The sequence below is a fragment of the Antechinus flavipes genome, chromosome 1, assembly GCF_016432865.1.
Source record: "Antechinus flavipes isolate AdamAnt ecotype Samford, QLD, Australia chromosome 1, AdamAnt_v2, whole genome shotgun sequence".
Lineage (NCBI taxonomy): Eukaryota > Metazoa > Chordata > Mammalia > Dasyuromorphia > Dasyuridae > Antechinus > Antechinus flavipes.
Window position 1 is genome coordinate 663,698,731 of NC_067398.1, and position 50,990 is coordinate 663,749,720.

Consider the following 50,990-nt stretch of genomic DNA (forward strand, 5'->3'; position numbering starts at 1 on the left):
ACCATCTGCATCCAAAGCTCTGCCATGCCTACTTTGTGGAGGAAAAAAGGCTAACGGGAAAGAGAGATCCTACACGTATAGAAGACAGAAATAGAAACAAGTTATTTAGGATGAATATCAGAGAATAACAGTTCTGTTAGGATTATTGTGACAAAGTTTAACAGCAACTTCTATGAAAAAATGTCAGTGAACCACAAGGTCAATATGGGTCAACAATGTCCTATGGTGCCAAAAAGTAGATATAATTTTCATCTTTCATAAATAGAGTGTTTAGAATTGGGAAAGTCATAATGTTCTCTTCTCTGCCTTAGCTAAAGTGTTCAGTTCTGGACCTCACACTTAGAAAAGATGTAGATAAAGTGGATCATGTCCAGAAAAAGGTGGCTAGAATAGGAGGACTGGAGAATATGCCAGATGAAGAGGTGGCTCATCAAATGGTACACTGGGCCTGGAGTTACTTGCTGAATGACCCTGGGCAAGTTACAACCTCTATCAGCCTCAGTTTCCTCATCTGTAATGGGATAAAAATAGCACCTATCTCCTAGGGTTTTTGCGAGAAGCAAATAAGATAACACATGTAAAACTCTTCAGAAACCTTAAAGAGCTATAGAAATAATTGCTATTAATATCTGTGTTTAGTATGAAACAGACTCCAAGGGAAGGCTTCAAATGTGTGAAAGGCTTTCAGGTGAAAAAGCCAGACTTGTTATGCTTGGCTCCAGAGAGCAGACCCAGAAATGGGTGAAAGTTGGAGAAAGACAGGTTATTATTGTTGCTGCTGTTGCTAGGAACAACAACGCACTTTTTTTTGTTGTTGCTGAGGCAATTAGGGGTTAAGTGACTTGGGTCACACAGCTAGGAAGTATTAAGCATCTGAGACCACATTTGAACTCAGGTCCTCCTGACTTCAGGGCTGGTGCTTTATCCACTGCACCACCTAGCTGGCCCTACAACAACTCACTTTTATATGTAGCTTTAGAGTCTCCTATAATTTCCCTCACATCAATCCCATGAAGGATTATTACATGTTATTATTAAGTATTCTTTATCTTCGTTTGACAAATGAAAACAGCAAGGCTCTGAGGAATGAAATGATTTTCTCATCACCAGTTAGTGTAAGGTCTGATGTGGACCTTAGATCCAGATCTTCTTTTCTAGTGATAGATCTACTACAATGTTGCCATTTATGTTCAAAGTAAGAAAAAAGGATTTCTAACAATTAGATCCAAACAATGGAAGGTACTACCTCCAAAAATAGTAAGTTATTGCTTATTTAGGTTCTTCAAGCAGAGACTAGACTGGGCACATTAGGAAAGTGATTCTTAGGTCCAAATTAGATTTGGTCTCTTCTAAAGTCCCTTCTAGCTCTTAAGAGTGAATTCTGTGAATTTATTTTTGATTCCTTCAAATACTTGACTAATTTATTTTTTTAGTAAATTGCACTCAAAATTGCATTGATTCAAAGGGATTTCACTGTAAAGGTGGGTTCTTTTATCAAGGAAACCCTGTATTCAGATCAATACAGTAATCTTATTTATCTTTGTCCACAATTCCCAATTCAACAAACTTTTGTTAACTGCCTACTTATGTTGGTAATATGAAGACACAAATAAAACAATTCCAGCCCTCAAGAAGCTTATATTTTCCTGGAAGGATAAGACATGTACCCAGATAAGTAAATACAAGATTAGAGATAGACAAAAAAATAGAGACACACAGAGACAAAGAGGGAGGGGTGAAGGAAAGGAGGAAGATAAAGAGAGATAGAGAGGAGGGAAGGAAAAATAAAAGGGGGGAAAGAGGAGACAGACAGAAACACAGAGAGACAGAAAAAGAGACACAGAGACAGTGGTGGGGGGAGAGAAAAAGAAGGGGGTAGATGAGAGTAAAAGAGGGAAAGAGAGACCCAGAGTCAGAGACAGAAAGAGGCTGAGAGAACATGGACTGGAAAAATGAGGGATGACCTCCCAGTGGAGACAGCTAAGCTAGAACATAAAGGAAAAGGAATCAGGAGGCAGAATTTAATAGGAAATGCACTCTAAGCATTGGTGACGGCTTGTAGGAATGCATACAGGTGAGCAATGGCATGGGAAGTCCAGGGAACAGCAACTAGTTTAATTTGGCTGAAATGTAGACTGCACCATGGGGAATAGTGTGAAATAAAGCTGGAAATGACACTTAATAATGATAACTCCCTCCCATGAATTGAATTGAATGCAATATGGGCACAAAGTACTTTTCTCACATCTCTAGGAGGGAAGCCCACCAGGTATTATTAGTCTCATTTTTTAGAGGAAGAAACTGGGGCCCAGAGAGAAGTGACTTTTCCTAAGATCACATATGGAGTCAGAGCAGGAGCTGGAGCTCAAAACCAGGCCACCTGACTGCCACCAGGACATGGGCTTTGCCTTACTGATTGAGATAAAGATCACAGCTGCTGTGCTGCTTGCCCTCTGCACACATGCTGACCAAGGGCAGTCGAAAGTCAACTCTGAATTAAAAATCTGCTGTGTTTGGAGCATGGGGAGGGAGGAAAGGAAGTCATTAGTGCAAGCTGGCTGTCTTGGAGCCAAAAAGAGAAGCCCAGCTGTTAGCAGCATCCACAGTCAGTTACAAAGACCTACTCACCCACATCAGATTCCAGTAGATATTCAAGGTCAAATAATACTTCCCTGGGCTCATCTAAAACAATCCTCATCATCTCAAATCCAATGCAATACAAGAAGCATTTATTAGGAGCTTATTGTGTGCAAGGCACTGTGTTAGGCACTAAGGAGACAAGGATAAAATAAAAAATGGTCCCTGCCCTCAAGAAGCTTACATTCTACTAGAGGGTTATATATGCACAGATAATAATATGCATGAAAATTGAGAATAGAACACTAAGAACTGGGAGCATCAGAAAAGGGATACTTCTAGGGAGAAACTCCTGCTTTACCCCCTCCTTGGACATTAGATAATGAGAAGTTCTTCCTTGGCTTGTTTTGAAAGATCAACCGGACTAGAGAACTTGCTCCAATAATAAATCCCATTCTCTGCATGGAAAAGAGCAGCTCCATAGAGCCACCACAAACACACAGACAGTAACCACAAAGAGAAGGCTCTTCCCATTCCCACAGTGGTTTTGTCCACTACCACAAGATGGGAATTCCATCATTTAATATTTATTAATGTGAGGAGGGCATTTCCATAGCCTCTAATTTGGGGACTGAAGTTGGACCCCCCCAAAATATTTAGTGCCCCCTTTCTGCATACAATCTTCTAATTTGATGTCAAACTTATAAAAGAGGCTGGCCTTGAGGAGCTGAAAACAGGAGAAGTATCCAGTGACTCAGCCTGAAGATGCCCCAGGAGAGCTGAAGCCCTAAGGAGTCTCCAATTCTCTTTATGGTTGTGAGAGGGGAGTTAGACCTAGATATGAGACCCTGATGGAGGCATGCAGATAAAGCAGGCACAGGCTGAGATGGGTTGGACCTGCACTTTTATTTGGGGCAAGAGAAGGAGGCAAGCAGGATGAGCTTAGGTCCTGGATGGGGAAGAACTTCTCCTCCCCAGGCTGACCCCTGGGCGGTGAGGACAAGGGACTGGTGCATGCAATCCTCTTGCTTCCCAGATAGGATCAAACATTTGGAACTGGAAGGGACCTTAGAGGTCATCTAGTCCGAACCCCTCATTTTATGGATGAAGAAACTGAGAGGTTACCCAGAGCAGTTAGTGACTTGCCCAAAATCACAGGTAGTAACTGGCAGAGCGGGGTCCTTAGCTCCAAATCCAGTGCTTCTGTGGCCTGTCCCTGTAGGAAGTTCAGGGGGAAAGGAGAAAGGGAGAAGGAAGCAGCTCTTAGGTCCTGCGGACCCAGGCGTTCTGCTTCCCGATTGTCAACGTCCCGAGGCCGCCTGCGGAGTCGGGCAAAGTGGATGCCACCTGGAGGCTGGGGTATCAGTCCCCACAGGGGTGACAGGGCGGCAAGGAAAAGGTCAGTCACTGTGGCAAAAGGTGGAGGGAGAAGCCAGTCACTATGGCTACAGCAGAAGTTTTCCTTCAGGGGGTGGGGCAAAGGTCAGTCACCATAGCAACAGTTCTAAGGACCCTCAGCCCTCATCACCATAGCGACTGTAGAGAACCCCTTCTTTTCCCAGAGAAGGGAACAGGATTCTCAGGGATGTCTAGGATCCTTCCACAAAGGGTCGGGGCAGATTGGTCTTCTGGTTGAAGTCTTGAGACATCACCACCAACACCCCAGGGGAGGAGGGGTGGAGGCTGAAGCTCCTTCCCTGGGGGCGGAGCAGATGCTGGTCCCCTTGGCAACACCTTTAAAAAAATGCCCTCGTTGGGGAGATTGAAGTGGATGTTGGTCTCCATGGTGACACCCAGAAATCCCACTGGCCGGGGTGGAGGAACGATCGGATGCCGGTCCCCATGGCAACATCTTACAAAACCCCTTCCCACAAGGGGAAGAAAAGGGTGCTGGTCCCCATAGCGACACTTAGAAGTCCCTCCCCGGGATTGTGGCAAATGCCAAACCCCTCGGTGACCACTGGGGGAGCCCCTCCCTGGACCGGCCCCCAGCTAGACATGCAGGGGCCGCCAGGCGCTTGGGTCCCTCCAGCCCCAGCCCCAGCGAGCTGCTCCTGGGTCCGGGGAGCCGGGAGCGCGGTAGCAGTAGACTCCGAAGAGGCGGTGCTTCTTGTCCGGGAAACCGAGGTTTCTCACGCCCGGCCTCTGACCTCCACAGCGAGCCCGGGGGTTGACGATGGGATAGCGCACACTGCCGTCGCCCAGCCAGCCGGCCTCGCAGCGGTCCAGCAACTGCAGCTTCCATGCGGCGTACAGCTGGCCTACCTTGGCCACCGCGGCTCCGCTGCCCGCACACGCCCGCACCGCCTCCGGAAAGCTCACCTTGCGGTAGGGCTTCAGGAAGAAAACCTGACCTGCAGACACGACACAGCCGGCGGGCCTGGGCTCAGAGGACAGCCTGGTTCACATTGGCCTTCCCCAGGCCGGCCCCTACCCTTCCCGAGTCCCGAGGCACTATAGGGAACCCGGCCACCTTGGAACACATGAGATTCTCTGCCTAATCACCTCACCTTCCCCTTCTCCCCTTCCCCCCCCAAAAAAAACAATGCATATCTTCAGGGTAGATTTTCTTGACTTCTCTCCTTCCTTAACACCCTCCTTCCCCGCCCCCTGCAACCCCAAAAGCTCCATTGCTCCTCAAGCTTCCCTGTGTAAAGGATCATCCCCTGCCTCATAATCAGGAATACATACACACACAACACCTCTCCCAATAACACAATATACAAAGAGCTCAGATCCACTGAGACAAAGCACAAGTACAGCCACATACTGTATGTCACTCTCACGGGGCCACATCTGGACATTACATCACCCCGGGCTAAAAAGCACAGCCTCATGCACACTAATGCATCAACATTCATTCATGCATTTGACTGTCACTGAAATTTGTTTAATACTCAGCTTTTGAGCTCTTCTTATAATGTTGGGAAAACTTATGACCCAGACTCACACTTCCCAAAGGTCACAGTCTAGAGGGATCAAACTTACAGAGCTACAACAAAATCTACACCATGACCAGAGAAAAATAATGCTGAGGGGGCTCAAGGGACGAAGAGAAGAAAAGATGAATAGCCAAGGCTTCTTGGAGGAGAAGATCTCAGATGGTCCTTGAAGAAAAGATGGAGACAGCATTCATAGGAGTTCTCCAATGACAGGCTGTGTGGACTTTGTCCCATGGGACTGAGTCACTGATGGATATATGAGCATGGGGGGATTTAAAGATAGCTCTATTTGGAGTCAGATATTCCATTGGTCTAAATTCCAGCTCTGACACCAGCTGTATGGCTTTTGGACAAAATGCGTCATTTTCCTTGCTCTCACTTTATCTGTAAAATGAAAGGATTGGACTAGATGATAACTGTTTCCTTCCAGCTATAAATTATAGGAGCATAGATTTAGAGCTAGAAGGTACCACCAATGCAGGTGTTACTGGTGTTCAATCCTGTCTGACTCTTCGTGAGCCCATTTCAGGTTTTCTCGGCAAAAATATTGGTGCCATTTCCTTCTCCAGATTTTACAGATGAGAAAACAGGACAAAGTGACTTGCCCAGGATCACACAGTAAGTGTCTGGTGTTGGATTCGAACTCAAGACAAGTCTTCCTGACTCCAGGCCTAGTACCCTATCCACTGGGTCACCTAGCAGACATTAAATCCATCTTCTTCAAAAGTCTGCCCAGAAAAGAGTGGCCAGAAGATGAAAGGTTTAGAGATGATGCTATACCATAAGGAAGTAGACAGTTTAGCTTGGATAAGAGAAGACTTAAGGGAAGGTAGCAGCTTTCTTCAAGTATATAAAGGGTTATCTTATACAAGCACAATTAGCTTCATTCTCCTCAACGGCTGATACTACAAGCAAAAGTTAAAGAGTTACAAAGGATAGTTCCCAGTGCAATAAAAGATAAACTGATGAACTGTGAGATCAAAAGTGGGCTCAGCCGCCCCAGAAGATGGTGAATAAATCATCCCTGTGGATCTCCCCAGAGAACACTGATGCCCACATGTCTAGTATGTTGGAGAAAAAGAGTTCTTGCTAAAATACATGTTGAATTTGATGTCCAAGTCTAAGTTTCTGTGATTCTGCAGAAGGTCAAGTCCAAAATGAATCTGAAGCTTAGAGTCTAGAAATCTGGTGTGATGGGTTGTAATGGTGGGAAAGGATTGTGAATAGTGGCATTACTGACCAGGAAAGTAGGGAGGGACAGGTTCTCAAGAAGATGGTATTGAATTTGGGGAAGGAAGAATTTGAAGTTCTGCAGTATCAAACCATCCCAAGAAGTAGCATAAAGATCCACACAATAATACAGCCAGTTGGCATCCTTGCATACACAATATAAAAATCAATCTTTCTCTTCCTCCCTCTCTCCCTCTCTCCCTCCCTCTCTCCTCTCTCCTCCTCCTCTTCCTCCTCCTCCTCCTCCTCCCCTTCTTCTTCCTCCTCCTCCTCCTCCTCCTCTTCCTTCTTCTTCTTCTCTTGCTCTCGCTCTCTTTCTCTCTCTCTCACTCTCTCTCTTCCTCCCTCTCTCTATCTCTGTTTCTTTCTGTGCCTCTTCCCCCCATCTCTCTCTTACACACACACATCAGCAGTAACACAAATCACACAAAGTTGCAAAGAGAACATTTCACTGTTTCCAAAAGCAAGGCCCAACAAAGTCAAGAGGTGTACAGAAGCCAGGATATTGTCTGAGTTCTCCAGTTTCCCTCAGAATCAACACTGGATCAAGTCTCTGAATAGATTTTGGAATAAACCCACAAACATTAGCAGTGGAACAATTTTCCAGCTTAAGATATCTTGAAAGGACTTAAGGATTATGGGCAGAAGGGAACGTGATCCAGCACACATATGGTATGGGAATCTAGTGGGAGGCTCTTAGTAGAAGCACAGCAGCGTTGGTCACTCTGTCCTGATTCAGAGAACCAGTGACTCAGCAAGTCAACTGTAAAATCTCCAAGTGCAAAAGGCAAATTGTGAACCCACAAACCCTAGCATAACAGGAGAGACTAGGCAAGAACAAACCTAGCAGTGGAAAAACCAGCAGCACCATTGACCTCAGGAAGAAAAGTCAGTGAGAAGGCCCTGTTCCCCCCAAAGAAGCAGCTTGGGACAATCTCCCCTGTGCTTTAGGAACAGAGCTCAACTTTTTAAAATGAGCAAAAAAGCAAAAAGAGCCTTGACCATAGAAAGCTACTTTGGCAACAGAGAAGTTCAGAACACAAACCCAGAAAAAGACAATAGCAAAAATGTCTACATTGAAGCCTCAAAGAAAACTCCTTGAACAATAAATTTGGCAAAATGGAAAAAATTATATGCTGAGGCAAACAACTCCTTAAAAATAGAATTGATGAAATGGAAATATGTATGTATGTGTGTGTGTGAATATATATATACTGAAGAAAACTCCTTTAAAAATAGAATTGTCAAAATGGAAAACCCCACTGAACAAAATAAGTCCTTTAAAAGTGCAATTGGCCAAATGGAAAAGGAAATTTTAAAAAAGCAAAAAAAATTAAAAATTAGAATTGGACAATTAAAAGCAAATGACGTGATGAGACATGAAGAATCAAACAAAATTTTTTAAAAAAACAAAAAAATAGAAAATTTAAAATGTTTCATTGAAAAAACAACCAACCTGGAAAATAGATCCAGGAGAGATAATATAAAATTTTTTGGACTATCTGAAAGCCATGACAACAAACCCGGACAACATCTTTTCAAGAAATTACCAAAATCAAGGCCATGACTGGCTCTTTTTAGGTGTCCTTCATTTGCTCAAGACATATCTAGTTTTAGAAGTGACTCTAATTACTTAAGAGAGTCTCCCTCTAAGTACCTCTAATAGCCATGCAGAGGAATGCTCAGAGACATATCTCAATTCTGGGGGACTGAAAATAATGAGGTCCCATTATCACCTGCTGCAAAAATGAAGCCTCCAATGGACTAGCAAAGGAGAAACATCAATGGGCACCTCTTAGACATATGAGCTAAAAGGTGTCTTATTTGCAGGGAGAAAGGCCCTGTTGAGGATGTGACTAGTGCAGTAACAGTCTCTAAGTCCTGTGAAGGACAGGGAAGTAGAGGAGGAAAAAGGGGGTCTTTTAAAATTGGGGTGAGGAGAGGGCGACCAGAACTGCAGGGCAAAGGGCTGACTAGAAGACCAACTGGAATTAGATCAAAAGCTTGAGTTTGGAGCCAGGGGGCTTGGGAAAGGATGTAGAGGATTAAAGCGGCAAAGGATGTCGGGACTTGAAATCGGGAAGGGGATGATTGGGGCAGTATTGAAGGTGGAGGGTCTGCCAGGAGAATAGGCACAGGGTGCAGTGAGGGTGCCACGAGCAAAACTAAGAGACTAAGACCACTCGGAGGCTTGAGGGGATCTGGAAGAGGGCAAGGGGCTGACTGGGTGGAGATGGGGTTGAGGTGGGCAAGGCTGGTGATTGCGATGAACCGAGGCGAATGAAGATGGGGCAGAGCAAAGCTGAGGGGGAGGCTGGGGAGGGGCAGCAGCCCGGGTTGGGCACGCGCTCACCCTGTAGATTGGACGTGAAACAGAAGGCATCATAACGCTCGTCCTCCTTGTGGCGGTAGCCGTAGTTGCGCACGCCCACGGGAGACTCCCGGCGGCCGCACTCTTCCCGCGGCTGGCCCACGGGGTACTGCACGGAGCCGTCCTGCAGCCAGCCCGCGTTGCACCAGTCCAGGCCCTCGCGCCACGCCGCGTGCAGCTGTTCGTAGGACGCCAGGATGCCGTCCTGCTCCGCACAAGCCCGCTGGGCCTCGGGAAAGGTCAGCGTGTAGCGGCCCAGGCGGGGATGGTAAGGAAATATCACACCTGATTTGGGAGGGAGGGGAAAACCCCGGCTTAAGCCCAGGAGCGGAGACATCTCCACCCGAACCTTTGTCCCACCCACCAACCCTCCCACAGAGTCCCCAAAACCCGTACAATGCAACATCCTACCCCATTCCCAACCCCCAAGCTTAACTCCCATCTATCCCTGATGGCTCAGGCTCCAGCCAAGACGTTCCTTGTCCACAGGAGATGGTCACAGTCCTCAGCCTGAGAGCTGAGGCACCCCATTATCAAACTCCAACCTGTCTTGACTGTCTTATCTTCCCCTGATGCCTTCCACCCATCATCCTTGGCTAACCAAATTGGAAAACCCAGCTCTTTACAGTTCCCCGTGTCTGGAATGCTCCCTTTCATCTAAATTTGCTGTGTAAATCTTATTTTTGATTGATTATTGATTATTTTCTCTTCCTGAGTTCGTTTCCCATCTTTAAAATGAATTGAAGTTGACTATTTCTACTGTGCTGCTAACTCCAATGTTGTGTCCTATCTTCTGATGTCCCTTCTAGCGCCACAATTGTTTCAAGGGACTATTTCAGCTCTTTGATATTCTACTGATCTTACTAATTGAGTCACCAAAACAGAAATGGTTTTTCCTTCCTCTGAACTTCTTTCCCTTCCCCATTTCCTAGATCACCTCTTTCTAAAGGCTTAATTTACCCCACCCTCTCTTGTATGGGAAGTTACCTGTATACTCATTTTATCCTCCCACCAGATTAAGCCACCTGAACAGAAGCACCATTTCATTCATTTTTCTCTTTTCTCAAGCTTGGAGCAATCATTCTATAAATGGTATCATAAAAATTTGTCTCATCAGAGATGACTCTTCAAGATGACTTAGTCCCTCCAACATACTCATTTTACAGATGAAGGTACTGCTGCCTAAATGTTGGTATTTCTCAAGTCACTTACCTGACCAACCTGATCCCCATTCAAATGACTCAAATTCTTGTAGTAGTCCTAATCTCACCCCATCCCAAATGAAATTAAAACCTGTATCACCTACTGCATGCTGAACATCTCCACATGGATTTCTCATCAGCATCACAAACTCAATATGTCCAAAAAGGAACTCATCTTTCCCTCCTTCATATCTGTCTTTTCTGCCTCTTCAATATTATTTCACATTATTCTAGATCACACTCTACATTCTAATTATATGGACTACTTAAGATAATTTTCAAACTGGACACGTCACTTCACCCTTCCCTGCATCTGTACTAATCATCCCCTATTCCTGGAATGCACTCTATTCTCATCTTTGCTTCCCAGGATCCTTATCTGCCTTAAAGATTCAGCTGAACATATATAACCTTTATCATCAGATTTCTTGCTCTCTTGGGGAGGGGAAGAGTAAGAGAAAAAGGAGAAACAATTTGGAACACAGTCTTACAAAAATGAATGTTAAAACTATCTCTACATGAATTTGGAAAAAAGACTCAGCTGAGCTGCCACCTTCCTCTGGGAGCCTTCTGTGATCCTCCAAGATATCCTCATTCTCTCTTCAAATTATCTTATCTTGTTTGCATATATCTTGTATTCCCCTAGGAAAATGTAAGTTCTCTGAGGGAAGAGACTGCTTTGTTTTTGTCTTTGTATACTTGAGTACCTGAGTTCCATGATCTTACCCTACATTACATGGAGAATGATTAGCAAGCCAGGACTAAGCATATAATTGTTTATTGATTAAAAGAAAAACAGTCCTATGCCCCAACATTAACTCCTAGGCTTATTCAAGAAACTGATTTCCTCATCTATATTCTGATCCATATTCAAGTTTCAAAGGGAGAGCCAGAGGAGGTTCCAGGGCCCTTTCCCTAAAGAAACATACATTCTTACATGTGCTCATGATTCTCAAGGGAACACAACCTCACCAATTAGTGATTCTGATGGGGAGGAGGGAATTCAGATGAGGAAGAAACGGAAAGGAGAGTATATGAAGCTATATATGAAGTTAATGGACACCTCTTCTTAACCCATCCTTTCTTAATGCTATTAAAAATTACAAATGGGTCAACTAAATGGTGTAATGAATAGAGCACCAGCCCTGTAGTGAGAGGATGTGAGTTCAAATATATCTTCACACACTTAACACTTTCTAGTTGTGTGACTCTGGACAAATCGCTTAACCCTTAGATGAATGAGTCGAAGGAAATAATATTAATTATTGTAACTATCACATATATAATATTTTAAGGTAAAATAAAGTGCTTTATATAATATTAATGCATTTGTTTCTTACAAACCTATGAGATCATCCCTGAGAGATAGTTGCTATTATTATCCCTATTTGTAGAAGTTAAGTGACTTGCCCAGGATCACAGTTACAAAAGAGTCTGAGGTAGCATTTGAATCCAGGTCTTTCTATTTCAAATTCCACTGTATCCATGCCTCACAATCAGAAAATCTGAGCAAGAATTCGAGCTCCATAACATATCAAGTTGTGTGATACTAAGAAAACCACTTAACCCAATTTTCTCATCTATGAAACAGGGTAAAGAATACTCGGAGCATTGTTTTGAGGAAATTGCTTTATAAACATTAAGGTACAAGTGGATTGTGAATTATTATTCTTAAAACACCAGGTGTTCTCAGAATGCAGTCTGGGAACCCTAATGATCTCCTAGACCTGTCCAGATGGTCTTTAAGCTCAAAATTACTTTCATAATAAGTCCTTTTAATTTCTAAAAAAGGTAAATAATATAACTTACTTCAACAAAAGTTCTTTGGGCATCCTCAATGATTTTTAAGAGTGTAAAGGAATTCTAAGACCAAAAAGTTTGAGAACCATTATTATAAACCATTCTTGGAACCCACTTTTGCCCTGTGGATAGGGCCAACTTAGTCCTGAGAGTTTTTCAAGCCAAAAGTAGATGCCTAACCTGGATTGTCAGGTGTCACCTGAGTCTTATTGACTCAGGCCATCCTGTCCTAAATCAAATCTTACTTCCTGGATTCTTTTAGTTCAGAATTCTTTCACTACCCATACCCTACAGCATTTTTTGTATCTCCCTTCCATTATGTGGTGTTATGTTTTTGCCACCTAGACCTAGCAAGTAAACTACTTTCTCCCCGCAGTGACCAGCTCTGCTGAAATAGATGCTGAACACATTTTTATTGAACTGAATTGTTCAAAGATCTTTTGAATCTAAGATACTGTGATTCTTGGATCCTGAAATCAATAATAAAAATCCAGGCTTTCACAGAGACTGATTTGAAAAAGTTGTTGAATGCAACCTATCCTTGGAAATAAATCTCCTGTATGATCTGTCTGTATTACAAGGGGTGATCCAACTATCCAATGAGAACTCATTAAAATGTGAGCTTTTTGAAAGCAAGAACTGTCATTTTTGGTTTTCTATTTGCATCACCAACAGTTTTTCACATAGAGTAAGCACTTAATACCCTTTGATCCAGCAGTGTCACTACTGGGACTATATTCCAAAGAGATCATAAAAGAGAGAAAAGGATTCATTTGTACAAAAATGTTTACAGCAGCTCTGTTTGTGATAGCAAGAAGCTAGAAATTAAGTAGATACCCATCAGTTGGGGAATGGTTGAATAAGTTATGATATGAATATAATGGAATATTATTGTTCTATAAGAAATGATGAGCAGGATGATTTCAGAAAAGCCTGGAAAGATATTAACTAATGCTGAGTGAAGTGAGCAGAACTAAAAATACAGTGTACACAGCAATAAGATTATATAATGATCAACTGAGATGGACTTGGCTCTTCTCAACAATGCAGTAATACAAGACAATTCCAATAGATTTGGGATGAGAAATACCAGTCACATCCAGAAAGAGAACTATGGAGACTACGGAGAACTATGTGGATTGAAGCATATTATTTTCACTTTTTTGTTATCTCCTGGATTTTTTTTTCCTTTTTTGATTTTTTTTGCATGACAAATATGGAAATAGGTTTAAAAGGATTGCATATATTTAACCTATATTAGATTGCTTATTGTCTTGGGAAGAAGGGAGGAAAGGAGAAAAATTTGGAGCACAAAGTCTTACAAAAATGAATGTTGGAAACTATATATATGTTTAGAAAAACAAAATACTACTGAGGAAAAAATAGAGTAAGCATTTAATGTTTGCTCATTCATTTACTCACTCACTGATTCAGGGAACAAGAATCCACTATCTTAGGAAGCAACCCATTCTACTTTGCAAAGCTTCAATTTTTAGAAAGTATTTTTTCCTGAAATCAAGACTAAATCTTTATAATATCTGCCCAATTAAATCTCTTTTCTCCATGACAGCCCTTTAAATATTTGAAGACAGCTATCTTACCTCCTCCTAGTAAATGTCAAGGTCCCTCTATCTACTGCATCACCTAGTTACCTTAATATAACAGTGGTTTAATAGTGGTGAAGAGCAAATGAAATATTTTTTAAGTGTTTAATACATGACAGACACTATATAAATGCATTGTTTACTATTTGTACTAAGAACATTCAAAATGTAAATCAAACTATCTTGGGAGGAAGGCACTGGCTTTTGGGGCATTCAGCAAAGATTTCATGTAGAAGGTGACATTCAAGCTAAATTTTGAAGAAACCAGGATACCCTATGAAGTAAAGGGTGAATCATTTCAGGTCTGGGGAAGAACCAGCTCAAAGAAAGACCTGAGTTGGAGATGGATGATGAAGTGTGGAGGTATAAAGAATAACCCCAGAGTGTGGAAAAAGCACTGATGCAAGAAGAGTTGCAAATGCAGCTTGGGGCAGATAAAGAAAGGCTTTAAAAGTCAAACACAAGAGTTTACATTTGATTAGGAAGGTAACAGGAAAGTCTACTGAGAATATGGTCAGTCCTGGGCTTTAGGGAAATCATTTTGACAGTTGTGGGTAAAATGGATTAGAGAAAGAGCTTGAGGAGGCATGGAGATTAATGACATGGTTATTACAATAGTCTATGTGTGAGGTAATGAGGGCCTGAAATGTGTACATAGAAATAAGGGGATGAATGTGAGAAATGTTGTAGGGATAAAAATAAAAAGATTTGGCAACTGACTGGATATGTGGCTTAGTTCAAGAGAGGAAGTGAAGATATCACCAAGGCTTTAAAATCTATGTGACTGGGAGGAGGTGGTGCCCTCGATGTGGGAGGGGAATTAGGAAGAAAGGACAGTTTGAGGGAAAAGATTAGTTCTATTATGGACATTTTCAATTTGGAATACTATACCAGGGTTTCTTAAAATGTTTCCACTCTCAACCCCTTTTGCCTTAGAAATTTTTATGCAATCCCAAGTATACAGTTATATAGAATAAGCATACACATCAAACATTTACTGATGATAAACCATAATTTTGTGACTCTCCACATTGTTATGTAACTTCACATGGGTTGACAGACATAGTTTAAGAAGCTTTGCTCTACAGAACATACATTTTAAGATATCCAAGAGGCAGTTGGTGATGAGAGACTGTACATCATGATTGAGGTTGGATCTGGATTTTTGGATCTGGGAATCATTTGCATAAAGATAATTGAATCCATAGTAGCTGCTGAGATCACCAAGCAAAATGCTATAGAGCAGGAAGATAAGGTCAAGCCCAAACTGTGGGATATACCCACAGATAGAGGGTGTTGAATAGCCCTCCTAACTTTGGTCATTTGCACATTTGGGAGCTATACCTTTTATGCCTTCCTCTAAGTCATTAATAAAAACGTTGAAAAGCAAAGGGAGAAAACCTGGGATGCCTCACTGGAGATTTCCTTCCAAAATGACATCACACCAATAAAGTTGTTTTAAAGTACAAGCCATTTGAGTCCAGCCAGTTAATCACTTATGAACCCACATAACGGTACCATCATCAAGCTGTCATCATAGCAGAGACCTTGTCAATGCCTTGCTGATACCTCGGTAGACTGTATATACAGCATTCTCTGATCTTCCAGCGATCTTCCACCCCATCAAAAAAGGATATTGATTAATCTGTCATGAGCTGTTCTCAAGAAAGCCAGGCCAATTTCTTGTGTTCACTACTTCCTTTTCTAAATGTTCACAAACCATCCTTTAAAAAAATACATTATAGAATTTTGCCAGTGATCAAAGTAATTGACATCATTCTCTTACCTTCAACCAAAGTAATTGGTATTATCACTTTTGTGTAAAAACTAAGCAAACAAGACTCGAATGAGGTGGTCTAAGGAGAAGGAACCAGTTCTGGATTAACTGAGCTACAGATAAAAGTCACTGAGGCTGACTTGGGATGGGCATCCCAGGACAACCATTGCACTTTCTCCATCCCTTTTTCCTGAACTGAGAAAAACTGCTGGGTAAGAATGCTGAGGCTTGAACTTTCTAAGGTCTGGAGCCAGCCTCAGTCTGGCCCTTCAAGGGACTGGACATGACAGGGCCATTATTCACACTGTCCTCTCCTTCTCTAGCAGAGAGAGCATGTAATTTGAATTGACTCCATCTTAAGATAGAAGGGGAAAAGAATCCAAGGAGACAATGTCTAGAACCCCTTCAGCCCTAGTAGTCTGCAGGGTCCTTCCTCCAGGGGAGGTGAGGAATGGCTCCCAGAACTTCTGGGTCTGGTGGAAGTCCACTTCTTTGGAGAAGCAGTGTTGAGACAAAGGACTTTCCCTCTAAAGAAGTTCCCACTGTGATTTCCCAGCTAGATACCTCCATCTTCTGATGTTCTTGTTTTCCCATGGAAATCACAGAATCTCAGATCTGGAAGAGACCTCAAAGGACTTTTAGTCCTTAATGAAAATATCAACTCCAATATACCTGAGAAGAGGTATTTGTAAAGTGCTTTACAAACCTCACAATGATATATAAGTGCTAGTGATTAATTATTGCGATTATAATACCTTGGATTGAAATATCCACAAGCAGAAGGGGACACAGACAAGGTAGGGTTGCTACTACCATTACATTTAATGTATATTAAAAGGAATAATTTGTATGTAAAGGTTTGTCAATTCACATACAATTCCCATTTTCTGTTCTTTGGTGAAATTTCATATTGATGATTTTCTAATTCATCGTAAAAATTTTAAAAGAAAAAAAAATGTTGTTTCACTCCTTGATAACCAGTGGTATTATTTTCTTCTGATGGCACAACTCTATCCCATTTCTTGATTCCCCTAATCAACACACCTCTCTACAGCATCTTATTTTCTTATTTCTTCAATCAAAATGTCTGTTATACTTCCCAACTTGTCCAATGCTCCTATCTCACTTCCTTATTTTTATTAAAATACCCTTACGACCATCCCACTTTTCTTCCCCTTGTCTCCTGCATTGACCCTGGGCTAGGTACCTTCTAAGTCCAAGCTGACCATGCCAGCATCATCCTCGAGCTCATTGGTGACCTCACATTCATAACGGCCATAGTCCTGCAGTGTGACATTTCGGATAATCAAGGAAGCGTCTCCGGGACCATCCTCCTGCAGGGATGTCCGACCCCGGTAACTGCCAAAGGCCCGTCTCTCCTTGCCCATGGCCACGAAGACATCACGAAAAGCCAACGGGTCAGTCACTTTGGTCCACTTGAGGCGGATTTCGTCTTCATCGTGCGCTGAGATGTCGTAGTGATAGCGACAGGGCAGGACGATGGTTCCCCCTCGGTGCGTCACCACCTTTCCTGGGGCTGTCTGGACCACCACAGCCCCTGACTCATCCTCTGGAGAGCAGGGAATGTCAGGAGGAAGAGGCAACCCCCCAGAGGCACTCTAATCCCTCTGCCTGCCTCCCCCACCTCACCTTCCTCTTCAGTTATTGTGCACTTGGGGAAGAATATGGGGCGTCAAGGGTCAGCTACAAAGGCAAGCTAATCTCTTCATTCCTAGGTCAAGATCTGAATGGAGGTAAGAGGATGACTGGGAAAAAGGGTTTGAAGATTAATTGTAGCTTGTTCCCAATCTATACTTCCTTAGCTTTCCTCCCCAGGTGATGTCTTCCAGTAGAGAGGGCTCAATGAAGGGATGGGGGCCCATGCATTAGAATAGGAGCCTAAATAATGAAATAAGGATTCAGGAAACAATATGGGGACCAAGTGAGGGAATGAGACCCTGAGGGAGGGTGTGGAGAGAAGTGAGATGAGAGAAGTAGCAGAGGGGAATGAGGACTCATTAAAGGGAATGAGAACTTGATGAAGATATTGGAGATGCAGGGGATTAGCTCTCAGTGAGAGAGACTGGAGTTCAGAGAAATACTGAGGGCTCAGTGAAAAGAATGGAGGGCTCACTGAGGGAAGGTGGGTTCTCATTGAATGTGGACAGGGAGAAAAGGGTAGAGAAAAGTTTAGGGAGGGAGATAACAGCTTAATGAGGGGAATTGGGCTCAATGAAAGATCAGTGAAGGGAGGAGGTGAGGACTAAATAAGGAGATGAGGGTTTAATAAAGGTATTCCTTAGCAAAGAGGGATGGGAGCTCACTGTGGAGGATGGGAGCTCATTGGTGGATGGGAGCTCATTTTGGGGAGGAGAGCTCACTGTGGGGGAGAGGAGCTCATTTCGGGGATGGGAACTCACTGTGGGGGATGGGAACTTATTGGGGGGATGGGAGCTCATTTCAGGGAGGGGAGTTCAATGGGAAGATGTTTACCTCATCAAGGGCAAAGCGGTTTCAGGAAGGGGAATGAAGGTTTAATGAGGGAAATGGGACTCAATAAAAGAATGAAAGATCAGTGAGAAGGGAATGAAACCTCACTATGGGATGAAAGCTTAATGATGAATGAAAGGGTTCAGTGAGGGGTTTTGGAGCTAAATGAGGGGGATGGAGAGCTAAGTGAGAGAATGGGAGGCTCATGGCAGAAATGTCTACCTCACCAAGGGCAAGGAGGTTTCAGTCAGGGGGATATGAAGGCCTATTGAGGGTAATGGAACTCAATAAAAGGATTAAGGATCAGTGGGGTGGGGGGGTGAAAGCTTAATGAGGAATGAAAGGGTTCAGTGAGGAAAATAGGAGCTCAGTAAGGGAATTCACAGGGACAGAATGAATAAAGGCTCAGTGAAATGGGATGAGCCCCATTAAATTTGTGAAGGGGGAATATTGGTGGAGGTTGGTATTATTCTTCATTTCTCAAAATGGGAAGGTAAATTATTCCTGCTCTAGGGAACTGCTAGAGGATAACCCTGTCCTGCCCCCAACTCACCTAGCACATGAACAATCTTCTTCCGGCCCCTGTCACTGCCCCCGAGGGCAGAGGCTGCAAATACCAGGAGGATCCAGATGTTGAAGCCTGCTGCCTGGCAGGAGAGCCCCTAAGGGGAATAAAGGTGCCTAATGTAACTAGCAAATAGGGACTGAACTCCCTTGGGAAGGGGAAGAGATTTGTGCAGCATCCACTGTATCTTTACCCTCAGTTCCCAAATTAGCCAAGAGTCTTCCATTATCATATATCTCTTATCTTTTCCTGTATGAATTCCTAGAGAGGGTAGATTTTGACTTGGGTTTTGAGGGGCATTTTGGGAAATGGGGGAGACAAGGAGAGGGAGGAAGAGAAGCAAAGTGCATTCTAAGGGGAAGGAGGAGCCCAAGCATGAATGAGGGGGTAGGAGCCCAAGGATTCAGGATACAGTAAGGAGGCCAGTTGGTTGGAGGATGGGGTATGTGTGGAGGCATCATGAGGTGATGCATGATGATGTGCAGGGTCATGGGAAAAGCCTTGGTCTAAAAGTGAGGAGATCTGTGTTTCCATCACTGTCCTACCACCGGCTAGCTGTGTGATCTTCAGTAAGTCATTTCTCCTTCTCAATGCCTTCATCTATAAAATAGGGAGAGGGGAATAAGGGGAACCAGGTGATCCTCTCAGCTCCAAGAAATGCACAGTTGTCATCCTGCCTCAATGGCCTCCTTTTCTGGGTCCCTGTTTCTCTTTCTTCCCTTCTCTGGTCATCCAGCAATAATCCAAGATGGAGCCTGAGCTAATGGCGTCCTATTGGGGAATTGTGACAGACTAGGACTTGGTATCCTTACTTCTCATTAGTGGTCACAGAAAAGCCATGGCCAGGAAAGGACAGATCCCTACAATGAAAAGAACAATGGACTTGGGAGTCAGAGTTGGCTTTGACTCCCCCGCTCCCATTCCTCTCTTCCCTACTCTGCTACTGGGTGTGAAGCTCCAATGAGATTTTAAAAAAGTGGAAATGGCACTGTAAAACATGATAACTATCAAAAGTCAGATGAGGGGGACCAGAGAACATGGACTATTAGAGCTGATGGGGCAGGGGGAACCTTAGAACACACTGTCTCCAAACTTGGAAGGGATCTGAAAACAAACTATCAGAGCTCTTAGAACACAGTGTCAGCGTATGAGGAGCTTCCTATTCTGAACTGAAAAGCTGACATTCTAAGAGAGGAATAAGTTGCCTAAGATCACACAGTGAGACAGGAGCTGAGGTGGAGCTCAAACCCAAGCCCCTGATCTCAGTGCAGACTTTAAACGTACATTACTTGTTCTTTTTGGCAGTAGTAGCAATAGCTGAAATGGGGGAAGGGCAGCAGCCCTCCTTAGACTGTGGGATCTCTTCCCCTCGTGTTTCAGTCTCTGTGGGTCCTTGCAACGACTCAGCTATTCTTCTGCATCCAAATGGGTGCCTCACACACAGATGCCAGCACCCACTGTCTCCCACACTTCCATTCTCCTCCATGAGTGCCAGCAAACACATGCACACTCACACACACAAGCCCCTACACATATATTCTCCCCCTCTCTCACACACTCTGTACACTCAAATGCTCTCTGTCTCTTCTCTTTGCTACTCTCACTCTTTCCACCTCTCCATTCCTCCCTCCCTCTCTTTCTTTTCCCCCTCCCCCTTTCTCCTCTCTCTCTCTCTTCCTATCTCTATCTCTCCTTCTCTCTGTCTTTCTGTCACTATCTCTCTCTCTCTCTCTCTCTCTCTTTCTCTCTCTCTGTCTCTGTCTCTCTGTCTCTGTCTCTCTCTGTCTGTCTGTCTCTGTCTCTCTCTCTGTCTCTCTCTCTCTCTCTCTCTCTGTCTCCCCTCTGTCTCTCTCTGTCTCTGTCTCTGTCTCTGTCTCTCTCTCTCTCTCTCTCTCTCTCTCTCTCTCTCTTCTCTCTCTCTCTCTCTCTCTCAGTTCAGGATATAGGTTCCTCAAAAAGAAAGAACCTCCCTTCTCTAATACTATTTGTGGGAGTGGGGGAATATGACCCTCTTTGACTGTAGGTGTGTGGAGAGTGGAGGATCCAAAGGCCTTTAAGAATTCGTCCCAGACATAGATTTCAGGGTCTCGGGCTCCAGGTCCCATGCTCCAGGAGCCCTGAGGTTACTTAAGTGTAGCTGGAAAAAAGGGTGGGGGTGGCGGGGAAAGGGACACACACAGAGGTTCTTGCAGACCAAGCAAAGTGCACTGGGCAGCCAGCCTAGGGAGACAGGAGCTGTGGAACAGGCCAAGCAGGAGCCCAGTTCCATATCTCTCCCAGAGACCCCCAGACTTGCTTCCAGCCCAGAACCCCCCGCCCTAAGAGCTTCGGGGCAGAAGCCAGGGGCCAGGGGCGTTCATGCAGCAGCAGGGGCAGGTGGTAGGGAAGGAGGGGCGGGGGCAGGCAGAAGGAGCACAGGGCAGGGGCAGCAGGGGCAGGTGGCGGGCCTGCCAGGACAGGACAGCCTAAAGGCTACACTCAAGCTGCAGTGGTGCAGAGGCTCTGCAGGGAAAGGGAGAGAGAGCCAGCAAGGAGCATGCAGCATTTCCAATTTCAAGGTTATTCTGTCGGGGGCTGGGAGACTGCACCAAGACAGGTAGGACAGAGATTTAGAAAGACAGAGATAGAGACAAGTACAGGAAGAGATAAAGCCAGATAAAGACCAGGAGAGTCAAAGAAAGAGACAGGGGAAGACAAATAAAAACAAAAAGAAGCAGAAATAAAAATAGTGACAGTGTCAAATGAAGAGACAGAAGTCAGAAAAGACAGAGAGAAACCAAGAAAAGACAGACTAAAGGAAATGAACAGAGAAAGCAGAGGAGAGTAAGAGGAGGGAGGGGGGGGGATAGAGACAGAGAAAAAAGAGGTCAGAGAGAGAAGGAAAAGGAGGAGAGAGAAAGGGAGAAAGGGAGAGAGAGAAGGAGAGGAGAAGGAGAGAGGGAGAGAGAAGGGGAAACAGAGAGAAGAGAGGAGAGAGAGGGGGGAAGAAAGAAGGAGGGGGAAGAGAAGGAGAAGGGGGGGGGGGACTTACCATCTTTCCAAGAGCCAAGAGGCAGCTGAAACCTTTAAGCCTCCATCTGACAAAGTTGCCAGCTCCTTTACCTGGTCCCAGAGCCGGGCTGGCACGTGTCTGGTGGAGGCCGGGCCCCACAGTCCTTGGCACAGGCGTGCTTGTAGAGGGAGGGGTGTGGGAGGTGGGGTGGAATGAAGAAGAGCTGGGACTGGACGGGCACCAGTCTGCACCGGGGAAATAGGTGGATGACGGGAGGAGGTCTGGGCAGGGAGGGATTTTTAAAAAGGAGCGAGGTGTCAGAGCGGCTGGGATAAGGCTCTCTGGAGCTGCAGGTCCACGGCTAAGGACAGACTTAGCAGTGACCCTCCCTAGTCCGGGGACGGAAGGGAGGACAGTGTTACAGGGCAGGAGGAAGCCTCTGGACAGGGGAGCGGGGGAACTGCACAGGGAGGGCCGGGGCATCCTTTGAGATCAGCCTGGGTTAGATGAAGCTGAAAGGCAAATCCTGTGTCCCCTCTGATGGAGGAAGAATCCTCCTCAGCGCTGGAAACTTCAACTGGACTAGGCTGATACCGGGAAGGGAAATGGGGGTAGGGGAGATGGACCCCTTCCTCCGACACCGGAGCAGGGGTGGTGGGACATTGGTCCTCCCAGACCCTGTGAACCCTAGTGGCCTGAAAGAAACTTCTGAGATCATTTCTTCCAACTCCTCCACTTTACAGAGGGGAAAACCGAGAGAGAAAAGGGAAATATCTGAAGTCACGTAATCTGATCAGTGCTGAGGAGGCACATGCTCAGATACCCAGAGCCCAAGGACTCAGTGTTCTAAGCATACTGTGCCCGTCGGCTGCCCCTCTCTTTAGCTGTAATCCCAAATAACAATAGTAGCTAACATTTTCACATAGCATCTACTACATGTCACAATGTGATCCAACAACCCTGGGAATTATCTTCATTTTACAGCTGAGGAAACTGAGGCAGAAGTGAAGTGACTTGCCAGGTCCCATAGCTAGTATACGTGTGCGCCTGGATTTGCACTTATTTGGGCCTTCCTAACTCCAGGCCCAACGCTCTATCCACTGTACTATTTGCCCCAAATTTCCTCAGAATAAACCCCACTCATTCTATAAGGCCTTGAGGTTCTAATGAATAATTTAAGGGTGCTCTGAGGTACAGGAAAGGAACAAAGAGAGGGTCTCTCATTATCTCTTCCACATTGTGGGGTTAGAGGCAGGGCACCTCCATGAGCTGGAAAATCCTCTTGAAATTTTTTGTCCTCCCATCAAACCAGAGAAATCTGAACTCAATGGCATTAAAAGATAGACTATGTTGATAATGATACAGTCCTATACAGATGATTTATTCGTTTCGGAGTCTCTAAGTTTTCTTTTGTGTATGTCATCTGCTGGCCTTTGTGTGCCGTCTGCAGCTTTTGCAAAACTCCCCCCAAATTCCCATTTAATTTCTTATGCCAACCTATATCCAAATCAGGATGGGGAAAGTGTCAATGTGGAAGGGATAATCGTTAGTTATCCTTGACTTTGGCTGTCCATGTTTGAGGGAGGTCTCTATATTTCCAGGGACATGCCTTACTCCCTTTCTCAGAGATGACCCCAATACACACTCAGATCAAATGTCTTTGTTCCATAAAAGTCCATTTACTACAGAAAACAAGGATGACAAAGTCTTTATATAGATAATGCAAACCCAGGTAACAGAAGAAGGGTCCCACTTTAGAAACTGTTCCTCTGGTGGTTCTGGTCTGGACACCTCCATCCCCCCTCCCTTATACCCAGTCCACTTTTGGCTCCGTGGAGGCCCTGGCAGCCTGCAAATGAGCCTGGATCCATGCTGAGCCCACCCACTCTCAGCTGCTCCTCATATCCCCTTTTCTTGATCATTGTCTTCCTTTCCTCTAGTCTAGATATCTGATTCCTCTTCCAGAAACATTTATTTTTAGGTCTCTCCAAGGGGAAAAAATTTCAGAAGTTTTAGGTTTGAAAATCCTAAATTAAATTAATCCTAAATTAAAAATCCTAAATAAAAAAATGACACCTTGGACATGCCCTTTCCCCTCCTTAAGCCTCCATTTGTCCATTCGTTAAAGGAGAGGTTTGAATATAGATAATATTGCAGGTCCTTTTCAGTTTTAAGATTCTGTGATTCAGATCCAAGTCCCAGTTGGGCCCCTCACATGCTGCCCTCACTAGCAAGGTCATCCTCTTCTCACTTCCGTGCCACTCACTCAAACCTTAGTTCAGCTCCATCTGTAGGGTTTTCCTCACTCTCCTAACAGGAGGACGCTAGAAAGTCCAATCAACCATACAATAGTTAACTTTGTAAACTGTGGCTTGTTATCATGGAACTTCAGCTATCTGTTTTCAGAGTCTGTGGTTGCTTTGGGAATCCAAACCTCCAACTTTAGGCAAGAAGGCTTGAGAACAGAGTTAGACCTGGGGGAGAGGGGATCTCCAAGCCCCCGGGATCTCTAGAGAATAAACCATAGGTCCTCCAAGTCATTCTATGTGTACCTTTCCATCTCAAGCCAGAGAGAAGATGGAGAAGGGAAATTAAGTGATTGGCTCAATGTTCTGTGTTACTGGTGATCTCAGTAGATCCCCCCCATGGAGATCTCCGTCCAGCTTTGGGATGACAAGGTAGATGGATCATGACAGGGGAGGATGATCAGAACTGAAGACTATACCATGCAAAAATCAGCATAAGGAACTAGAGAATTTAGCAGAAATGTGAGCACTATTTGAATGGCTGTCATGGGGAGGTGAGAAGGGAGACTCTTATTCTGCTTGGCCCCAGATGGTGGAACCAGGAGTGATGGAGAGAATATAAAAGAAGCAAATTTGGGAACTTCATATTCCAACATTTCAAAGGAAAATTCTCAGTGTAAAGAAAATCTTGCTAACACTTAGAGCTGGCCAAAAATGGAATCAGCTGCTTTGAGGTAGGGTAGTCAGTTTTCCCTCACTGGAAGACTTCAAAGAGATGGGATGGCTTCTTGTTGCAAGTCTTGTAGAGGGGATTCTTCATCGGGTAGGGTTGAGATAGTTGACTTCTGAGGTCATTTCAAAGTCTGAGATTCAATGATTCAATAACCAGAACTAGGGAAATGAAGCTGGCCCTCAGGAAGATTGGGTGGAGGTCGCAGTGTCTCTTGGTCATAGTATCCTTTCAGCAGTCTTTCTTGTTCTCTTTGTGCTGATCGAAGGTGGGAGGACGGAGGAAAAAGGCTGGCCATCGGAGGCAGCGGTAGGCCAGAAGATGGATCCCCACAGCATAGAGAAGGTTGAGGATAAAGAGGAAGGACCAGACATCTTCAGGGGTTCGGTAGGTGTAGGGGGTGTGAGGATGCATTGAGGCACCGATGTGACAGAACTGGGCCTGTCACAGAAAAGCAGAGTATGAGGAGGAGGTCAGTATACCCCAGGAATCCTAGGGATTAGGGCACTGGGAATGGAGCTGCTCAGCAAGGAATCCTAAATCCCTTTCAGTTTTCACTATTATCCACCCTATGGCCTGGCCAGCACTAATTGTCTCACTCTGAATTCTTTCAGTCTCTCTCAACATGGCTCTAGATCTGTTTCTTTTTGCCTCAGTCCCCCTTCAGCGAGTGTTTTAGTCTGTCTTTGTCTCTTAGTCTTTGTCTCTCTCAATCTGTATGTGTCTTAATTCATATGTATCTTAGTATATGTCAGTGTTTTTGCCCATCCCAGTCTCTCTGAGTATCTCTAAGGATCTCATTCTCTCTGTGTCTCAGATTCTGCCTGCCCTATTTCTTTTTAACTACTTTTCTCCACTGGGGATAGCAGTAACTAACTTAAGAAGTCACTCTTCACAATCTCTCTCTCTCTTTTCCTCCCTCCCTTCCTCCCTCTCTTTCTGTCTCTCTTCTCTTTTTCTCTCATGCTCTCTCTCTGGCCCCTCTTTCTCTCATTTCGTTCCTCTTTTTTTCTCTCTCTTCCCTTCCCCTCTCATATTCTCTCCATCCCTCTCTCTCCACTTTCTTCCTCTCCCCTTTTCTCTTTTTCTCCTCTTCCCCTCCTCCTTTTCCCTTCCTTTTTCTCTCCTCTCCAACTTTCCCTCCTTTATCATATTCTCTCCTCCCCTCCTCCTCTTGCCCACTCTCCTCTTCCTCTACCTTTTTCTCCTCTTCCTCCTCATCTCTTTCTGTCTGTTTCTATCTGTCCCTCTGTCTTTCTCTCTGTCTCTGCCTGTCTCAATCTCTGTCACACACACACATACATATGCAACTTACACATACATGTAAGTTATTTGGTCATTGTCATTTTCTTTAGGAAATTATGAGAGAGACAGAGAGAGAGACAGAGAGAGAGAGAGAGAGAGAGAGAGAGAGAGAGAGAGAGAGAGAGAGAGAGAGAGAGAGAGAGAGAGAGAGAGAGAGGAGAGAGAGAGAGGAGAGAAAGACAGAGACAGAGAGAGAAAAAGAGAGAGAGGAGAGAGAGACAGAGAGACAGAGAGAGACAGAGAGAGAGAGAGAGAGAGAGAGAGAGAGAGAGAGAGAGAGAGAGAGAGAGAGAGAGAGAGAGAGAGAGAGAAGAGAGAGAGACAGAGAGAGAGAGAGAGAGAGAGAGAGAAGACCCCCACATGTTTTGTTGTGGACTCATTGGGACAATGCCTGCCCTGATCCTCCTCCCTAATCCCTTTCCCCACCTTCCCTCCCCACCACTTGCAACCTCCTCCCTTACCTGGCCCAAGGCTCCCGCAAACACCAGCGCCCAGTCTGGAAGCCAGGTACAGCCAGGCCACAAGAGGCCATAAGCAGCCAGGATAAAAAAAGGCAGGGCATAGAACAGGAACACCAACATCTGGAAACCGAAGAGATCTGAATCCATCATCCGTTGTGACTCCCCTTCCCTTTATCCCAACTCCATAAGTCCCAGAAAAATGAGAAGCAGATTATATCGAGGACATCCCATACTCGCCTTTCACATTAGAGTGAGTTTTCTTGTCTCCCCCTCAGCCAGCCAGAGGTCAGGAACCGGACCCCATCCCTCCGTCATTCCCCTTCCTCTCCCTAGTAGGTAGCTCTCCCACCTCCACCCTCCCGGGCTGTTGAAAGGAATTTCTGAAGGGTTGAGGACAATCTCACCTGCACCTTGGGATAGGCCACGGGGTCTCTCAGATACGGCTCATACTGATACACATAGATGAAGCAGGAATCCGTGGGACAATCTAGGACCACCTGGAAGCACAAACAGAATTGGGCCCAAGTACTCTCAAAATGCCAAAGTTCCAAAGGACAGAGTTACAGCAGCAACCACCATACATCCCCGAGCTCCTAAGCCTTAGCTCAGCCTTGGAGAGCTCATCCCAGCTGAAGGTGACTGAAGGCTGGTCTGGGAGGCCATTTCCCCAAGAAAAGAGGTCTATCAAAGAACTGGGATGATCTGGCCAGAGGCAGAGGAGAGCTGAGGAAGAAGGGTCCTTAGGGAAAGACAATCTAACTGGGACATCCACTGAAGAGACTCACCAGGCCACGGAAGATGGTAAACAATCCCGCCAGAAGCAGATAGATAAACAGAGCCAGGTCCCAGGGCCTCTGGAGCAGCCCCTTCTTGTGTTCTTCAATGATCTATGCAAGAGACACACACATACCCAAAGAGCAAGAGAAACAGAGAGACTGAGTCAGAAAATGGGTGACAGTTAGAGGTAATTTTTTACTGAACAGAATTTTCCCTTTCTTTTTTTGGCACAAGATGTAGCTCATGAAAGGGGAGAAGGGGAGAAAAGTCTATTGATTTTTGAAATGAAATGAACATGAAAGTTAAAAGAGAGACCACATGGTCCTAACTTACATCAGAGATCGATGATCCCAGCCATTGGTGTGTTCCTTCCATTGAGGCTGATCACCCCCTACTCTGTGCCACTTGGGGAAGTGGGAGATGCTGGGGCTTAATTCCATCACCCCAATGACACCCCAGCAATGAGCCTCCTGACCTCAGCTCAGGCGATTCTCAGGAAGCAAACACCTCTATATACTTGGATATGGTCCTAATAAAACTATTGGAAACCCAGATACTACTGTACGTAGCAGGAGATAGTGGGAATCAGGAAAGGATTATGATGGGGGAGAGGAGGTAGAAGTGTGGGGTCATACAGAGCTGATGCTCAGAGAAGAGGGGTGCATCCTGGACCAGGAAATGGATAATTCAGAGGTCTTTTTTTTAATTTTAGAAATATTTCAATCTTTTTTTAAATAACTTTTTATTTACAGGTTATATGTATGGGTAATTTTGCAGTATTGACAATTGCCAATCCTTTTGTTCCAATTTTTCCCCTCCTTCTCCCCACCCCCTCCCCTAAAGGGCAGAATGATCAGTAGATGTTAAATATATTAAAGTATAAGTTAGATACACAATAAGTATATGACCAAACCTTTATTTTGCTGTGCAAAAAGAATTGGACTCTGAAATATTGTACAATTAGCCTGTGAAGGAAATCCAAAATGCAGGCAGGCAAAAATATAGGGACTGGGAATTCAATGTAATGGTTCTTAGTCATCTCCCAGAGTTCTTTCACTGGGTGTAGCTGGTTCAGTTCATTAATTCAGAGGTCTTAAGAGGAGGGAGAGGAACCCAGGTCTGAGGGGAAGGAGATAGGAAGCTGAATAGGGTTTTTAACTCTGAGAGATCTCCAGGGATATGAACCTAAGTTAGACCCATTAGATTATTGATCCCAATCATATTTCTGAATGTACTCTGAACTTCAACTACACTTCAAGATAGGTGATTTCATGGCACCATGGGATGCTGAACTCTGTGAAGGAGAACAAAAGTCTAGAGGCCTGCAAACTTAAACTCACATGGGAAGGAAGCCTGCCAGGACATGCATTACCTTCCAGATAACCTATATACAAACATGTGAAAGACCACTGGACTTGGAGAAGACTCAGGCTTGTGTAAATCACTTTTTTACTCCACGCCTCACTTTATTCATCTATAGAATGAGAATAATACACTACTGTCTTTCCAGAGCTATGTGAGAATTAAAGGAAATAACATGGAAAACACTACAAAAAATATGAGTTTTATCATCACAGAGGCAGCAAGATGGTTTAGTGGTTAGTGCGGGACTTGGAATCAAAAAAACTTAAATTCAAATACTGCTTCCGACACTTACTAGCTATGGGACCTTAGGAAAGTCACATACTCAAGCTTCCTCAGTTTCCTCATCTGTAAAATGAAGATATGGCATGTTTTTCACTTAGTTGTTGCAAGGATCAAATGATATGTGTAAAATCCTTTGTAAAATTACCTATTACTATCATCATGATAAGGGCTTTCTAGAGACAGTATCTCCTTCATTGATCTGAGGCACTGGCCAGAGTACAAGAAAGGATATAACTCCAGGAAACTTACCATATTGGCCGTGTAGCCTGTTGGGCCACGGTCCTGGCTGAAGAGGTGTAGACCAGCCCAGCAAGGGATTAACATATAGGGAATATTAAATAAGAAGGACAATCGGAGCTCCGAGCTGTACTTGCCTGGAGATTGGAGAAAAGAATATTCATTTGAGAAGACAGATCCAAGAACTGACTTTGGCCATGGGACTGCTACTTTCTTTCATCCCCCAACCAAAGTTCTTCCTGCAGCTAGTCCTCACAGTATAATAGCTAGAATTTATATAGTGCTTTAAGGTTTGCAAAACATTTTACAAATATTATTTCATTTGATTTTCTTGGTGCTATAGTTATCACATTTTGCAGATGAAGAAACTGAGGCAGACAGAAGTTATCTGCCTTTTTTTTCCTATTGCAAAAAAAAATATTGATCTTACAGTTACTCCCCTTATTATTCCCCACACATACTTTCAAATCCTTATTCAAAATAAGGTTATTGAATAGTAACCTTATATTGAAATAAGGTTATCTTTAATAACCTTATTCTTCTATCTGTCTGTCCAAATCCTGTAATCAAGGAAGGGAGGGAGGGAGAAAGAGGAGTGAAGGAGGAAGGAAAGGGAGGGAGGGAAGAAGAAAAGAAAGAAAAAGAAAGGTAAGGATGGAGGGAGAGAAGGAAGGAAGAAGGAAGAGAGCTTGAATAGTGGTACAGGGGACTAGCTAGAAGCAAGGCTCATGGTCTGGGGGTACTGCTATTTCTAGAGTTCTTAAGTTTATCTGCCTTTTGGTAGGAGCTGGTTAATAATTGGTGTTGATAATAGTGGGATGGAAGAAATCTTATCCACAGGGATGCTATGATAGCTAGATGTTAACTGCCAGGGCTCTTAAGATAAATAAGACCCGGTTACAAAGCCTCTTTTCTTTGCAGAGGTGAAGGTCTGTGAATATGGAATATTGCATGTACTCTCAAACACAATGGATGTATTCATTGGTTTTTCAGAGCTATTTTATTTTTTTCTTTTTAATCTTTGTCACAACAAATATTTCATTGGAAAGGGGAAAGAGGAAGGCTATATTTGGAGATGAATGTGATGGAAAAAAAAAGATAGCAATAAAATAAAAAAATCAGTTCAATAATACATGCATAAGAAAGGGTAAACCGAGTGCAATGTAAGATGAAGGAGAGAGTACTACTGACCAAGAAGATTAGAGAAAACTTCCTGGAGGAGATGGCATTTGTTTTAGGTTTTAACAAATGGGCAGGAATTTAACAGGCCCTTGTAACACTGTCCAGGTGAGAGAGTAGTTGTGAAGATACTCTCAGATATCTTCCTCTGTAGATGCTGCAGTCAATAGGTACTCAGATAGCCAGAAAAGAAAGGCCCCACCCCAAATTTCTTAACACTATCCAGTGGTTTAATGTCATAAACAGATATGATTTTATTAATAGAAAGGAAATGGAGAAAATACATGATCATCTGCTTTACTGTTACATCCTAAGAACCATGGGCCCTTTCCATACAATTTAAAGCTGAAGAGTCCAATAGGTAAGCTCTTGAAAGCATGGACTATTTTGTTTTTTCTATTTGTATTCCCAGCATTGCCTGGCAAATATTATATAAATGTTTTCCTTCTTTCTTTTCTCCATTTCTTTCTGCTCTCCTTCCTTTCTATTTGTTTTTCTGTTCTTCTTTTCTCCTTTTATTTCTTCCTTTTTCCTTCCTTCCTCCTCACTCCTTTCCTCCTTGCTTTTCTTTTTTCCTCTTCCCTCTCCATGCCTGCCTCCTCCCCACTTTAATTTTCTCCCTCCCTCCCTCCTTCTATCCTTTCCTTTCCGTTCCTTTCTTTTTTCTTCCTTCCTCTTTCTTTCAGTGCCTCTAACAATATTAGTAAATGTTTGTTAAAAGTGAAGAATCCTTCCAAAAGCTGTTAGTAAGAGGCTAAGTTTGGCAAGATGAATCCTCTCCCACCACATACCCCAGAACTGAAAACTTGGGATAGGTCTCCCTCTTCTCCAATGGAAAAAGTGGCTGCTTCTGGGGCAGGGAGGGTAGCATAGGAGAAGTCTGACTGCACTGGTGGAGAAGCTCCTGGCCCGTCAAGTTTCAAAGCTCCCTTCTCTCCTTCTCTCCCTCCCAAACCCCCTTTCTCTGAAGCTTCGCCATCAAGCAGGTCACTTACCAAGCATGTGGTACATCTCAAAGGCATGACACTTACCAAGGATGTTTCCTGGAACAAAAACCATGATGCTCATGACCAGTGATCCCAGCCAGTATAGTCCCAGACTTCTATATCTCTTCCTGAGGGAAACAGGAAGAGAAAATGGGAACATGGGTAAAAGGGTTACAAAAGTAGATCCCCTATACAGAAAGAAAGGCTGGGGAGGAGAGAGCAAGGAAACCAAGTCAAAGAAGGTTTTCAAGGTTGGAAAACAGTAAGAATAATGGGCCAGTGGGAATTCTGACTCTTTTGGCCAAGCCTGAGAATGTCTAGTCTGTTCTGAACCAAGTCTCGAATCTTCTCTAAGCGTTTCTGGCAAATGATCATCAAACCTTCACTTGAAGGTCTCCACTGGGAGCAGTATGGTGGAGGGAGGTGAGCAGAGGCAGGGTGGAGAGAGGGACAGGGTATCATGTTCTGACTATTAGGGTATTTTTCCACAAGTAAAGTCAAAATCTGCCTCCCAGCAGCTGTCCCCCATTGTTTCTAATTCTATCCTCTGGGTTCAAACAAAATGTGCCTGATCCCTCTTCCTGCACATGACAGTCTTTCAAATACTTGCAGACCATTATATGCCCCTTGAGTCTTCTCTTCTCCTGGCTAAACATTCCCAGTTCCTCCAACCAATCCTTGCGAAAGATTTTTTGGCAGCCCTTCAAATACTTGAAGATAGCTTCTTAATTGGTCTCCCTGCTGCCAGGCTCTCCCCTATCTAATCTATTCTTCACCTCATTGCCAAATTGATATTTCTAAAACACACATCTCACTCTGTAACTATGAAACTTCTCTTATCAAAACTTCCGGGGCTTGTACTAGCTTTATGGTCCCAGACAAAATCCTAGTCTGTCATTTTAAAGCCTTTTTTTCCTTCTTTCTTTTCCCTCTCCTTTCTTCCTTCCTTTTAAAATTTTTTTCTTCCATCCTCATTCCTTCCTTTCTCTCTATTTTTCTTCCTTTCTTCCTCCTTCCCTTCCTTTTCCTTCCTCTCTTTCTTCCTCCTCCTTCTTTCTTTTCCTCTCTTCTTCCTTCTTTTTCCCTTCCTCCTTTCTTCCTTTCTTTATATCCTCCCTCCTGCTCTCTTTTTCCCTTCCTTTCTTCCTCCTTCTTTCACCTAATGCTTATTTCAAGGCCCTCTAAACACTAAGTACTTAATAAATGTTTGTTAAAGGTGAAAAATCCTTTCCCAAAATGTGCTGGCAACAGTGTGGTTCCTAACTATGTCTCCAGTTTTATTTTGTGTTATCTCTCTTTTCAAATCTTCCTTCTTGTCAACCTGGCTTTCCAGCTGTTCCTTGAGCAATATTCTCTCATCTCCATGCACCATGTTTGAAATGTACTCCTTTTTTGTTGTTTAGTTGTTTTCAATCATGTTTAACCCTTTGGGATCTTTGGGGGTTTTCTCAATAAAGATACTGGAGGGGTTTGCCATTTCCTTCTCCAGCTCATTTTACAAGAGAGGAAATTGAGGCAAGCAGGATAGAGTGACTTGTCCAGGATCACAGAACTAGTAAGTGTCTGAGGCAGAATTTGAACTCAAGAAGATGAGTCTTTCTGACTCCAGTCTGTGTATTCTATCACTATACCATCTTTTAGTTGTTCAATTGTTTGAATCATCGCAACTCTTCCTGACCCCATTTGGGATTTCTTAGCAAATATGTCAGAGTAGTTTGCTTTTCCTCCTCCAGTTCATTTTACAGATAAGGAAACTAAGAAAAAGCACATAAAGTGCTTGCCCACACAGCTAGTTAGTATCTGAGGGCAGATTTGAATTAAGCAAGATAAATCCTCCTGACTTCAAGGCCCGGCACTCTACCCACTGCGCCACCTAGTCGCTGTCTTGTGAACAACTTTAAACTGAAAGAATTTTATTCTTTAGACTTAAAAGTATTTGTATTGAAATCACATGCAAGCCAGATTACACTTGTTCTGCTTCACCCTGGAGGATAAAATTCGTAGCAATGGAGAGAAACTGAGAAAAGACAGGCTTATACTTGATGTAAGAAAAAACGGTTCAAATAGAAAAATATGTTCAAAATAAGTGCGCATGTATAACATATATCAGATTGCTATTTAGATGAGGGGGGAAAGAGGGAGAGAGAGAAAAAATTGGAACTCAAAATTTTACAGAAATGAATGTTGAAAACTAATTGGAAAAATGGAACTAAAAAATAAAATACTATTGAAATTTCTAAATAAAGGAAAAATGTTTTAATCATTGGAGCTTTCCAGAAGTGCAATGGGCTCTCTCTGAAGGCAATGGGTTCTTCACTGGAGATTTTAAGATTTAAGCAAAGGGTGTCTGAAAGCAGGAAAAAGACTGACTTCTTTGTCTCTGTGACCTTAAGTAAACCTTTCTGAGCTTCAGTTTTGATACATATAAAGTGAAGGAAATGGCCTAGATCATTTTTCATGTTCTGACCATCTAGTTCTAAGAGCCCTGAACTAGTTCTAAGAGCTAGAGCTCAACATCCTATGTTTTGCTGTTCCACATTTACTTCTAACATTCTGGATTTATTTTCTAGAGTTACTTCTAGTTCTGAAATTCTGGATTATAAAGCTCCTATACCCTTGAGAATTTCATGATTTCACCAATTTATTCCAGAACAACAGAAATATTACCCCAAGACTCCTAGAATTGTACCCCAGGAATTAACTTTATTATCTTCTCTAGGAAATGCTTCCTGACTCTCTGCCCCGATGCGTTCCCTGTCTCCTTCCACAATAAGGAACCTCTTCTCTTCTTCCTGCCTCAACTCCTCCAGGAAGCCTTCTTACCTCTTAGCAATGGCCCCCGTCATGATGAGGTAGAGCAGATAATGGACAATGCCGTCCCAATAGCAGCTAAAAATTCCATGGGCTGTGCGCAGGTATGGCTCTCTCTGGAGTAAAACAGGAACAGGAGGGAAGGTGTAAAGCCAGCCTAGAGACAGCTCATGAGTCCTTCCAGCAGAAACAGGGAAGAACAGGGCTTACCTCCCGAGTATAGAATTCCATGAAATCCATCCCATAGCCATCCTCCTGAAGGGCAATGAACAAATCGACGAGGGAGGCGAAGGAAAAGAGGGTAAACACTGTGGGGAAAGCACAGACAGGTCAGATTCCCTGCCCCCAAGGGCCCATCCCAGTAAGGTAATTTAATTCAGCAATGTGTTCAAGGCTCTAGACACTGGAACACAAAAATGAAACAGTCCACAGGCCCCATTCTCAAAAAACGAATAATCTTAATTGGCTTGCAAGGGACCCAAATGCAACCAAACACCAACCAAACCAAATGTTAGAATTAGATCCTTAGACCACAAAACAAGGACTGGATCTTAGAAAATGTAGAGAAGGGACATCCCTGGATGTGGACAACTTCTCAAGACCTTTAGTATACAAAATGTCAGAGCTAAGAGGGCCCTTAAAATGCAGAATAATATCAGAGTGGGAAAGGCCCTTAAAATTCAGTGTCAGAACAAGGACCCTCCAGAGAGCACCGAATGTCAGAGCTAAAAGGTTCCTTGATACATAGAATATTGGATTTGGATAGGCCCTTAGTATATATACAAGGTCGGAGCTAGAAAGACTTTAGGTGTAGAACATGGAGTGTTAGAGAATAGCAGACTTGGGAGGACTACAGATACAGACATAGAATGAAAGAGAGAAGATTCTTTAGAAGATAGAATATCAGAACTGGGAATGGAGAAGATACTGAACAATGAATGACAGAAGATTCGTGGAAACACCGAATGTCAGAGCTGGGAGGACTTGAGAACCCAGAATACAGGATATTGAAAGGGACCTTGGGACTCCTTGATTTGGGAGACAACTAGGCGCATGCTTCCCTGATGCCGGGGCCCCAGACCAAAAGTCATAGTAACAGAGGATTTTCCCCACTGTAAATCCCACTAACCATTCTGTAGCTTTCCATCTCCCTTGCCCCCAAGGACTCACCAGCAAAAAGTGGGTTGTGGGAGATCTTTCCCTGGGCCAGGCTGGAGATGGCCACAAACAGAAGAACCAGGATCATTGCACTCAGGATAGCCACACCCAAGGGACTGGGAAGCAAATGAAGAGTCAAGATGGTACCCAGACAGGAGATAGAGTCTGACACACTTGGGACTATCGGGCAGGACCCTGGCTAAAGTCCAAGGTGTTCACTTTCCCCCTGCCCACTCACTCCCTTCAATTTGACTTTAGCCCTCATCATTTTATTGAAATTTTTTTCTGTAGTCACCAGTGACCTGATTTCCAAAGCTGATGGCATTTTCATAATACTCATTTTGGAACAGCAAAATAGATATGCCCAAGGGGACATGGGTAGTAAACTGGAAATTTCTGCATTGCTTATGCTCATGAATACCTTTCCCACTTTCAATACTTTTCCCTTCCCTTGACATCTATAACACTCTTGGTTCTCCTAACTTGTCTTCTTAACATTACTTCTAAATTCCCTTTTCTGCTCCTGGAGTGTTTATTACCATTTATCATTTTTTTATTTATTACCAAGTGTCAGGCACTGTACTAAGCTCTGGAGATGCAAAGAAAGGCAGGAGAAGGAGGAGACAACATCTAAACAACTTCATGTGTACAAAATATAGAGAGTGTAGATGGAAGATAATCTCGGAGGGGAAGCACTAGAACTAAAGGGGAGGAAAGTCCCTGAATGAGAGCAACTTCCCAAGACCCTCCACCTGCTTCCTCTGTAAAGTCTCTCATCCATTCCCGAATTTTCTCCATCCCCAACTTCTCCACAGACTGAGTTCTAGTCCCAGACATCTTTCTGATTTTCAGCTAAACATCTCCATCTGTGGGTTCTACTGGAACTTCAACTTCATCATGTTCAAGGCTGAACCCAGCCTTTTATTGCCAAATCCATTCCCAGTTTTCCTATTTCTGTTGCTAACAGAGGTAACTAGGTTGTGCACTGGGTCTGGACTTAGAAAAAACTGGTTTCAACTCCAGCCTCATACACTTATTAGTTGTGTGAGCAAGTCACTTAACCTTTTTTTGCTTCAATTCAACCACCTCAACTGTAAAATGAGGATAATGATAAAACTTATCTCCCAGGATTGTTATGAGGATAAAATGAGAATGCTTAGTACAGTGAATGGTACGCAGTAGGTGCCATATAAGTGCTTATTCCTATAAAAAGTTTGCAAACTTTAAATTAATATGTATATAATGAAATACAAAGTGTAAATTAAATACAGAGAGGGAAGAAGAGAGGTAATCAATCAACAAGCATTTATTAAGTGTGTACATAGCTAAATACAGGAGATATAAGAAAGGCAAAATAGTCCCTGCCCTAAAGAAGCTTTCATTTTAACATGAAAGACAACATGTAAATAACTAGTTACATATAAGATATAGATCTGAGAGAAACAAGACAGTTTTAGAGGGAAATATGTAAATATAGAAAGGAGCCAAGTTATGAAAAGTTTTAAATGTCAGTGGATTTCTTTCTCTTTTTTTATCGTAGATGTAATTGGGAGACATTGCAGTTTAAACATTCACCCAGTCAGACTTGTGCTTTAGCAAAAATTGCCTTGAAAATCCTGTGGAAGATGGAGTAGGGAGAGACTTGAGGCAAGGAGACCAATTAGGAAGCAACAGTCCCGATGAGCTATGATGAGGGCCTGTATTAGAATGTGGCTGTGTGAATGAGATCTTCTCATTAGATAATATGGAGTGAGAAGAATGAGAGTCAAGAATGGCTCTACGGCTAAACCTAGAAGTTATGGTAACTGGAAGGGGTATGATATCTTTGCTAGTAATAGGAGATTTTGGAAGAGGAGACGTTTTCTGGGGAAATACAATGAGTTCTTTCTGGATATATTTAGTTTGTGATGCCATGAGACATCTAGTTAAAAGTATCCAATAGGAATTGGAGCTCAATGGAGGGACTAGATCTGGATTGAAAGATTACAGAGTCATCTTTCTAGGTATGATCATTGAACAGATAGAAACTGATAAGTTCACCAAATGAGACTGCATAGTGTGAAAAGAGGAGAGGTCTCAGGACAGTGCCTTGGGAGACACCCAGAGTTACGATGAAGACCCAGTAAAGGAGACAGCAGGATTGGTCCAATTGGGAGGAAAAAACAGTCAATATTACCCATTTCTTCAGAGATAACAGGAATGATAAAGACAAAGAAAATGCCATTGTATCTAACATTTAAGAGATGATTAACTTGGAGACAGTCATTTTTGTTAAGTGATAAGGTTGGGAGCCAGACTATAAGGAGCTGAGAAACAAGTAAGAAGAAAGGGAATGAAGATGTCTGTTTCTAGGAACTTGGCCATGAAAGGAAAGAGAAATTTAAGATGATAACTTGAAGGGATGTAGGGTCAACTGAAGCCTTTTTAAAGGACTCAGGGTGGTTTGTGGGCTGCAGGGATGCAGCAACTGGTACTTAAGAAGAGACTGATGATGAGAAAGGAAATGATTGTAAGGGTAATTTTCCTGTGGAGATAGGTAAAGAAAGAAAGAATGAAAGATGACAAGATTTTGAGATGTAGAGTGGAAAGGAAGAGAGAGCTCTTTAGTTCCTGAATAAAGTACAAGGAGAGATCCTCTGCTGAGAAGGGTGAGGAGTGGGTGATGTGGGTAATTTGAGGAGGAAAAAAAAAGTTTTAAAACATCTACAGTGGCGAGTGTGAAAATCAATTAGGAGTAAAAGAATTGCTTTTTGGTAATTAAACCCCTTCGAGATTAGACAACATAAATGTGCAACGGACCCAGTCTGCACAGTTGGACTACTACCTTCATTGACCAGTACATAAGTAAGGACAAAAGAGGCAGATAGTGGGAGTAATCCAGGGGTTGCTTTGTTTTTAGCAAGTATGAGTTGTATAAGGACACATTATTTTTTCTAACTAGGGTATTGAGGAAAGGGAAAAAAGCTCTAATCTAAAAGAAGGCTCAACTGGGTCCACAGCCTCCCTAACAGATCATAGACATATGTAATGGGGATAAATGCAGAAGTTTTTATTTATAATTTGGGACTTAGGGGAGAAAGCAAATAGCCCAGAGCAGGAATGTCACTGAATGTCATAGCTCAGAGGATCCTGAACAAATAAGAGTAACAAGTTGGTATAAGAGCTGCAAATACCTGACAGATCATGTAAACCAACCTTCTATCTGATACCATAAGGGAATGCCTTTTACAGCTCTCCTTATGGATAATTAAGAGATAGTTTAATTCTCCAAAGTCTTTCTCCCTTTCCCCCTTATATCTTCTTTTTCTCATCCACCAAAAAGCACCTATTTTATTTTCCAGATGGAAAAATTGAAGCCAGAGAGAAATTAGGGCTTGTGGGAAAAACATTCCAAAGCAAACTTTCATAACCTGACCCCAACCCATATTTTAATATTCATGGAATAGGGGGAGTTCAAGGGTCAAGAGCTAGGATTTTGTTGCATCCTTCGTTGGCCTTAAAGTACCCCTCCTTTCTAAGTCATAGAATGGGACACATAGTTTCTTCCAGCTGTGACATCATTCACTTTATAATCAGAACATCTGGATTCAAATCTCACTTCTACTTACTATTTGTATGACTTTAGGCAACATACTTTCCTTCTCTGGACCTCAGTTTCCTCATCTGAAAAATGAAAGGATTGGACTAAATGGTGGTTCCTTCCAATCCTAATCCTGATGAAGCTTCTATTCTCTGAACATATATGTTCTTTCTAGTACTCTAATGCTCTGTTTTGTAACAGTAAAGAAAGGATTGTGGAACACATTTTGTGTACAGGATTGACCTCAACTGAGGTCATCAAGGATTGTCACAAATGTGCAGACCGCTCAAATGTGAGACTGCTCTCTCTGCAGACTGCCTCTCTTCTGACCTACCCACAAACTCAAAACCAGTAGAATGAGACTTGTGCTGGTCACATAGGTAGCAGGGGGAGGCCTCTATGTCAGGAGGTTCAGAGTCCAAAGTAAGCAGGTGGAGAAAAGTGTGACCGTCCCAGGAATACAGCTTGTTAGAATTAAAAGGGACCTCAGGGATCATCCTATCTGACCACCTTGTTTCACAGGTTGGGAAGCAGAGGCTAAAAGGCCAACTGATTTCCTAACATCACCAAGTAGCCTGATATTCTTGAATAGTGACAAGCTTTTAGACCAAAAAAAAAAACCAAAAAGAAACCCCTCCCACCCCGACTCCTATGTGTCTGGCTCCATTAAAATGCTACCTTTGGGAGTTTACAGTGTATCTGGGGAGACAAAGTAACCATAAAAAACACAGATTAACAGACTATAGATTAAGCAATTGTTTCATATTTAATTACTGGGGGAGGGGAAGACAGACCAGTGAAGTCTGGAGAAGGCAGGGAAAGCTTGCTGGGCATGAAATTTAAGTTGGGTCTAGAGAATTATAAAGGATTTAGATAAGCGGAGAGGGAGAAGGCAGGCATTTCTAACTGAATTTAAGATAAGGATTGTTGTGGGGGTGGTAAGGAGACTGATCTGGCTCATCAGTTTATCAAATATTTATTAAGCTAATGTGTACTCAACATTTTGATTGGGGACCTAGAAATTAAAAAGTCCTTTCCCTACAGGAACTTACATTCTATGGGGAGAGACAACATGTATGTATGTATGTATGAAATAGATTGGGAGTCTTCTGGGAAAGGAAGCATTAGCAGCTGAGAGGTAGAAGTGAGAAAAGATTTCATGTTAAAAGTAAAGTTTGAACTGAATCTTAAATGGAATTAAGAATTTTAAGATGAGAATGCAAAAGTGTGGAGAAAAGAGATGGAGCATTATAGTTTAGGAACATTTAAAAAAAATAAAACTATTGCTGGACCAAAGAGTATGAGGAGAGAAATTTTAAATAAGCTTAGAAAAGTAAGTAGGATCAGGTTGCAAAGGGTTTGAAATGCTCCTCAAAAAAATCTGTATTTGATTTTAGAGGCAATAAAGAACCAGGGGAGTTTATTAAGGAAGGAGTCATGTAGTCAGACCAGCACTTTAAGAAAATCACTTTGGCACCTATGTGTAGAATAGAGTGAAGTAGGAAAAGCAAATAAAAGGCAATTGAAATAGTCTGATTGAGAAGTGATGAGGGCCTGAACTAGGCTGCTAATCAAATGAGTAGCAAGAAGGGGCCTGTCTGGGAGCATGCTTCTCAGCTCCTAACAGAGAGGTAATAGATAGGCTGCAGAAAGAAACATGTTTTGTTTTGTTTTTTCAGATATGACCAATGTGGAAATTTATGTTGCTTAACTGCCTGTTACTAGGATTTTCCTTTTCTTTTTTTTTAATGGGGTAGGATGAGAAAGCGAGAACATTTATTTTTGTTCATTGGAAAAATAAAATAATTTTTAAAAGAAATAAAGAAACTGGGAGGCAAGAGATTATATAGAATTATTGAGAATCGTCAACTGATAGAAATGTGAAGTGTGAGAGAATGAAGAGTCAAGGATAATTGAGGCCATGAACCCAGATGACTGGGAGTATGGTGTGTACTCTGCAGAAATGGAGATATTTGGAAGGGGGCAAAATGATCTTTTATTGATTCTATTTACAATTCATTGATTTTTGTCTTGTCACATTGCCTAAATCATGGGATTTTTTGGTCTCTTAGTTCAGAAATTCAGCTGTTACAGACATCCAGTTCTCCTTTAATCAGTCTTCTATTCTTTCCTCAAGGAAATCCGTTATCCTTGAGGGATGCAGGTGGACATCAGGGAGTTTAGTCTGGTATCTTTATAACATCAAACTATCCTTCAAGTAAATAGTAAATATCAGTGCAGGGATCTGAACCCAGTTCTTCTCATTTCAAATCCAATAAGTACTCAATTAGATAAATAAGAGTGATAGAACTGTTCAAGTAGGAAGGAGCTACTAGACTTTGAGACTGGCTGGGAGTCAGGAGCTAAAATAGGCCTGAACAACTAACGTTTGATTCCAGCTTCTTAAACTGTGGTTCTTGACCCCATTTGGGATCTTGTAATTGGATATAGAGGTGGTAAAATTATGATTTATTATCAGTAAATGTCTTATTTATATACCTATTTTACATACTTATATTTGCAGTCACATAAAAAATTTTCAAGTGAAAAGGGGTCATGAGTGGGGAAAGCTTAAGAAACCCTGACTTACATAATGTAGTTTAGATTAGTCCCTAACTCTAAAACTAGTTAGATTTCTTTTTATAGACACATCTAATTATATTCCTTTGTTATTATTTCTGAGTCTGGATGTTTTCTTTTCCTTTGCTAATTTTCTTCTATTAGACCGACCTACAACTTCATTAATGTAGGGAGTTCCCCTCTGATGTAAGGAAAGGGAAGAGAATGTAAATTCTTTCTGTCAATGCAATACCAAGAGGGAACTGCTATGAAGCTTATAGTTTAAGAGAGTTGTCTGGCATGCTAAGAGATTAAATGGCTTGCCCAGCCACAGAGACCATACATATCAAAGGTAAAATGCTAATCCAGGATTTAATGACTCTGAGACCATCCTTCTATACACTACACCATGGTCTTAAACTCGATGATCTATCTACATTAGCTTTTTTGTTTCTATAACAGGTCCAATATCCATGCTTTTCAACTGGCCTAGAATATTCCTTTTTCCCAGATGCTGAAACCTCTTTGCTTTCTTGGCTTTTTTTTTTTTTTTTTAAGACTCAGCTCAAATCCCACCTTCAGCAAAAGGCCTTTTTCAAGTCTTCTCCTGCTAGAGCCTTCCCATGTACTGTTATTATTCATCCTTCATTTTTGAAGAGGACCAATGATATCATGGGATGGTAGCTTAATTTGCTTGAGAAGTGGATTTAAGTGAGACAGTTGCACAGTCATCAACCTCTCTTCCAAAGTTATTCAAGTCCAACAGCAGGACAAAAGTCAAAATGACTGGCATCTTCAACGTCTGACAAAGATTTTAGCTGCCTTCAGGGTCTTTGGAACAAATTGTTCTCAAATGCCCATTCTGCCAAGGGAAGTCTTCACAAGCTTTGGGCTAGATATCCCCCAAATTCACTGAAAGGCGAAATCAAGATAGTTTATTGTGATGTGGCCACTATGCAAGCTACAGCTTCTTGGAGCCCCAGGTGACAAGGTGGACACCAAAGGTAGATATGGAGTCCAGTGTAGGGCTCGGTAACACCTCACACCAGGGTTGCTAGTGCTCCCTGAACACCCCATTCATTCCAAAATTATTTGTTGTTGTTGTTATTCAGTCATGTCAAATTCCTCATGCCCTGTTTTTGGATTTTGGATTTACTTGGAAGAGACACTGAAGTGATTTGTCATTTACTTCTCCAGCTCATTTTATAACTGAGGAAATGGAGACAAAGAGAAATGACTTGCTCAGAGTCACACAGCCAGTGTTTGAGACCAGACTTGAAATCAAGAAGATGAGTTTTCCAGACTCCAGGCCCATCGTTCTACCCATCTGCACTACTTAGCTGCCCACATACTTAGTACCTATTAGATAAGTATTTACAACTGAAATGATTGAACAATAATGCAGCAAACAATGGGAATAAAGAAGATCAATCATGGAATCATGGCAAAGATAGGATGAACCATAGAAATCATAGAGCTCCCACACTTCCTCCCCATCATCACTTAGGGGCAGTCTGTCACAGAGAAAAACAGCGTTGTCTTTGGAATCAAAGACCTCTGGTTCAAATTCTGACTCTGATGTAATCGGATTCTGACAATGATGACTTCTCTGGGTCTCAGTTTTTTCATAAAATGAGAGAGTTGTATTAGATTGCCTCTGAGGTCTCTCCCACTTCTAAATTTATGAAGCAGTGAACAGAGCAGGAAACTAGGGAGTAATTTTCCTAAGATCACACAGCTAGTTAATATCATAAAAAAAAAATGGGATTGCCAGAAGGAATCCATCTTCAGTCATTAAGGTGCCTCTCAAAAATCAATCCAGGGAACCTTCATTTAGAATACAACTACTAAAAATGGGAAATTGTATCATATTAAGGAGGAAGAGGGTAGTGTCTTCCAGGAGTCCAGAAAAACAGAGTGAAAATGTGTTGATGGCTATCAAAGCTGGAGTAAGCTGGCCCTTAGAATCATCTAGTAACAACTCCTTAATATATAGATGAAAAAGCTGATTCCTGAGAGGGTCAGTAATTTGGCTAAGGTCCCACACTGGAAATCTTGGATAGAACTGTTACCCTATGTATGTAATACAAGATATCTTTACCATGAACCTTGGCCCTTGAGTATCAAATTTACATTTAGTTAACCTACTCTGTTATTGTTCTCTATTGGAAGTGTGTGATAAATCCAGCCTTTAATCACACCATGGATCTAAGAGGGCAGGAACTGTTATCTCCTATGGAGACTAAAACAGGAACAGGAAAACCAAATGCAGCTCAGTGACTGGCAGCCAGTCGTTGGTTGGCAGTATTGGGAAGCAGCTTTTCTGGGACTTTTATTGTCCCACCAATTGTAGCAGCTGGCCACCCAAAGTGTAACCCTCTTATAGGTCTGCTTCTATGACCAGTCTGGGTCATCAGAAATGGCTTAATCTGCCTCTCAAGCCCCATGAGCCTCAAAGGAGAAACTCCTAATCTTGTCAATTTAGCTAGGCTCTTTAGGAAAGAGAATGCATTTCCTGCTTCCCACCAACACTCTGAGGCAGGGGGCGGGGAGGGGGGGACAGAGAGGGGTGACCATGGGGAAAGTGGGTAGGAGAAAGCACCCTGAGCCTTGTGGCCTGCACTTTAATGAAGGCCAATCTCCTGAATTTATTAGATCCCCCAAGTCCCTGGCACTGGCCTCCACCCCTCTTTTAAAATAAAATTAAATTCCCTCTTAATCGCACGGTGAGTAAATCAGCGTTCTTCTTGCCCTCCTCACTCCCCTCCCCAGCCCCTGCCGTGCCCAGCACTCACTGGGAGAGCTCAGAGAGGCGGTTCAAAATGTAGCACACAGGGAAGGCGGTAAGGGAGAAGGCGATGACCTTTCCGGAGAGTGCGGGAAGCTCCATGGCTGAGGAGGATTTCGGGGCTGGCGATGGCGGAGCGGAAGATAGATGCCACCTGGCCAGGTGCTGTCCGGTCCAATCCGAGCCTCCTCCTCCAGGTGTTCGCCCGTCCTATCCACAGCCAGTTGCCTCGTTTTTTCCTCCCCCGGCCTCCTGCCCACTCGGGCAAGCCTCCCCAAGCTCAGCTCGGGTGGGTCGCCGGGTATCGTAAGGAATTGGCTCCTTCCCGGGCGGCCAACTTGGGAGCCTAAAGCTCCCGGCCGGAGGCCCCGATGCCACCCATCGAGTGACCCAACCCCATGCAAAGGTCACTGGTGCTCATCTCTCTGGAGGTCCTCGATCCCTCCCTCCACCGGGATTTCGACATCTCCGCTGGCCTTTAAAGGAACTGTGACCTCTATCCTCTCACAGCCACACCCACCTTCCCAGTCACAGCCCCGGCCTCCCCCACCACACACAACACAGCTGTCCCAGGGAGAGTCCCCGACTAACCGACCTGCCTCAAGTAATCTTGAGGACAGATCTGGGCCACGCAGCGTTCCCAGGCCAAATCACCAAATAGGTCATTCACCTCACCTGGAAAAGAAAACAAAAAACCTCCAGCAAAGGCAACGTTCCCTACAGGAAAGAGCAATGGATCCAAGGATTTCTGGAATTAAACTAATTGATTCCTATAGTTGCTTCTAGCTTTAAAGGTTTCTTAAGATCCGTGTCTCAGACTTAGATTATTGTGTCCCAAAATGTGGGAGCTCTACTATATATTCTAACCCCCTAACAGTTTACAAATGAAATTTATAGACATTCATCACCTCTGCCTTCTCTTTGTTATTTCCATGGAAAGAGCTGATGAAATAAGACATGATCCCTACACGCTTAATATCTTTTCTTTGCAAACCCATAAAAAAAGGAAAATGCTGAGATTGAGACCGTCTTATTTATACTGCCCCCTATCTCCTAAAACGGGGCTCCGCAAAGAGAAAGCAGTTTAATTTCTACAATCCTCCACAGCAGCTTGATGAGTAGGGGAGTAGGTTCTTGCTGAACTCCAGTGAAATTTTTGCAAGTACTAGGTTTTTAGGAGCCCAAGTGAATTTTCCTAAAGGACAATAAGGTAGTCTGTACCAGCTGATACATCCACTGTAGTTGATCAGAAGAAAACAAGTCTTTCATCCTAAGATGTTTTAAGCTGGAGGGCCCTTAAATCCACTTTTCCCTTGGCCATATTGTGCCTTCATTTCTTTGTCAATAGTCTCAAAGCTCTCTTAGTCTGTTTTACAAAAATTTGGCTTTAAAAGAACTAAGAGTTGTCAGCTTTTGCTCCTTGAATAAGAATGAATAAGAATGGCTTGATGGAAAGAGCATTGAACTAGCAGATAGGGGAACCATGGCAAGAACCTCAGTCATCTATCAATATCCATCTTTAGGGTGGGGCAACCTGAACTTTGTCCAGAGTGCTGAAATGCCCACTTCTAGTGCTCACTCCCCACCCTGATCCTCTGATCGAGAGAGGGCAGATTCCAAGTTCCTGGCAGCACAGGTAAAAAACAACTCAATGCAGTAAGAAAGCTGAGATCTGGGAAATGCAAGAATGAATGGGACAAGGATGAACACTAAACTACTTTCCATCCACAGAGGGGATCCTTCAGAGGCCACAGTTGTCTGACCCGATGACCACTTTCCCTGCACCTCATTCCACCTGAGAAGATGGGTCACAATTCTTGGGACAGCCCAAGGGCCTTTCTAATCTAGAACATGAGAGGACTAGATCATGGCATATAGCTCCCTTCGTAGTTTGTCTCCTACATTCAGAATTGAAGGAATGCTTAAGATTTGTTAGAGGTTGAAATAAAGATGTTGAGGTTTGGTTTGGTTTGGTTTTGTTTTGTTTTAAGCAATTGAGGTTAAGTGATTTGCTCAGAGTCACACAGCTAAGAAGCATGAAGTGTCTTGGAGCCACATTTGAACTCAAGTTCTCCTGACATCAGGGCTGGTGCTCTATCCGCTTCGTCATCTAGCCACTCTTGGTTTTTTAAACCACTCAAATTCAGACTTTGTAGAATGCTTCTTCAACAATCACACTGCCACCACCCTGGTTCAGACACCCAGCACCTTACCTGGACACCTAGTGGATCTCTCTTGGCCTCTTATTAGAATGTAGCCTGCCTAAGGGTTGGGACTCTGTTGCTTGTGGCTGGCTCATAAGATACTTAATGCTCTAGCTAGCGTCTCTCTTATGCAATCATCCTTTGCCAAAACCACCACTTCACTGGCAGGGAGTTACAGAATCTAGATCCTGCTTCTACTTCAAAATGTGGAGAGGGGAAATCGTTATGATGATCTCTTTAGAAATCTGCTTCCCCACCCTTAAAACGAAGGGGCTAGATTCAAACTTCAAGATCATTTTCAGTCCTAAATCTACAATCTCCACATGCAGATCAATTTTTCTCAAATCAAAGGTATCTTCTTAGAATAAAACAAATTCCTTCACATTTAACACACCCCCTGCTCTTCAGACTCCAACTTGTCTTTCCAAATTCACCTAATATTCACTACATGCCAAAATGTACTGTCTTCCATCCCCACAATTTCATTCCACCCCTTTCCACCTCTGTGCATTTATGTACATCTCCCCTCATCATCATGTAGAGAATATGAACCTTTCAATGTTATTTGTTTTGATTCTTCTTTCCTTACAAAGTCCAGTTCAGGTTCTAACTCCTAACTCCAGAAATCCTCTACCCCAAGTTAAAAATTATGCCTTCTGATAAGGGTAATCACAGGAGATAAAATTTCCATAAGATTAATGCAAATCAAAACAATTCTGAAATTCCCAACACCCAGTAAACTGGAAATCATAGAAAAGGGGAATGGGCAACATCAGAGGGGCTATTTTATTTACATATGGTTCCCCCCATTAGAATGAATCCTTTGAGGGCTGAGTTTTCACCTTTATTTGAAACTCCATAAATTATTACAGTGCCTAGCATAAATGCTTAATCAATGCTTGAATAATATATATTGCTGGTACAGTTATTAATTGGGCCAACAATTCTGGAAAGCAATTTCAAAATATGCTAAAAAACTAAGTGATTAAAAAGTTCACAACCTTCATCCCAGAGGTCTCACTACTAGGCATATATGCCAAGATCACCTTGATATTCATCATCTACATGATGATGCATACCTATCCATGTGCATGTTTTCTCCCCCTTCAAATGTGACTTCAAGGCAGGACTGTTCTATCCTTGCCTTTCTTCCTATTCTCCTGGTGATTGGTAAAATGTCTAGCATACAGTAAGCACTTAATGCTCACTGATTTGACATGATGGACACTGAACCTGCCATTTCCCCATGAGGCAAGTCCCTCTAACAATACAAATGAGCACACCTCATCCACAATAATTTTAAGGAGTTGCCTAGAACACTAAAAAGTTGAGTGAATGGTCCACAATCATACAGCTGACATGAGCCAGAGACAAGATTTGAACTAAAATCCACTATATCATGCTGTCTCTCTGACATAAATGTAATGAGAATGATGACTAGGAAGGATACTAGGAAGTATCCAGGGTAGCACAGGAATACTTACATGAGTTGATGCAAAATAAAGGAAGCAGAATCAGGAAAATATATATAATTACAATGTAAGTAAAAAGAACCAGAAAAGAAAAAAATGAACTTTCTATAGGATGAAGTTTACCCCTAAAAAAATGATGAAAAAGGAGACCTCCCACCCCTTTTTGCAGAGATCAGGGGACTCTGGGTATCAAACATTGCATCTACTATCAGACTCATGAGCCAGATTGAGAAGTTAGTAGATTTTACTAAAATGCTGGCCCAACTCCTTTTTCCTCATTAAAAAGAATAGCTCTCAGGATGAGAGAGGGGAAGAGGTATATTTGAAAACGATGCTTTCAAAAAAAAAAAAAAATAGCAATATACTTAAGTCCATTAGCTCCTATTTCTCATGTATCCACACTTATTTATTTTTTTGTAGTGCACATATAACCTTACCTTTCCTACTAGACTGTAAGCTCCCATTTACTTGAGACTTGTTTCATTTTTATACTCAGCACTAAAGACATACAATATGTACTTAGCAGATGCTGCAGCTAACCAGGTGAAAGTTATGAAAAACAAAGCAGCTTTTAGGGCAATGACAGTTTGGCACAGTCTGGTGGAATGGAAGCCTCTTGTAGAGAGGAAAGAAAGAAAAAGCAAGACTTATTATTCTAAATGTCCAAAATAACAAGAACCCAAGCTATCTTATTCAAGAACATTAATATTGTGATTATTGGTGAAAGTTTCATATAAATATGGAGTTTATAAAGCACTTACATAACCAGCACATCCCTGATCTTCACAATATCCTATGAAAGAGGCAACCGGGGTATTATCTTTATTTCACAGATAAGAAAACCGAAGCTTTCCTCAAGGTAGTCATTGAATTAGCACTTGGGACCTAGGCATTCCTTGCCCAGGCCAGTGCTTTACCATATCAACTAGTGAAAAATGTGCAGGAGCCTGGGGACTAAGTGCAGAATGATTTTCAAAGACAGAATAAGAGACCAAGGCATATCACCTGAAACTCATCTCTGTAGGCAGTGGAAGTGACCTTTTGTGGAATGTGTTTGAAGGGTACCCCAAAGCCCCTCTCTTTTCCTTCTCCTGTTCTTTCCCCTTCCCATGTCCAATGTATCTCACATCATATAATCATTGATTTATGTTACAACATTTAAAATCTCAGTTAAAACCAATAGTTTTCTTTCCAAAAAGGGTGATACCAAATTCTAATCAACAAATATGGATTCCTACAATGTATAGGATGCCCTGGGCTGAACACTGGAGAGACAAAAATAACTTAAGACATGGTTATTAAGCACAACAAGCATCCATCCATAACAAGGGGACACATGAGGACATAACTATACAGTGCATATGCAGGGCTTAAACTAGGGTGAGAGGGAAGGGGTTTAGTAATTCAGGATTCATTAGATCTTGTTCCCAAAATGAGTGCAGTGATAGCCACACTGTCCTGAGCTCTCCTATACGATGGACACTCTGGAGGGCATAGAAATGTTTCGTTCCTGTCTTTGTATCCCCCAATAGAATGCCTGGCATACAGTAGGTATTTAATAAATAGCTTTTAATTGGGCACCCCAATTAATATCCCATATCAGTTCTGGACAGGTTTTAGGTAAGATAGACAAACTGGAGTACACAACAGTGTGAACAGGATGGGGCAGGACTAGAAAGCAGGCCATTATAAGATTCAAGAGAATCAAGTGGGGATATTTAGCTTGGCAGAGAAAGAACAGATGGACAGTTCTTATCACCAAGGTAAGCACTTAACAGAGAGACTAGAATGAGCTGCTGCAGAACATCGTAAAAGGGATTCTTGCTCATCAGGTATAGGTTGAGGTCAGTAGGTACTGAGGACACACAAGCAGGTTTTCAGAATTCCTTTCAGATTCACATGGCATCAGTCATCATAACAAGGATAGGAGGCCGTGGCAACATTTTATAGCTGAAATAAACACACTAGGAAAGGTAAGCAGATTGGGCCTAAATTCTACAACAGCAATCAAAAGGCCAAGCTCTTCATCCCAGCCATCGAATTTAGGAGTACCCTTTTGGCCTTAGTTTCTTCATCTATAGAATAAGTGACTGGAGAAACAGATCTCCAAGCTCAGTCTACTGCTTTCTGCTATTTCGCCACGCTATCTCTGACTTAAGGATGTCTGGTTACCTTTTTGAAAATGAAGATGACCTTTCATCACATCTAAAAAGTTCTTCACAACCTGGCTCCAAATGATCTACAGACTCTTAGAACTTTTTTTCTTTAAAACTCCGCCCAAGTGTTATCTTCTATATGAAATCCTCTTTGGGGCCTTCATCTCTTCCCCCCACCACAGATATCTGTAGCTTTCTTCTAACAAACTAAGTTCCTTGAGGGCAGAGCTGTTTGCTTTTGTCTCTATCTCTCCTGTGCCATCACCATGGTTGGCATACAATAGGTGCTTAATAAATAATTGCTAATTGATTCTAAGATGAGAAGGACTTGAAAGTAACCCACAATTAAACATACTGGTGGGCTAGGAAATGGAAAAGTGGGATGGACATGACAAGATTCCTCTTCTCTTCAAAGTAGAAGAGTTCAGGAAGAGACCCAAGTCCCTGCTAAGAGACTTGGCATATTTTGCTGTCTTTAAAGAGTAATCTAAGGCTCAGTGAATTTTGGGATTAGGTACCCAAATTTGAAATTATGCTCACTTAGATTTTGGAGCACAGAAGGCAAGAGAAGGCATCTGAGAAAGTAAACTGGTAGAGCTGAAAAAGACTTCAGAGCCTATCTACTCTGATTTCTTCCTTTTATGAAAAAAGTAAATCAACTGATCCCAAGTGGATTGGGGAAAGTACTAGCATCTTGGGCTCCTAGGTAAAGTAATGGGGAAAGCTTTTCATTTAAGATACCTAACATGCTGATTTTACCAAAGGGCCAGGTTCTGTCATGAACTCTAAAGAAACCACATAGTCCCCAGCAAGACAAGCACCGTATCAATTTGAAAAACTTCACCATGCAGAACAAAGGATTCGAAGAGGCTATAACTGGAGTTCAAGCACATTCAAAAGCTCTGAGTTACAGAGGAATATCTGAAGGGTGAGGGCAGGGAAGAAGGTATAGACTAAACAATATATAGAAAGGAAACTAATTAGGCCCCTTGTGTTAAGTATAAGGCATAGAGCTTTTTCCTGTTCAGGGAACCTAAACTCTCCTTCAGATAATCAAATTAGTCACTGAAAGGGAGCCTCTCACAAAGAGTCATAAAGGAGCCTGAAGGTGATCCCATATCGACGGGAGGTTAGACAATAGAGG

The 50,990-nt window shown here is 42.8% G+C and overlaps 2 protein-coding genes across 2 annotated transcripts; both read right to left on the minus strand.

Annotated features, from left to right (window-relative positions):
* Positions 1-3,464: 3,464 nt before the first annotated feature.
* Positions 3,465-22,364, minus strand: HAPLN4 (hyaluronan and proteoglycan link protein 4). Its single transcript, XM_051971996.1, has 5 exons — positions 21,590-22,364; positions 18,547-18,655; positions 16,711-17,073; positions 9,103-9,405; positions 3,465-4,931 (listed from the first exon to the last, which is right to left on the minus strand). Exons 1-5 carry the CDS (start codon positions 22,031-22,033, stop codon positions 4,570-4,572), a joined length of 1,581 nt encoding a protein of 526 aa, XP_051827956.1. The 5' UTR covers positions 22,034-22,364; the 3' UTR covers positions 3,465-4,569.
* An 845-nt stretch (positions 22,365-23,209) lies between these two features.
* On the minus strand, positions 23,210-44,402 carry TM6SF2 (transmembrane 6 superfamily member 2). Its single transcript, XM_051972000.1, has 10 exons — positions 44,022-44,402; positions 35,100-35,203; positions 34,140-34,237; positions 33,942-34,045; positions 31,164-31,246; positions 28,966-29,090; positions 27,078-27,179; positions 26,697-26,789; positions 26,293-26,412; positions 23,210-24,967 (listed from the first exon to the last, which is right to left on the minus strand). The coding sequence occupies exons 1-10, from the start codon at positions 44,114-44,116 to the stop codon at positions 24,758-24,760; spliced, it is 1,134 nt and encodes a 377-aa protein (XP_051827960.1). The 5' UTR covers positions 44,117-44,402; the 3' UTR covers positions 23,210-24,757.
* Between the last annotated feature and the right edge of the window lie 6,588 nt (positions 44,403-50,990).

Bases quoted from the DNA above. Each gene is read 5' to 3' on its own strand.
- TM6SF2 (XM_051972000.1), bottom strand. From the start codon at position 44,116: ATGGAGCTTCCCGCACTCTCCGGAAAGGTCATCGCCTTCTCCCTTACC. The intron at 34,046-34,139 runs GTAAGCCCTGTT...GTTTTACTCCAG, and splicing joins TGGAATTCTATACTCGGGAG to AGAGAGCCATACCTGCGCAC. The intron at 24,968-26,292 runs GTAAGGGAGGAG...TTTCTGTGACAG, and splicing joins TTGCGGGAGCCTTGGGCCAG to GCCCAGTTCTGTCACATCGG.
- HAPLN4 (XM_051971996.1), bottom strand. From the start codon at position 22,033: ATGCCCCGGCCCTCCCTGTGCAGTTCCCCCGCTCCCCTGTCCAGAGGC. The intron at 17,074-18,546 runs GTGAGTTGGGGG...CCTGCTCTCCAG, and splicing joins GAAGATTGTTCATGTGCTAG to AGGATGAGTCAGGGGCTGTG. The intron at 9,406-16,710 runs GTACCTAGCCCA...CTCCCAAATCAG, and splicing joins GGTCAGCTTGGACTTAGAAG to GTGTGATATTTCCTTACCAT.